Source organism: Pelophylax lessonae (assembly GCF_965119305.1).
Source record: "Pelophylax lessonae genome assembly, chromosome: 8".
Lineage (NCBI taxonomy): Eukaryota > Metazoa > Chordata > Amphibia > Anura > Ranidae > Pelophylax > Pelophylax lessonae.
In genome coordinates, this window is record NC_138775.1 from 301,541,660 (window position 1) to 301,613,748 (window position 72,089).

Below are 72,089 nucleotides of genomic sequence, written 5' to 3' on the forward strand. Positions count from 1 at the left end.
GGGTCCCTGTAGGCCTTTGTGGTGATGCAGATTTGTTGTAGTCTGTGTGTTTCCATAGATGACTGCCATGTTTAAGTGGTCCAGCCATTTTCTTGTGGTTTGCCGCTGAAAATAGCGGCAGCCATGACAATGGAGCCCTGTGGGTGGCGATTTTGGCAGTGGGAGTCCCTCCTGGATCATTTTGCTTCCTGATTGCTGCATGTGTAGTGCAGATTCTTCTGGTGGCTGAAGGTGATTGTTTCGGTGGGTGGTGAGTCTGGTGGGGTTCTCTCCCTCTATGCTGAGGATAGCCTTGTGCTTGGCAACCGGGTGGTGCTGCCAGCATGGTAGGGGTTGTCCCTCAGTGTCTACATTTTTTTTTTTTTTGTGGGGTCCCCCTGGTGACTCATGGAGTATTTGGAGCATATTTCCCCACTTGATCCCCTCTGAAGCTTCAGGTCCCCTGATCGCCTACTGCTCTGGTGGAGATCACAGTGTGAACTCTGTGGAGTTCGGCTGGGTTCTGAATTTTCAGAAGTCTGCCCTGGTTCTGTCCACAAAGCTGGACTATTTGGGCCTGACTCTGGACTCGGCCGTAGCCAGAGTGCTCCTTCCTCTGGACAAACTCCAGAAATTGCAGGCTGCATTCGGCCTCCTGCTGTCCTCCTTCTGGACTTGCATGTGGGTGCTGGGCCTGATGGTGTCTACCTTTTGAAGCTGTTCTGTTTTCACAGTTCCATACAAGGTCCCTGCAAAGGGAGATTCTGACAGTAATTGACAAGACTCCGCAGTCTCTGGACAATCGGATCCGACTGAGTAGGGGAAAAAAGGGGTCCCTGATATGGTAGCTTCGCTCTCCGGCTGGGAAGATCCTTCCTCCCCTTTTTATTCGACAGCGGTCACCACGGGTGCCAGCCTGTCCGACTAGGGAGGCGTCCTCAGCAAGCATTCGGGGATCTGGATGCTGGAAGAGTCCAGACTACTGATCAACATCTTAGAACTCCTGTCCAATGATCTAGACGCAGTCTGAGTGCTCGATCGTTTCCAGGAAGGTCCAGTGTGCATTTAATTGAACAATGCCACGGCCGTGTCCTATGTCAATCACCAAGGGGGCACAAGAAGTGTCCTGGCAGCTCTGGAGGTAGCCGGCATTCTAAGGTGGGCAGAACAGTTCGTTCCAGCCCTCTCCGCTGTACATTAGGTGGATTACCTCAGTCGGCAGGCATTGGACCACGGGGAGTGGTCTCTTCATGCAGAGGTGTTTAGTCAGCTGTTTCTCTGATGGGTACGCCTTCCCTCCTCTCAAGCTTTTGCCAAGACTTCTATGCAGAATCGAGGCAGAAGGCATTCCTGGTTATCTTAGTGGCTCCCGAATGTCCTGGCTTGGTACGCCAATCTGGTCTGGCTGGTCGCTGGCCTTCCTTGGACTCTTCCTCTCAGGAAGGATCTGCTGTCCCAAGGACAAATCTTCCATCCTGCTTTACAGTCGCTGGCTTTGATGGCTTAGCTGGTGCTAAAGGATAGAAGTTTGTCTGAGTCGGTGATTCCTACACTGTTGAAAGCTAGGAAATCTACTTCTAGAAAAATCTACCATCGTACCTGGAAGATTGCATGGTGTGAGTCTCTTGGGATTCATCCTCGCTCCTCCTTGGTGGCTCAGATCCTAACCTTCCTTCAATGGGGGGTTGAACAGAAATTGGCCTTGAGTACCATTAAGGTCCAGGTATCGGCTTTGGCTGTCTTTTTCCAACGACCTTTGGCCACACACTCCCTGATATTTTTTGCACTATAAACATAAAAAGAGCGACAATTCTGAAAAAATAACGGAAAATTGATATCAAATACTTACCGTAATTTTCCTTTCCTGATGGACTCCATGGCAGCATACGTTCGGGTAGGCCCCGCCTCCTCTCCTACCCTATAGGACCCCACTCCCATAAATCTTTGCTCCTTTTCAGCATCCATGTTCTATAACTAGCCTACTCAGGAACTGGAAGGGAACTCCTGCTGCCATGGAGTCCATCAGGAAAGGAAAATTACGGTAAGTATTTGATATCAATTTTCCGTTTTCCTGACAGACTCCATGGCAGCATAAGTTCGGGAAATAACTCGCAATACACTCCCGGGTGGGAAGATGCTGAACAAAAGTAAACTTTAATTGGTACCATCAACCGATAGTACTTGAATACCAAACTTTACAGAAGATAAGGCAGCTGGTTCAATACAATAGTGAGACATGAACGTATTGATCGAAGACCAGGACGCTGCCCTGCAAACTACTTCGGGGGCGACATGCCTGGAAGCTGCCCAAGATGTTGAGACACTCCGGGTTGAGTGTGCGGTCACCACTTCTGGAGGATCCAAGCCCCTGGATTTGTATGCCCATTGTATGGCTTGAACGATCCATGCAGCAATAGCTCTCGAAGAGGCCCGCATTCCTTTCTTTTTTCCGTGAAGAAGAACAAAAAGAAAGTCTGTTTGACGGAAGCCAGCTGTGGCTGTTAGGTATTGTTGTAAGGAATTGCCCACATCAAGCGGATGATATTGAGAACCTTCATCTGTTCTAAAGACGGGAAGAACAATCTCCTGATTCTCGTGGAATACTAAGCTTACTTTTGGGGTTGAACCCAACATAGATATAAGAACTACTCGGTCAGGGAAAAAGGTTAGGAATGGTTCTTTTACCCCCATACTTTGTAGCTCAGAGACTCGTTTCGCTGACGTAATTGCCACCAGGAACAGTTTTAAGTGTAAGTTCTCTGACAGAGGTCTACCAAGAGATGATTCTAATGAGGAGAAGAACTCCAAAACTAACAAAAGATCCCATTTTGGGAATCTCGGCTTCCTCTGGGGTTTTAACCTCATAACACCTCTGAAAAATTGACGAATCAATGTATGTCTTGCCCAAGAAACTCCTGTGAAGGCAGAGATTGCTGAGACCTGAACCGTAATAAACTGACAGATAAGGATAGGTCTAAGCCTGATTGTAGGAACCCCAGGACGTCCTGTATGGTAGGAATCACATCAGGATCACTTCTAGGAGACAGAAAACTGGAGAACTTTGCCCAGATTCTTTCATACACCCTATTGGTGCTGCTTCGTCTAGCACTCAAAAGGGTAGGAATAGCTTCTGCCGGACATCCTAATGCCTCCAACCTCCCCCTTCCAAGAACCACACCTTGAGGTGTAGCCGAGCTGGGCACGGATGAAAGGTGGGACCTTGTGACAGAAGATCCGGCCTGAGAGGTAGAGTTACAGGCTTCCGGTAACTGAGCAGGGTTAATAGGGGAAACCATGGCCTGTTGGGCCAATATGGGATCACCGCTAAGATCTCCACTGGCTCCGTCTTGAGGGAAGGCGTAGGCTCTGCGAAACTTCCAACGGTCCGTGAGAGCATCGACCCCAATGGCTCGGGGGTCTCGAAACCTTGTGTAATATTTTGCAAGTTTCTTGTTGTCTGGAGCAGCAAATAGGTCGACCTCCGGAAGAAAATCTAGAGACTGAATCCAATTGAAAACTTCCATGTTGAGAGACCACTCGTTGTCGAGTGTCACTCGGGAGAGAAAATCTGCCTGTAGATTCTGAATGCCCGGAACATACACCGCTGACAGGTTGGTTAGGTACCTCTGAGCCCAGAGCATTATTGGCTTCACTTCCTGCAGTAGAGACCAACTGCGTGTTCCGCCCTGCCTCTTTATTTAGGCCACTGCTGTAGTGTTGTCTAATCTGAGGATTACAGATGCACCTTGAATCAGATGTTGAAAAGACTGGAGAGCCCTGAAGGCTGCTCTGAGTTCCAGAATATTGGAGACTATCCCGACGGTAGAGAAGTCCCACTTGCCCTGTGCTGTTTCGGATAGACAGTGGGCTCCCCAACCCGTGGAGCTGGCATCCGACGTCACCGTGATCCAGGATATGGGGGCTATGGAGTGACAGTTAAAGAAGGTTTTCTCTTATCAGCCACCATGGAAGACACCTCTTCATAACTGCCGTCAATGCAATCCGTTGGGAAAGATTGTCTGACTGCCATTGCTGGAGAAAGCCTCTCTGGAATGGTCTCAACTTCCAGAGAGCCCACTTTACCATAGGAACTGTCGCTACTAGAGTCCCGATCACTTTCATACATTGACGAGCCGTGAGATGAGAGGAGGAGAGGGCTAGAGAGATCCTCTCCCTGATCACTGGAATTTTCTCCACTGGAAGAGAAATAGTATTCTTCTCTGTGTTGAACAGAGCTCCCAGAAAGATGAGATTGGGTGGGCACCAGATGGCTTTTTTCGAGGTTCAGTATCCAACCGAACTCTTGAAGAACCTCGATGACACGGTCTCTGTGTCTGAGAAGCTGAGACTTGTCCTGAGATAAGAGGAGCAGATCGTCCAGGTAATGATACAATCTAATGCCTTCCACTCTGATCAATGCCACCACTGCCAGCAAGACTTTTGGGAATGTGCGAGGCGACGTGGAGAGTCCAAAGGGAAGACAAACAAACTGGAAGTGACTCTCTCCTATGCCGAAGCGAAGAAATCTCTGAAGGTTTCTTGCGATGGGGACGTGAAAGTAGGCGTCTTTCAGGTCAATAGATATCAGCCAGTCTTTCGGCTGTACTGAGAGTTGAATTGTTTGGAGAGACTCCATCTTGAATCTTTCTCTGAGAATATACAGATTTAGATGTGTTAAGTCTATTACGGGTCTCCAAGAGCCGTTCTTCTTCCGTACCATAAACAGAGGGGAGTAGATCCTCTGACCCCTTTCGATGTCTGGAACGGGAACTGCTGCACCCTGGAGTAGCAGAGACTCTACATAAGAGAACAGAATCTGTTTGTTTTCTTCTGAGGCAGGGATGGAGGTTGGAACAAACCTGAGCCTTGGGGAGCGACTGAAAATCCAAGAGTGACCGACCGCAACTGTGTCGACCACCCAAGCGTCCCGAACTGAGGCCGCCCAGACATGCCGAAAGTGGAACAGACGGGCCCCTACCTGGCATGCCTGAGCGGGCCCACCCTCAAAATGACTTGGTGGCCTCCCGATCGCCAAACGAATCACTCTTGGATGGCTTCTGAAAGGAGGACTGTCTAGACTTCCAGCCTCTATTATAGCTTTTGCCTGGCTTGTAGCTGCGTGCGTCTCTGGAACGGCCAGCGCTTTGCTTCCTAGGAGGCGCTCTCTTGAAGTTACTTTGGCGCCTGTCCTGAGGGAGGAACCCCGACCTACCGCCAGTGGCTTTAGAGATGGCACTCTCCAATTTGTTACCAAACAGGGAAGATCCCTCAAATGGTATCCGACACCAAATTTGTTTTGAAGCGGCGTCAGCTACCCAAGGCCGAAGCCAAAGTGCCCGTTTGGCAGTGACAGAAGATAGCATCACACGGGCCAGAAGACGGATCATGTCAATAGATGCCTCCCCCAGGAAGGCGGATGCCATCTTCAACTCTTGGATAGGAGAGCTCTTGGCGACATCCTCAGAGACACTTTTGAGAGTCTCCTCCATATCTTCAGACCAGATCTCCATAGCTTTGGAAGTAGCAGCTAGGGCTAGGGCTGGCTTGCAGGCCATGCCTGCTGTGAGATAGACTCGCTTCAGGTCAGAGTCAATTCTCCTTTCTAATGGATCCTTAAAGGAGGCTGTATCCTCCAGAGGGAGAGTCACATGCTTTACGAGTCTCATCACTGCAGCATCAACGAGTGGAGGAGATTCAAGATGTTTAACCTCTTCTGGTTTGAAGGGATATAGTTTTGCCATCTTGGAAAACATAGAATTTTTTCTCTCCACCTTGGCCCACTCCTCAGTGATTATTTCCCCTAGTTCTCCTAGGAATGGAAAATTGAGACGTTCTTTATTCAATTGTTTAAAAAACTTTTTCTGTTTTGGAGGGGGAATTGCTGACTCCTCCCACTCAAGGGCTTCCCTTACAGCCTTCACCAAAGGGGGAACAAGCCCAAAGTTAAAGCCTGTACAGGGATCATCCAAATCAGAGCCACTGTCCGATAGAAGGAGGGAAGGGCGACTTGGCTGGGAAGAATCCAGAACATCCTGGCCTAGCGATTCCAAATCTGGAGAACGTGGCTGAGCACAAGCTACATTTTGGTAAGAGACTCCCAAATCTTTTAAAGAGTCCTTCAAAACTCGTTTAACCACTGACTCCAGATGCTGATCTGAGTTTTGTCTTTTCCCTGCGGCTTGAGTATAGCAACGGTCGCAGAGAGACTTTCCGTCTGGGACCCGCTGACCACACCCCCAGCATTTATTTTTACGGGGTTGACCCGAGCGACCGTGGCCTTTGGAAGGGGATGACCTTTGTTCACCACGGTGCCTAGAGCTGGAGGGGGATTTGCGCCTCGATCTGGACGAGGAATGCCGGTGCTGCGACTTGGAATGATGATCTTCCTTGCGGGCATTATGCTGCGGATCGCATCTGGAAGAACTAAAAAACACAATGATAAGAAGATAGCACGGGAAACATAAGATCCGTGATACCTCCCACTAAAAGTTACCCCACTAAATACCTGCCATGAGCTGATCACTTTGGGGCGGTGATGACTCCATACTGACTGAAGCGATTCGCTGGAGACAGAAGGAGACAGACATAGGTATTTGTGCTTAAGCTGCCAAGGAGGGGGGGGGGGTGGGATAAAACCAAACACTAACCTGTTAGTAAGGGAATCCGGATGCCGGGAAAGCCTGTTGCCAACAGAAATGACATTCACAGTTTGCAGAGGCAATTTCCCGTTTAAATTTAGAGCCAAAATGACGACATCGCCAAATGCGGCAACTGCGCATGCACAAAATGGCCGCTGAGTACGGAACTGCGCATGCGCTAACCAAGCCTCGCTTTCGGACCCGGCCGCGCATGCGCAGAAGATCACAACACCGGCGATCGTGACACAGGAAGCGCCGAAAGCCAGACAGGAAGGACACCCAACCCCCTCTGCAGCAAAAAATGAGGCACAAGGTACAGAAAAAACACACTAGCACCAGGGAAACACAATTCACTAAAAGGTAAAGAGTACTTGCGGTTTTAGTTCAGACACGGTCAGGCGCAGTACACCGGGCTTCGGGCAACACAGGACCACCCGCAGCAGCATGGGCTTTTGGTCACGAGACAAATCTTCGGTTGCCCCCTCCATACCCGGCTAATAGCAAGGGCTTATCGGAGGCAGGACCATGTTGAACCAAATCCACAATCCAAAAAACGTCCAAACGAAGGATAGGAAACACACAGGTATATGCAACCGGAGGAGGACGAAAAAGGAACATGGATGCTGAAAAGGAGCAAAGATTTATGGGAGTGGGGTCCTATAGGGTAGGAGAGGAGGCGGGGCCTACCCAAACGTATGCTGCCATGGAGTCTGTCAGGAAAACAATATTTTTCACATTTTCTTATATGAAATTCTCAAAAAAAATGTAAGCAATCTAGGGATAAGTGCAGGTTGGAAGGAAAGAACCTTGCCGGCGGGTATGATCGAAACTCGATCTTGCAGCCGGATCGAACGACTTTGTGTATCGACATGAGTGAGGAAGGTCCACGGGTCCGGAAAACAGCGAAGACATCTTCCCACCCCTGATATGGGTGAGGACGCTCCTTCATGTGGAGGAGTTTTTGTACGCATGCCTGGCAGAACCCGATCTTGGTTTGCCCAACCAAGACTTCTTAGAACCCCCATTGGAGACCCTGAAGGGTTTTGATCCCTTGTCCTGAGATCCTGAGGAACGAAAAGGCCGCTTGTGAGTAGAAAAGGAGGGTCCCCGTCTGCCACGGGACTCCTTGCCCTTGAAAGCCTGAGGAAGAAGAGTACTCTTCCCCCCTGTGAGGCCTTTAATGATGTCATCCAAGGAAGTTGCGAACAGGTGATCTCCCACGAATGGAAGATCAGACAAGGCCTTCTTGGAAGCCTGGTCCACAGACCAGCGAGATAATGCGCAGCAGAGAGACAGTCTAAAAAGCAAGGGAGCCGCATCCAAAGAGGCGTCACAGACGAACTGTAGCCTTGGACCAATTGATCTGCCAGCTCCACAAACTTAGGAGGGAGCTGTTTCTCCTCCAGGTCCTGGCATAAAACTTTTGCCTATTCAGTCATTGCTTGTGACACCATAAAGTGCTGACACAGCCACAGTGAACATATGGAGAGTCAAGGCCTCCGACCTCCTACCAGCCGGATCCGAGAAGATCGGAGATTCTTCTACCAGAATTTCCGTGGCTTTATTCAACCTGGAAACTGGAGAGTCCACTACAGTATGTACCATCCATTTTTTAAGGAGGGACTCCTCATAAGGGTACCCCATTGCAAAAAGCTTAGGGATTGCAAAGGTGCATTTTGGGGGACCCCCACTGAGACAATATTGTTAAAGAAGGCAGAATGGGGAACACCCTTGTTTGACTTGTGGGTGCCAAAGGTGACCCGTGCTTCTGATGCTGCGTTAGTCACATCTTCCAAATGTAAGGTTTCATGTGCGGCTAGAGGAACAGAGAAATCATCCTCACTATCTGAGCATGCGGGGTGTGTGGGCGCAGACCCTGAAGGGTAACTGGCCTCCTTGGCGGCCGATTCAGATCCTGGATCTGAAGAGACAAGCAGGCGAAGCCAGGGAAGCTTTTTGGTAGCCCGTTTGCCCAGCACCAAATCCACTTTGGACACCAAGGACTCCAGGACCGCCATCAGTGCAGCCAGTTTTACTGCCCCGGCGTCCTCTGAGAGTGGATCAGGTGGTGAAACGTGTTTTAACGAGTCCATGAATGTCGAGGAAATCTGCACCACAAGTGTAAAAACACACTGTAAGGGATACTACACCACGTTGTCTGAACCACAAGGCCCAGCACAGCACTACCGCTGAATAGCAGCAAGAGGGAGAGAGAGCCCCAGGCACTCATTACCACCAGACAGCTCACAGTAAGCTTCCGCACAGCACGCTGCGATCAGTAAAAGGCATGTCTGGCTATTAGCACTAAAGGCTGAGGACTTCCCACCGCCCATCTGAGCTCCAAAAACATGGCCGCCACAATTTTAATAGGAAAATGGCCGCTGAGGCTACACAAACATGGCTGCTGATCTGTAGCAAACCCAGTTACAAGAAAATGGCGGCGCCACGCTGCTCCCATGGCTAAAAAAAAAAAAAAAAAAAATAATCCCATGAGGGAGGGGGGCACAGACAGGTGCCTTGCCAGGCCCACCCCCCTCAAGAAGCGATAATTTTGGGAGCTCCCCCCACCCCCATTGCCGCACCCCAATTCACCTAAGAAAGGTATGTCCACCCGGGGGGGGGGGTGAGCAGATAGGGGCCACACACCGCACCAAGCTGGGGGGAGGGGAGACGCAATGAGTAAGGAGGGGAACCCGGGGGCCTGACTATCCCAGAGAGGGGCCCACGTTCGCCCCAAAACCTGCCAGGGGTAGAGGGGGGACAGCTACTTACCACACCAGGAACAGGGTAGGCACCGCTCTGGACAGGACCACGCTCCATCGTATTGTGGGTTCTGTCGGCCAGGAGGAAACGCTGCGTCTCAGGCCAAAGCTAGTTTGTATGCGCCCTCATGAGATGTTTAACTTGCAGGCCAGCCCGTCCAGTGGGGCTATGTTGAAGCCAACCTAGCCTGAAGCTGCGGTCTGCCTGGCCAGATGGGGGACCCAAAGGATCTAGATTATCCAGTTTGTCGCCCAGTTCATCAATTAATTGTAAATTCTCACAGTAACAAAATAACAAAGATAGGAAAAAAATTCCATTTAAAAAGAAAATAGCTAGGACCAGAGATCCCAGCAAGGAACTAGATTCTTACTCCTGACTAGGCATAAAAAAACTGAATAGCAGGAAGTGGGAGTATACCCCCTGGGACCGCCCATAGGCATGCTCAAGCTTTTCTCTGCCTAGTGTCCTACTCCTGAAGGGGGCAGCATAACCCAATGGTCATGAAGATGAAGAGCTGTGTCCGTCAATGAACGAAAGAGAAAAGAAAATTTTACTTACCTGTAAATTGGATCTCTTGGAGTATAGTACAGGACACAGACCCCAGGACATCCCCAACCAATGAATGAGAAGGGTGGGCAATGCAATTTATATTGTTGGATGTTTTTACATTCTCGGGAGCTACATTCTAGCTATTATCTTCTTGACAATTTCAAAAAGTTCTCATATGGCACGTTTTATACCTTCACATTTCATCAATTAAAATCTACTGAAAATGAAAAGGGTGGGCAACAACAAAGCAAAGGGAACTGTGCCAATAGGCCCAACAATAACAAGGGTCAAAGACCCAACTCAGGGTGCTGCTGAAAGTACCGTCCGTGTGAAGGCTGCACCCGCAGAGTCCTTGACATCCACCCAGGAGAACTTGGAGAAGTGGTGGAGTGCGCATGCAGAGGTGCTGGAGGTACCTTATAGTTGAGAGCATAAGCTCCCATAATGAGTTGTCCTATTCAATTTTTTTGGTTGAACTAGATGGACCGGTGTCTTTTTTCAACCAGACTAACTATATTCACCTAGCAATGTAAGACCCTGTAGGCAATACAAAAAGAGTGTCTTCCTCAGCCCTGGGTCTTCTTCCATTCCTTCTGTTTCAACTCTTTGTAGAGCAGGTAGACTGATTTCTGGTAGAGATGGTGGGGGTGGAGCTCTGGACAGCAATGGTTGGATTAAGGCTGGAAACTGCCCGAGAAAGTCTGTCATGGATGCGGAGGCCAGACAGGCCGCTTGTTGTGTGCCTGAGATTGGGATAGAATCAGATACCCCAGTGTGGAAATAGTGTCCTTCATCGGTGTAAGGGAAACGTCTTCACTCTGAGCATTTTTCTAACCTTTAGCAGTGCAAACCTTAGCCTCAGTAATTTGCCGCAGTTCCCTCAGCCTGGTTTCCACCATAGCTATCAGTGACTGTTTTCCTCTGTTGGGTACTCCTAGAGTAGGATGCACAATTGGGGTACTCCAGCAACCCAGGTGTAGATTGTCCTGGAGCCAAGTCCTTGTGGTAAATGGGCAGAGGGAAGATCCTAAGTGCTATGTATAGGTTCTAGGGGGAGGGGCCATTAATGTGGTAGCTGTGGGGTGACGTAACGCCTCTTCATGCACCTGGGACTGAGCTCTCACTGGTGCAATTTTACCTCCAAGTTTAAAAGTTTAAACACTTGATATGTGACTAAAACTACAAACAGTCCCAGCAAATACTAATATACTGCAAGGAATGGAGGTATGAATTTTCATTCCTGCTGTAAAGCTGTCCAGGTCACTGATCCCTGTATACAAGGTCCAGGCTTTGCCCTTCTGTGACGAGACCAATCTCGCCACTGGGCGTTGGAGAAGCCTGGTTGCTTGCCTCCTGCAATATGACTATGGACCTAGGGGCTTTTACCCCTTTAAGACTGTATTTGGGCATGAAAACGTGCCTGCGGTCGGTCAGAAAAGGACTTCCGTCTAACTTTTTAACCCCTGGAGGGATTTCTATGATTTTTGGTTATGTTTGCATTTGAAGTATGCTGATTCTGAAAATGTAAGTTTTATTTGAATGTGATGTATATTTTAGAAGTTATGAAAATGTTGCTTTTGGCCTGAGGTGGCTTTGCATTCACCTATTGTCGGTGTGCTAAGTATTCCTGTTCCATTCTTACATGCTAATGACCTTGCATTGTTCTGGCCAGGTGGCTAGATAATTAGTTTAGTGTTATTTTGTGCCTGTTTACAAATCTATCTGCATATGCTAATGCAATGAGACTCACATTACCTGATAGTGTATATAATGTGTTTGTGTGGATTTAATAAACAGTTCTAAGTCAGACCACTGCTTGAACCTCACACGGAGCCTTGTCTCATTCTTGGGGGGATTCACTGTATGCTGTTGGAGACTGATTGATAGGAGTGTAAGCTGATGTATGCTTTTCCTGTTCGTCTGCTAGCAGCTATTCGTGAGGTTCCAGGTTGGAGTGCTATTTTGTATCCAGTTCGGGAGTTTGGTGTCCTGCAAGTAGCCGTGCCCGTCTCTCAGAAAGGGGCATATCGCCTAAACGGATTTTAACCCCTTGTCTGCTGAAACGGTCCGTTACATTTGGTGGCAAGCGGCGAGATCATTCTCACAGCCAGAAGGACAGCTACAGGAGACACCATTCCGTGGATTTACAAGTTGGGGGCAACGCATGTCTCAGTACAGCGACCCTTAAAGCAACAGGATGGAACCAGCAGTGGAGTACAGATACTCTCTGAGAGAATATGACCGTATGGTGTGGTTACGGCTGAACTTCTTCGGACCCAATCCACTGGAGAGATCCAAGCGGTTCGTGAAGAACTTAGTGTTCGGGACTCTGCTAGACAGGGCAGAGAGAGAGGGCCAGCTGGCACGTTGGGAGGAACTCCAGCGGCAGGTACAGTTAAGGGAAGAGGAGAACCCAGTCTCCATTCCCCAGCGGCAGCCTGATTTATTGGGAATTGGGAGCCCAGTCTCCATTCTCCAGCGGCAGGCTGAGTTACAGGGGGCAGAGACAGTCGGTCCTGTCGCCCTGCAGCAGATTGATTTGTTGGGAATTGGGAGCTCAGTCTCCATCCCACAGCAGCAGAGTGTCCTGCAGGAAACAGAGAGCCCAGTCTCCTTTCCCCAGCAACAGGACACTGTATTGGGAGCAGAGACAGTCGGTCTCCCTCCCCAGGGGCTGGAAGTATATTTGGGAGAGGAGCTTGTTACCCTCTCTCCCCATTGGCAGAGTGATATCCGGGGAATTGGGAGCGCAGTCTCCATCCCTCAGCGGCAGATTGAGTTACAGGGGGCAGACACAGTTGGTCCTGTCCCCCAGCGGCAGATTGAGCTATTGGGAATTGGGAGCCCAGTCTCCATCCTACAGCAGCAGCTTAACGTACCAGGGGGAGACAGTAAGCCCCCCAACAGTGCAGATGGGACGGTGGTCTCTGCACTCACAGCACAGGGGGTAGGGACAGTCGGTCCTGTCCCCCAGCAACAGGGCTGTTTAGCCAAAGGGGAGATAGTCGGTCTCCCCCTCCAACAACCCGTCTCCAACCAGGCTACTTCTGTGGTAGCGCTGGCACCAGGGCAGAGTACCACTGGTCTCTGCCCACTCAGCAACCCACCAAGGCAGTCTGCCAGTCTCTCACACAGCCAAGGTGAGGCACCTGGACATGGACAAATTTCTCTTCTACCCAGGTGTAGCAACCAGTTATTTTGGGTGGGCTGTACTGCTGTCTCTGTTTTGTGGGTGGGCTGCTGGACTAACAAGGGCACTGACCGGCAGAAGGTCAGATACCCTGTTAGTCTGTTTGGAAAAGGGGAGAAATGTGACGAGACCAATCTCGCCACTGGGCGTTGGAGAAGCCTGGTTGCTTGCCTCCTGCAATATGACTATGGACCTAGGGGCTTTTACCCCTTTAAGACTGTATTTGGGCATGAAAACGTGCCTGCGGTCGGTCAGAAAAGGACTTCCGTCTAACTTTTTAACCCCTGGAGGGATTTCTATGATTTTTGGTTATGTTTGCATTTGAAGTATGCTGATTCTGAAAATGTAAGTTTTATTTGAATGTGATGTATATTTTAGAAGTTATGAAAATGTTGCTTTTGGCCTGAGGTGGCTTTGCATTCACCTATTGTCGGGTGTGCTAAGTATTCCTGTTCCATTCTTACATGCTAATGACCTTGCATTGTTCTGGCCAGGTGGCTAGATAATTAGTTTAGTGTTATTTTGTGCCTGTTTACAAATCTATCTGCATATGCTAATGCAATGAGACTCACATTACCTGATAGTGTATATAATGTGTTTGTGTGGATTTAATAAACAGTTCTAAGTCAGACCACTGCTTGAACCTCACACGGAGCCTTGTCTCGTTCTTGGGGGGATTCACTGTATGCTGTTGGAGACTGATTGCTAGGAGTGTAAGCTGATGTATGCTTTTCCTGTTTGTCTGCTAGCAGCTATTCGTGAGGTTCCAGGTTGGAGTGCTATTTTGTATCCAGTTCGGGAGTTTGGTGTCCTGCAAGTAGCTGTGCCTGTCTCTCAGAAAGGGGCATATCGCCTAAACGGATTTTAACCCCTTGTCTGCTGAAACGGTCCGTTACACCTTCAAAGTGGGATCACCCCCAAAGGGGTCTGGGTTCCATAGGGATGGAGTGCGCAGGTGAGCGCCCCACTCAGGATCCAGTGCCCAGATGAACATTACATGGAGTCCACACAGTGTGGGATCTACATTCAGGTCCATAAATATTGGGACATCAACACAGTTCTAATCTTTTTGGCTCTATACACCACCACAATGGATTTGAAATGAAACAAACAAGATGTGCTTTACCTGCAGACTTTCAGCTTTAATTTGAGGGAATTTACATCCAAATCAGGTGACCGGTGTAGGAATTACAACAGTTTGTATATGTGCCTCACACTTCTTAAGGGACCAAAAGTAATGGGACAGATTAACAATCATAAATAAAACTTTCACTTTTTAATACTTGGTTGCAAATCCTTTGCAGTCAATTACAGCCTGAAGTGTGGAACGCATAGACATCACCAGACGCTGGGTTTCATCCCTGGTGATGCTCTGCCAGGCCTCTACTGCAACTGTCTTCAGTTCCTGCTTGTTCTTGGGGCATTTTCCCTTCAGTTTTGTCTTCAGCAAGTGAAATGCATGCTCAATCGGATTCAGGTCAGGTGATTGACTTGGCCAATGCATAACATTCCACTTCTTTCCCTTAAAAAACTCTTTGGTTGCTTTCGCAGTATGCTTCGGGTCATTGTCCATCTGCACTGTGAAGCTCCGTCCAATGAGTTCTGAAGCATTTGGCTGAATATGAGGAGATAATATTCCCGAAACACTTCAGAATTCATCCTGCTGCTTCTGTCAGCAGTCACATCATCAATAAATACAAGAGAACCAGTTCCATTGGCAGCCATACATGCCCACGCCATGACACTACCACCACCATGCTTCACTGATGAGGTGGTATGCTTTGGATCATGAGCAGTTCCTTTCCTTCTCCATACTCTTCTCTTCCCATCACTCTGATACAAGTTGATCTTGGTCTCATCTGTCCATAGGATGTTCCAGAACTGTGAAGGCTTTTTTAGATGTTGTTTGGCAAACTCTAATCTGGCCTTCCTGTTTTTGAGGCTCACCAATGGTTTACATCTTGTGGTGAACCCTCTGTATTCACTCTGGTGAAGTCTTCTCTTGATTGTTGACTTTGACACACATACACCTACCTCCTGGAGAGTGTTCTTGATCTGGCACACATACACCTACCTCCTGGAGAGTGTTCTTGATCTGGCACACATACACCTACCTCCTGGAGAGTGTTCCTGACCTGACACACATACACCTACCTCCTGGAGAGTGTTCCTGATCTGACACACATACGCCTACCTCCTGGAGAGTGTTCTTCATCTGACACACATACACCTACCTCCTGGAGAGTATTCTTCATCTGACACACATACACCTACCTCCTGGAGAGTGATCTTGATCTGACACACATACACCTACCTCATGGAGAGTGTTCTTGATATGACACACATACACCTACCTCCTGGAGAGTGTTCTTGATCTGACACACATACACCTACCTCCTGGAGAGTGATCTTGATCTGGCCAACTGTTGTGAAGGGTGTTTTCTTCACCAGGGAAAGAATTATTCGGTCATTTACCACAGTTGTTTTCTGTGGTCTTCCGGGTCTTTTGGTGTTGCTGAGCTCACCGGTGCGTTCTTTTTTAAGGATGTTCCAAACAGTTGATTTGGCCACACCTAATGTTTTTGCTATCTCTCTGATGGGTTTGTTTTGTTTTTTTCAGCCTAATGATGGCTTGCTTCACTGATAGTGACAGCTCCTTGGATCTCATATTGAAAGTTGACAACAACAGATTCCAAATGCAAATAGCACACTTGAAATGAACTCTGGACCTTTTATCTGCTCCTTGTAAATGGGATAATGAGGGAATAACACACACCTGGCCATGGAACAGCTGAGCAGCCAATTGTTTCATTACTTTTGGTCCCTTAAAAAGTGGGAGGCATATATACAAACTGTTGTAATTCCTACACCGTTCACCTGATTTGGATGTAAATACCCTCAAATTAAAGCTGAAAGTCTGCAGTTAAAGCACATCTTGTTTGTTTCATTTCCAATCCATTGTGGTGGTGTATAGAGCCAAAAAGATTAGAATTGTGTCCATGTCCCAATATTTATGGGCCGGACTGTACGTAGGCTAGGCTCCCAAGGTTTTATGGTGCTGTGTGGGGTGTACATTACACTTTGTGGGGTGCAGGGGGTGTATAGTGCTGCATGGGCTGTAGGTGAGTATGGAGCCCCATGGGGTGTATATCGCTGTGTAGGAGTCGGAAGTTGGCTCATGTACAGTTCATGGTGGTCTTCAGGAAAGGAAAACGTCACCTCAACTCAATGAATGGCAGATAATTAAATTTCTGAAGACAGATCCTCAACTGACAACCCCCTTACTCCCCGATTCCTCCCCACAGAACACATTTTATACAAATCTCTTTATTAGAGAAATTATTATTAATTCACATTTTTAGATTTCGGATGTTTGGAAGACCAGAATCGTCATATTTCTTCCGCCACGTTCTGAGGGCCGCTTCAGGTTTGAAGTTCTTCACACTCTGTAAATATCCTCAAAGCGACGGCCCAGAAAAGGCGGAGTCAGTTCTCTGCCCACCCAGGAGCAGATCTCATAGATCATCAGTTCTATCGGGTTACAAAGTTACATCTACATTTTTATCTCTAATTTAAAAATATTTTCTGAAATTAAGTCAGTTTTTACTACAGTGGGGTCACCGGCGCCTGGAAAACAAGACAAGTAAAAGTCCTCCGAGGATGGCCAATCCCCGACATTACATTCCATTCTAGGAGGACAGGCGCTCTTCACAGTCCGCTCACACTAGGAGGACAGGTGCTCTTCACAGTCCCCTTACACTAGGAGGACAGGCGCTCTTCACAGTCCGCTCACCCTAGGAGGACAGGCGCTCTTCACAGTCCGCTCACACTAGGAGGACAGGCGCTCTTCACAGTCCGCTCACACTAGGAGGACAGGTGCTCTTCACAGTCCGCTTACACTAGGACAGGCGCTCTTCACAGTCCGCTCACACTTCCCGGCTGCTGTAACTAGAACACATGGAGCGCTCAGTCCATCAGTTAACCCTCCTCCTGCCAGGTAAGAATTACACCATGACAGACCCGAGAGGCCATCGTCTTCATTGGTGGGGCCATTCTCTGCTTCCTGGGGGGAGGGGGAGGGGTGCTTAAACACAACATAAAGTGCAATCCTCAAACTTAAGGCAAGCTCATGTAAACTACAAAACAACAAACTTTAGTCTCTGACACGGAGGAGGAGGAGGGGAGTCGCTGGATGTTGGGCCCCAGAGGCTGCTGTGTCAGGTCTCTAGTGAATGACCCCCAATACAGGGGGAAGCCGGGAAGAATCTGCAGCAGAGAGGGTGGCGCAGTCACAAATTAATGCGCTATACGCTAACCAGCGGACGCAGTTCTGTGAGAGAGAAAAGGCCGTCTCCATCTTCATCGTATTCCTCCAGCGAATGGAGAGCCGGCAAACGAACGCCAAACTCCTCCTTCAATTCCTGAAATGTCAGTTTTTCCCCAACGCCCTGAGAAGACTTCCGGAACGCTTCCTCCAGCTCTGCAATACAAAGAGACGCCATAAACAACTGCGAGGAGGTCACATGGGAGGTCACCACAGCGACTTCCTGTCTCAGCCCAACCCCCACACCCTGCCTCCGAAATCTAATGTACATTTATATAGCTCTGATATATACTGCAACGCTGTACAGAGATCACTGAGCCAGTCACATCAGTCTCTGTACCAGAGGAGCTTACACTCTATTGTCCCATCCCCCACAGTCACACACTATTATTATTATACATATACAGTACCTGGAAAAAGTATTCACACCCCCTGAAATGTCCCACATTTTCTCATGTTACACCAAAAAATGTAAATGTATTTTATTGGAATTTTCTGTGATAGACGACACAAAGTGGCCATAATTGTGAAGTGGAAGGAAAATGATAAATGATACAAATAAATCTGTGAAAAGTGTGGCTGCATTTGTATTCACCCCCCGGAGTCAATACTTTGTAGCTCCGCCTTTCTCTGCAATTACAGCTGCAAGTCTTTTTGGGGATGTCTCTACCAGCTTTGCACATCTAGAGAGGACATTTCTGCCCATTCTTCTCTGCAGAATATCTCATCTCTGTCAGATTGGATGGAGAGCGTCTGTGAACAGCAATTTTCAAGTCTTGCCACAGATTCTCAATGTGATTTAAGTCTGGACTGTGACTGGGCCATTCTAACACATGAAACCATTCCATTGTAGCTCTGGCTGGATGTTTCGGGTCGTTGTCCTGCTGGAAGGTGAACCTCCGCCCCAGTCTCAAGTCTTTTCTTCTAAGATTGCCCTGTATTTGGCTCCATCCATCTTCCCATCAACTCTGACCAGCTTCCCGGTCCCTGCTGAAGAAAACCATCCCCACACCATGATGCTGCCACCACCATGTTTCACAGTGGGGATGGTGTGTTCAGGGTGATGTGCAGTGTTAGTTTTCCCCCACACATATAATTTTGGTCTCCTCTGAGCAGAGCTCCTCCCCCATGTTTGCTGTGTCCCCCACATGGCTCCTCCCAAACTGCAATGGGGACTTCTTATGGCTTTCTTCCACCAATGGCTTTCTTTTTCTCACTCTTCCATAAAGGGCAGATTTGTGAAGCGCACGACTAATAGTTGTCCTGTGGACAGATTCTCCCACCTGAGCTGTGGATCTCTGCAGCTCCTCCAGAGTTCCCATGGGTCTCTTGGCTGCTTCTCTGATGAATGCTCTCCTTGTCCGGCCAGTCAGTTTAGGTGGACGGCCATGTCTTGGTAGGGGCCCGGCCGGTCAGTTTAGGTGGACGGCCATGTCTTGGTAGGGTTGCAGTTGTGCCACACTCTTTCCATGATGGATTGAACAGCGCTCCGTGAGATGGTCAAAGCTGCTTTACACTTCTCCACAACTTTATCCCTGACCTGTCTGGGGGGGTTCCTTGGCCTTCATGATACTGTTTGTTCACTAAGGTTCTCCAACAAACCTCTGAGGGCTTCATAGAACAGCTGTATTTATACTGAGATTACATTACACACAGGGGGACTCTATTTACTAATAAGGTGACTTCTGAAGGTAATTGGTTCCTCTAGATTTTAGTTAGGGGTATCAGAGTAAAGGGGGGTGAATACAAATGCCCCCCAAACTTTTCACAGATTTATCATTTCCCTTCCACTTCACAATTATGGCCACTTTGTAGAAAAAATATATGTGTGTAAACACTGCGTTAACTAAAAGAAAAAGCTGTCAGCACATCCAACTGACAAAAAGTGGTAAAAGAAAACATGTAAAAAGTGAAAGGGTGAACAATGAATTGTACCAAAATCACAAAAGAATAATAAAATTCAATTGAAACGCCTAAAAGTGAAAAGTAATTCCATCAATAAATAAGTAGTGTGAGTTCCATAAGAAATGAGTCTCTATGTGAAAAGGATTATTAGAATCCAACCATCATAGTAAGACATTCAGAATTCAACCGATGACTGAAGAATGATGAAAACTTCTCATTAGTTGTAGTAAATTATCTGCGCTTTCCACAACATGTGGCCTTACAGTAAGCAAGTCCGAAAAGACGGTAGAGACCAATGTAGGAAATCTCGGAGGTAGATGCCACCAAATTATTCTGGATGTATACCTCTGAACGAAGGGGGGGGGTCCCAGATATGTTTTATTGTAATGCTATACAACATGCAGGATGAAGACTCAGACTAGGATAATCCTCGTATGGAGAGAACTTCGGAATCCATCAGTGAATCTTAAAGTCAGTGAATCTTAAAGTTAGTGAATCGGATCTCATCACCAGCTGGGAGTGCACAACTCATAAATACGCTTACCAGATTTTGTGAACCTACAGGCCCCTCTCAAAAAATGAGCATATTGTGATAAAGTTGATTATTTTCTGTACTGATAAACATTAGACTTTCATATATTTTACATTCATTACACACAACTGAAGTAGTGAAGCCTTTTATTGGTTTAATATTGATGATTTTGGCATACAGCTCATGAAAACCCAAAATTCCTATCTCAAAAAATTAGCATATTTCATCCGACCAATAAAAGAAAAGTGTTTTTATTACAAAAAAAGTCAACCTTCAAATAATGATGTTCAGTTCTGCACTCAATACTTGGTCGGGAATCCTTTTGCAGAAATGACTGATTCAATGCGGTGTGGCATGGAGGCGATCAGCCTGTGGCACTGCTGAGGTGTTATGGAGGCCCAGGATGCTTCGATAGCAGCCTTGAGCTCATCCAGAGTGTTGGGTCTTGCGTCTCTCAACTTTCTCTTCACAACATCCCACAGATTCTCTATGGGGTTCAGGTCAGGCCAATTGAGCACAGTAATACTATGGTCAGTAAACCATTTACCAGTGGTTTTGGCACTGTGAGCAGGTGCCAGGTCGTGCTGAAAAATGAAATCTTCATCTCCATAAAGCTTTTCAGCAGATGGAAGCATGAAGTGCTCCAAAATCTCCTGATAGCTAGCTGCATTGACCCTGCCCTTGATAAAACACAGTGGACCAACACCCGCAGCTGACATGGCACCCCAGACCATCACTGACTGTGGGTACTTGACACTGGACTTCAGGCATTTTGGCATTTCCCTCTCCCCAGTCTTCCTCCAGACTCTGGCACCTTGATTTCCGAATGATATGCAAAATTTGCTTTCATCCGAAAAAAGTACTTTGGACCACTGAGCTACAGTCCAGTGCTGCTTCTCTGTAGCCCAGGTCAGGCGCTTCTGCCGCTGTTTCTGGTTGAAAAGTGGCTTGACCTGGGGAATGCGGCACCTGTAGCCCATTTCCTGCACACGCCTGTACACGGTGGCTCTAGATGTTTCTACTCCAGACTCAGTCCACTGCTTCCGCAGGTCCCCCAAGGTCTGGAATCGGTCCTTCTCCACAATCTTCCTCAGGGTCCGGTCACCTCTTCTCGTTGTGCAGCTTTTTCTGCCACACTTTTTCCTTCCCACAGACTTCCCACTGAGGTGCCTTGATACAGCACTCTGGGAACAGCCTATTCCTTCAGAAATTTCTTTCTGTGTCTTACCATCTTGCTTGAGGGTGTCAATGATGGCCTCCTGGACAGCAGTCAGGTCGGCAGTCTTACCCATGATTGCGGTTTTGAGTAATGAACCAGGCTGGGAGTTTTTGCAGGTGTTTAGAGTTAATAAGTTGATTCGGATGATTCGGTTAATCGCTCGTTTAGAGAACCTTTTCATGATATGCTAATTTTTTGAGATAGGAATTTTGGTTTTTCATGAGCTGTATGCCAAAATCATCAAATATTAAACCAATAAAAGGCTTCACTACTTCAGTTGTAATGAATGTAAAATATATGAAAGTCTAATGTTTATCAGTACATTACAGAAAATAATCAACTTTATCACAGCATGCTCATTTTTTGAGAGGGACCTGTATACTGCCCTATAGCATATAGGTTAAGCAAACTTAAGACAACCGCTTCCTCATGCAGGGATTATAATGTCCAACTATGAGTGGGGTGATCCAGAAGAGTCTGTGAAGTTCCGTCACAAAATCAAAATACGGCTAAAATCCGCTTACCAGAAAATATGGAGCTGTGTAGCCTTATAGCAGAACCGGTCTAAAATGGCGGTCGGTAAATCCTGGGATTCCTCTAGGATGTTCAGGGGAGCTGATGGAAGGTGGTAGATGCAGGAATGGTAAATCCCTCACTCATCAACCATGTAAGTAAGCCAAATAAGAGTACATAGTGTAAATATATATCCTTTGATAATGTTGTTTACAACGAAACGCGTCAGCATTACATCATAACCGGCCTTCATTATGCTGTTTACTGTTGGATGTTTGTAAGTACAAGTCTGTTTTTTAATACATTTTGTTATAGCAGTTTCACGCTATGTACTCTTATTTGGCTTACTTACTTGGTTGATGAGTGAGGGATTTACCATTCCTGCATCTCTACCACCTTCCGTGAGCTCCCCCGAACATCCTAGAGGAATCCCAGGATTTACCGACCGCCATTTTAGACCGGTTCTGCTATAAGGCTACACAGCTCCATATTTTCTGGTAAGCGGATTTTAGCCGTATTTTGATTTTGTGATGGAACTTCACAGACTCTTCTGGATCACCCCACTCATAGTTGGACATTATAATCCCTGCATGAGGAAGCGGTTGTCTTAACCTATACGCTATAGGGCAGTAAAGGTTCACAAAATCTGGTAAGCGTATTTATGAGTTGTGCCTTCCCAGCTGGTGATGGGACTTGATTCACTGACTTTAAGATTCACTGACTTTAAGATTCACTGATGGATTCTGAAGTTCTCTCCATACGAGGATTATCCTAGTCTGAGTCTTCATCCTGCATGTTGTATAGCATTACAATATAACATATCTGGGACCCCCCCCCCTCTCTTCGCTCGGAGGTGACATCCAGAATAATTTGGGGACATCTACCTCCGAGATTTCCTACATTGGTCTCTACCGGCTTTTCGGACTAAGGCCACATGTTGTGGTAAGTGCAGATAATTTACTACAACTAATGAGAAGTTTTCATCATTCTTCAGTCATCGGTTGAATTCTGAATGTTTTACTGTGATGGTTGGATTCTAATAATTCCTTTTCACATAGAGACTCATTTCTTATGGGAACTCACTACTTATTCATTGATGGAATTGCTTTTCACTTTTAGGCGTTTCAATTGAATTTTATTATTCTTTTGTGATTTTGGTACAATTCATTGTTCACCCTTTCACTTTTTACATCTGCCACTTTGTGTCGGTCTATCACATAAAATCCCAATAAAATACATTTATGTTTTTGGTTGTAAATAAGGGAAATCTCAAGGCACTGTATATAGCTCTGACATATACCGCAGCGCTGTACAGAGATCACTGAGCCGGTCACATCCCTCACTGTACCAGAGGAGCTTACACTCTAATGTCCCCTCCCCCACAGTCACATCAGTCTCTGTACCAGAGGAGCTTACACTCTAATGTCCCCTCCCCCACAGTCACATCAGTCTCTGTACCAGAGGAGCTTACACTCTAATGTCCCCTCCTCCACAGTCACATCAGTCTCTGTACCAGAGGAGCTTACACTCTAATGTCCCCTCCCCCACAGTCACATCAGCCTCTGTACCAGAGGAGCTTACACTCTAATGTCCCCTCCCCACAGTCACATCAGTCTCTGTACCAGAGGAGCTTACACTCTAATGTCCCCTCCCCCACAGTCACATCAGTCTCTGTACCAGAGGAGCTTACACTCTAATGTCCCCTCCCCCAGTCACATTAGTCTCTGTACCAGAGGAGCTTACACTCTAATGTCCCCTCCCCCCACAGTCACATCAGTCTCTGTACCAGAGGAGCTTACACTCTAATGTCCCCTCCCCCACAGTCACATCAGTCTCTGTACCAGAGGAGCTTACACTCTAATGTCCCCTCCCCCACAGTCACATCAGTCTCTGTACCAGAGGAGCTTACACTCTAATGTCCCCTCCCCACAGTCACATCAGTCTCTGTACCAGAGGAGCTTACACTCTAATATCCCCTCCCCCACAGTCACATCAGTCTCTGTACCAGAGGAGCTTACACTCCAATGTCCCCTCCCCCACAGTCACATCAGTCTCTGTACCAGAGGAGCTTACACTCTAATGTCCCCTCCCCCACAGTCACATCAGTCTCTGTACCAGAGGAGCTTACACTCTAATGTCCCCTCCCCCACAGTCACATCAGCCTCTGTACCAGAGGAGCTTACACTCTAATGTCCCCTCCCCACAGTCACATCAGTCTCTGTACCAGAGGAGCTTACACTCTAATGTCCCCTCCCCCACAGTCACATCAGTCTCTGTACCAGAGGAGCTTACACTCTAATGTCCCCTCCCCCAGTCACATTAGTCTCTGTACCAGAGGAGCTTACACTCTAATGTCCCCTCCCCCCACAGTCACATCAGTCTCTGTACCAGAGGAGCTTACACTCTAATGTCCCCTCCCCCACAGTCACATCAGTCTCTGTACCAGAGGAGCTTACACTCTAATGTCCCCTCCCCCACAGTCACATCAGTCTCTGTACCAGAGGAGCTTACACTCTAATGTCCCCTCCCCACAGTCACATCAGTCTCTGTACCAGAGGAGCTTACACTCTAATGTCCCCTCCCCACAGTCACATCAGTCTCTGTACCAGAGGAGCTTACACTCTAATATCCCCTCCCCCACAGTCACATCAGTCTCTGTACCAGAGGAGCTTACACTCTAATGTCCCCTCCCCCACACTCACATCAGTCTCTGTACCAGAGGAGCTTACACTCCAATGTCCCCTCCCCCACAGTCACATCAGTCTCTGTACCAGAGGAGCTTACACTCTAATGTCCCCTCCCCCACAGTCACATCAGTCTCTGTACCAGAGGAGCTTACACTCTAATGTCCCCTCCCCCACAGTCACATCAGTCTCTGTACCAGAGGAGCTTACACTCTAATGTCCCCTTCCCCCACAGTCACATCAGTCTCTGTACCAGAGGAGCGTACACTCTAATGTCCCCTCCCCCACAGTCACATCAGTCTCTGTACCAGAGGAGCTTACACTCTAATGTCCCCTCCCCACAGTCACATCAGTCTCTGTACCAGAGGAGCTTACACTCTAATGTCCCCTCCCCCACAGTCACACCAGTCTCTGTACCAGAGGAGCTTACACTCTAATCTCCCCTCCCCCAGTCACACACTATTACCATCCCTCCTTATTGTTCCGGCTGACGGTCGAGACGTTCGTTGAAGTTTCCTCTGCAGAGATCTCGGATATTTTTTCGGAGGAGAACTTTGGGTGATTATCGGATCTTTCCCATCTATGGGGAGAATAGAAAAAAAATCGATGTAAGAAAAACATTCCAAGAGTGAAATCCGAATATTTCACACCTGAAGGTTCCACCAATGATAGAAGCAGACGTGTGTTGGTTGCACAAGTATTCACCCCCACGAGTCAGTGCTGGTCAGGTATGTTAGTGATCCTGATGGGCCCACCATGGCCCTGAGGTGCATTCTGGGTATCACCGGGTCAGCTGACCTGCATATGACCCGCCCTCCCCGCTTCAGGAAATGTGAGAAATCGGTCAGTCCTATTTAGTGACCCGAACAGCTCCGCCATTGGATAACACAGAACAGCTCCGCCATTGGATAACACAGAACAGCTCCGCCATTGGATAACACAGAACAGCTCTGCCATTGGATAACACTGAACAGCTCTGCCATTGGATAACACTGAACAGCTCTGCCATTGGATAACACAGAACAGCTCCGCCATTGGATAACACATAACAGCTCTGCCATTGGATAACACTGAACAGCTCTGCCATTGGATAACACAGAACAGCTCTGCCATTGGATAACACATAACAGCTCTGCCATTGGATAACACATAACAGCTCTGCCATTGGATAACACATAACAGCTCCGCCATTGGATAACACAGAACAGCTCTGCCATTGGATAACACAGAACAGCTCTGCCATTGGATAACACTGAACAGCTCTGCCATTGGATAACACAGAACAGCTCTGCCATTGGATAACACATAACAGCTCTGCCATTGGATAACACAGAACAGCTCTGCCATTGGATAACACGGAACAGCTCTGCCATTGGATAACACGGAACAGCTCTGCCATTGGATAACACTGAACAGCTCTGCCATTGGATAACACAGAACAGCTCTGCCATTGGATAACACATAACAGCTCTGCCATTGGATAACACAGAACAGCTCTGCCATTGGATAACACTGAACAGCTCTGCCATTGGATAACACTGAACAGCTCTGCCATTGGATAACACAGAACAGCTCTGCCATTGGATAACACATAACAGCTCTGCCATTGGATAACACAGAACAGCTCTGCCATTGGATAACACGGAACAGCTCTGCCATTGGATAACACGGAACAGCTCTGCCATTGGATAACACAGAACAGCTCTGCCATTGGATAACACGGAACAGCTCTGCCATTGGATAACACGGAACAGCTCTGCCATTGGATAACACAGAACAGCTCCGCCATTGGATAACACAGAACAGCTCTGCCATTGGGTAACACAAGTAGCATATGTGAAACCAGAGCGCTAAAAACCTCCAACACAGGGGATGGGTATGATGAATCAATTAAAAAAGCAAGGAGAAGGGGGAGGGAGGGGGGGAGGGGGAGGGGAGGGGAAAGGGACAGAAGCAAAACACTAAATAAAGCTGATGGAATAAATTTACTGTATTGTATGGGATCGACGTGTAGTCAGAAAGGAGTAGTCCATAAACACTGAGCCGCTCTTCCACAGACCAAGAGGAGATTCTGTTTAAGCAAAAAAACAAAAAGGAGAAGCGCTCTAAGTGTAGACAGTTTATTAATACATAAGAAGCAATGTGTGTAGTAACTCACAAGACATAAGTGAAAGTCAGGCTGTGTAACATCCTCTGGGGGGAGGGAGGTGGTGATGTCCAATCCAAAGCGCCGTCCGTGGCTGAGTTGATGTTTAATGGGAGGAAAGAAAGCCGGCAGCCTCCCGCCTCAGTGTACGATGAGCGGTCAGATGGAGGTGACCGACGGCTGCAAAGTTCCGTGGATGGATGGACGCTCTCCCGTCACCAGGGGTGGTGAGTACCTGAGGAAAGAGCGCGCCGGGTACATCGACCCCGCGCATGCTCAGAAACGCGTCGTGCCTGCCGTTCCTTTGCTGTTTGTACTCACCACCCCTGGTGACGGGAGAGCGTCCATCCATCCACGGAACTTTGCAGCCGTCGGTCACCTCCATCTGACCGCTCATCGTACACTGAGGCGGGAGGCTGCCGGCTTTCTTTCCTCCCATTAAACATCAACTCAGCCACGGACGGCGCTTTGGAGTGGACATCACCACCTCCCTCCCCCCAGAGGATGTTTAAAGATCTGATGATGTTACACAGCCTGACTTTCACTTATGTCTTGTGAGTTACTACACACATTGCTTCTTATGTATCAATAAACTGTCTACACTTAGAGCGCTTCTCCTTTTTGTTTTTTTGTTTTTTATTGGGTAACACAGAACAGCTCTGCTATTGGATAACACAGAACAGCTCTGCTATTGGATAACACAGAACAGCTCCACCATTGGACAACACAGAACAGCTCCGCCATTGGATAACACAGAACAGCTCCGCCATTGGATAACACAGAACAGCTCCGCCATTGGATAACACAGAACAGCTCCACCAATGGACCCTACACTACTAGTCTGCCATTGGCCACAACAGAACCACTCTCCCATTGGGTACTATGGGTTTGGGCCACTATTGGACACTATAAATTGGCTCTACCATTGGACACAAAATGACTGCTCCCCAATTGACCCCCGCAGAATGACATCACCATTGGACTCTCGCTGTACTACTTACCAGTCTTTCCAGTGCCGGACACTTTATCGCCGGCTGGTTTCGTAGTCAAGGCGTGAATGAGTTGCAGCTGCTCACGGATCTCCGCGACTTCTTCCTTTTTAGGATTCTAGATGAATAAATGAAGGAAATAAAATTGCTGTACAGCCCCTCCCCCTTCATTTCAATGGGTGGTACTGGAGGCTCCTGGCTTATATGGGGTCACCACAAGGGTGACAAACCAAAAACGAGACCAAGCTGTACATAAATGGGAAGAGAGGAAGGAGGGGAGGGGAGAATAAAAGAGGGAGGGAAGGGAAGAGAAGAAGGAGAAAGGGAGGAGAGAGGAAAAGAAGAAAGGTGGGAAGAGAGGAAGGATGGAGGGAAAGAAGAAATAAGAAGGGATGGAAGAGAAGAAGGAAGTAATGAAGGAAAAGAGAAGGGAAAAAAGGAGGGGAGGAGAAAGAGAGGGAAGAGAGGAGGAAAGAAAAAGGAAGGGAGGAGGGAGGGAAGGGAGGGAGGAGGGGAGAAAGGAAAGAGGGAGGGGAACACACGCACCCCTTCCCCAACACAACACGCGCCCCCCTTCCTAACCCTTCCCAACCGCAACACACGTCCCCCTTCCCAACCTCAACACACGCCCCCCTTCCCAACCTCAACACACGCCTCCCCATCCCAACCTCAACACACGCCTCCCCTTCCCATCTCAACCTCAACACACGCCTCCCCTTCCCAACCTCAACACAGGCCTCCCATCCCAACCTCAACACACGCCCCCCTTCCCATCTCAACCTCAACACACGCCCCCCTTCCCATTCACAAGAAAGGTAGTAGGGAGGAATCGAGCAACTATAGACCAGTGAGTCTGACATCAATAGTAGGCAAATTAATGGAAACCCTATTAAAGGATAGGATTGTGGAACATCTTAAATCCCATGGATTGCAAGATGAAAAACAACATGGGTTTACTTCAGGGAGATCATGTCAAACAAATCTTATAGATTTTTTTGACTGGGTGACTAAAATAATAGACGGTGGAGGTGCAGTAGGCATTGCATATCTAGATTTTAGTAAGGCTTTTGACACTGTCCCACATAGAAGACTTATCAATAAACTGCAGTCATTGAGCATGGACTCCCATATTGTTGAGTGGATTAGGCAGTGGCTGAGTGACAGACAACAGAGGGTTGTAGTCAATGGAGAACATTCAGAACAAGGTCATGTTACGAGTGGGGTACCTCAGGGATCTGTACTGGGACCAATTTTGTTTAATATCTTCATAAGTGATATTACAAAAGGCCTCGATGGTAAGGTTTGTCTTTTTGCTGATGACACAAAGATATGTAACAGGGTTGATGTTCCTGGAGGGAAACGCCCAATGGAAAAGGATTTAGGAAAACTAGAAGAATGGTCAGAACTCTGGCAACTGAAATTTAATGTGGATAAGTGCAAGATAATGCACCTGGGGCGTAAAAACCCAAGGGCAGAATATAGAATATTTAACACATTCCTGACCTCAGTATCTGAGGAAAGGGATTTAGGAGTAATTATTTCAGAAGACTTAAAGGTGGGAAGACAATGTAATAGAGCAGCACGAAATGCCAGCAGAATGCTTGGATGTATAGGGAGAGGTATAAGCAGTAGAAAGAGAGAAGTGCTTATGCCGCTGTACAGAACACTGGTGAGACCTCACTTGGAGTATTGTGCGCAGTACTGGAGGCCATATCTCCAGAAGGATATAGATACTCTAGAGAGAGTTCAGAGAAGAGCTACTAAACTAGTACATGGATTGCAGGAAAAAACTTACCAGGAAAGGTTAAAGGACCTTAACATGTATAGCTTGGAAGAAAGAAGAGACAGAGGGGATATGATAGAAACCTTTAAATACATAAAGGGAATCAACTCGGTAAAGGAGGAGAGCATATTTAAAAGAAGAAAAACTACCACAAGAGGACACAGTTTTAAATTAGAGGGGCAAAGGTTTAAAAGTAATATGAGGAAGTATTACTTTACTGAGAGAGTAGTGGATGCATGGAATAACCTTCCTGCAGAAGTGGTAGCTGCAAATACAGTGAAGGAGTTTAAGCATGCATGGGATAGGCATAAGGCTATCCTTCATATAAGATAGGGCCAGGGACTATTCATAGGATTCAGATATATTGGGCAGACTAGATGGGCCAAATGGTTCTTATCTGCCGACACATTCTATGTTTCTATGTTTCTCAACACACGCCTCCCCTTCCCAACCTCAACACACGTCTCCCCTTCCCAACCTCAACACACACCCCCTTCCTAACCCTTTCCAACCTCAACACACGCCCCCCTTCCCAACCTCAACACACGCCTCCCCTTCCCAACCTCAACACACGCCCCCCTTCCCAACCTCAACACACGCCTCCCCTTCCCAACCTCAACATACGCCTCCCCTTCCCAACCTCAACACACGCCCCCTTCCTAACCCTTTCCAACCTCAACACACGCCCCCCTTCCCAACCTCAACACACGCCCCCCTTCCCAACCTCAACACACGCCTCCCCTTCCCAACCTCAACACACGCCTCCCCTTCCCAACCTCAACACACGCCTCCCCTTCCCAACCTCAACACACGCCCCCTTCCTAACCCTTTCCAACCTCAACACACGCCCCCTTCCTAACCCTTTCCAACCTCAACACACGCCCCCCTTCCCAACCTCAACACACGCCTTCCCTTCCCAACCTCAACACACGCCTCCCCTTCCCAACCTCAACACACGCCTCCCCTTCCCAACCTCAACACACGCCTCCCCTTCCCAACCTCAACACACGCCCCCTTCCTAACCCTTTCCAACCTCAACACACGCCCCCCTTCCCAACCTCAACACACGCCCCCTTCCTAACCCTTTCCAACCTCAACACACGCCCCCCTTCCCAACATAAACACACGCCTCCCCTCCCAACATAAACACATGCCTCCCCTTTCCAACCTCAACACAGGCTCCCCACTTCCCAATCTCAACACACGCCCCCATTCCAAACCTCAACACACGCCTCCCCTTTAGAATCGGTACAGCCTGTAGCTATTTACTCTCGGTGTGGAAGCAATTATTGGATCTTTGTTTTAATGGTTTTTATTGGTAAGTTCTATTTGCTCCAACATTAATCAAAGGACTGTCCTAGGAATATGTAGGCTTACTTTTATTCATTAATGAAAATCAGACAAACTGTTGTAAATTTACGCTCTGAACATTGGGGACGTCGTTATTATTGCTTTATGGAATATTAATAAATTTACCCTTTAAAAAAATACAAATGCATATCCTAATATTCGTGTCTAATTGTCATTATTATTCTGCTTCTTAATATCCAATATTGAATGGGAGTAATAAAGATGTAACATTATGCTTTGTAAATAATGGTCGATGTTTCTTGGCGCGAGTCCCGTGGGCACTCGTTTATTGCATAGAAATACAAGTCCCGACTCTATCTCTGCACCCAAGCCATACTTTTATTAAGGAAGGGGGAGGGGACATAACGGATAAAGGTGGGGTTTCAGAACTCAGCCAGTGCAGGGTAAACTGTACAGAGGGTCCCCCTAACCGATACCACTGTCCCTTCCCCCACCTCTCTGCACAGGCCTGTGTACCCCAGAAGGAGAAGAGTGTCTGTGTGGCAGGATGTCCCTGGAAACACGAGCGCCCCAATCCTTGCTGTGTCCACTGAAGCTGTAAAGGGTGGGGGGCAGGGTGGTGTAGCGGAAGGTTGGGTTGGTGTGCGGCCCAGGAGCTCAGAACATACAGACTGGAAACCAGAACAAAATGGCGCCAGCCCAGACACACGTGATGATGTCATTGCATGCATGGTGCTGGACCGCCCCTGCCAAATGGTAACCACTAGTGAGAAACCGCCTCAAACTGCCCCAATAACCCTCCCCGCCAATGGGGACCTGTCACAGCCCCCCCATCCTCAGCAGGCAGGCCAATCTGCACCCATCACGGTGGGAATGCCCCGCGGGGCCTTTAGAGAATTCATTTTTGTACTAAATACATATTTCAGGATTATTCTTGGAATGACTGACCCCCCCCCCATCATTAAATAATCAAACGCAGATTTATAACAAACCGATTTCAGCCTTCCATACCTCCATCTACAAAGTTTCCTTACGAAATCCTAACTATCAGCAAGTTACATCTTCTACAGGGGGGAAGGGGGAACATCCCTCTCAGCAACACATGCATACAAGAGAAGATCCTCAGGGGCGGGGCAGTACTGACCTGGGGCGAATCCGCTTTTGTTGAATTGAGCGGCTGGTTACCATTCACATCTGCGGAGTTCTGTGAACAAAACACACAATAAGTACAAATCCTCCTCCAATGTCTGCCAATCCACTCACCAACCAGGCGGCCGCATGGAGGATGTATGGACAGAGAGGGGAGCAGAGAGAGGGGCAGAGAGGGGGGCAGAGAGGGGAGCAGAGAAGGAAGCAGAGAGGGGAGCAGAGAAGGGAGCAGAGAAGGGAGCAGAGAGGGGAGCAGAGAAGGAAGCAGAGAAGGAAGCAGAGAAGGGAGCAGAGAAGGGAGCAGAGAGAGGAGCAGAGAGGAGAGGCAGAGAGGGGGGGCAGAGAGAGGAGCAGAGAGGGGAGCAGAGAGGAGAGGCAGAGAGGGGGGGCAGAGAGAGGAGCAGAGAGGGGGGCAGAGAGGGGGGCAGAGAGAGGGGGCAGAGAACTCACACTGAGAGAGAGGCAGAGAGAGGAGCAGAGAGGAGAGGCAGAGAGGGGGGCAGAGAGGAGAGGCAGAGAGGGGAGCAGAGAGGAGAGGCAGAGAGGGGGGCAGAGAGGGGGGCAGAGAGACGCACCGATCCGGAGACGTTGGCTCTCCTCTCGCTCTGGTTGAGGAGTAGAAGGTTGGACTCCAGGTTGGAGACTCTTTGGCTGATGTTGGAGACGGTGGAGTCAATGCTGTGAAGATGGAGGTCGGTCATCTGCTGATGGTAGAGGATGGTGGAGTTCAGTTCCTCCAGGGAGTTCTCCACCTGCAGGACAGACAACTGTAAGGACTTCATAGGGATTGGACACTAAAGGAGTTCTCCGATCACAACCTACAAACCTGCAGCCCAATAATGGGACTGGCAGCTCTGAAGGTGTCAGACAGGTTAGTAAATACCCCTTCATCAGTGTCAATGATAATCACTCCTCCCTGAGAATAAAAAGCCGAGCTCCTCCCCCGAGCGATCGTCAATTCCCGTCTGTGTGAGACGTCAACCCGCACAAATGTCCCACAATCCCCCCTCCCCCAATCAGTATGTAAAGAACCTCCCCCCCTCTCATCAGTATGTACAAAACCAAACCTCCCCCCCATCAGTATGTAAAGACCCCTCCCCCCCATCAGTATGTAAAGACCCCCTCCCCCCATCAGTATGTACAGACCCCCCCCCCATCAGTATGTAAAGACCCCTCCCCCCCATCAGTATGTACAAACCCCCCCCCCCATTAGTATGTAAAGACCCCTCCCCCCCCATCAGTATGTAAAGACCCCCCCCCCATCAGTATGTAAAGACCCCCCCCATCAGTATGTAAAGACCCCTCCCCCCCATCAGTATGTACAGACCCCCCCCCTAATCAGAATGTACAGAACCTTCCCCCCCCTCAGTATGTACCAAGTGTCCCACAATCCCCCCCCCCAAATCAGTATGTACAGGACTTCCCACAACCCCCCCCCACCATCAGTATGTACAGGACCTCCCACAACCCCCCATTAGTATGTACAGAACATACCACAACCCCCCCCCAATCAGTATGTACCGAACGTCCCACAACCCCCCCCCCTCTCCAATCAGTATGTACAGGACGTCCCACACCCCCCCCCCAATCATCAGTATTTACAAAACGTCCCACAACCCCCCCCCCCCCCCATCAATATGTACAGAACGTCCCGCAACCCCCCTCCCCCCAATCATCAGTGTGAAGTTATGGGAAGTCTTACCTGTACAGCGCTGTGGGTCCCGGGAGCTGGAGAGGGGGATGGGGACAGCGATGAGGTGACACCGGCCTGCAATATAAGACGAACGTCATTTCATTCATTATTCTAGAAAGAAGTCGATTTCATTCGCTGCATTTAAAAAAAAATGTTGAACCCTTTCTTTGCACCTCAATATCTGCCCAAATGTGAGGCACAATAAGGACATGGCGGTGAGGAGAGCGCCCAAATGTGAGGCACAATAAGGACATGGCGGTGAGGAGAGCGCCCAAATGTGAGGCACAATAAGGACATGGCGGTGAGGAGAGCGCCCAAATCTGAGGCACAATAAGGACATGGCGGTGAGGAGAGCGCCCAAATGTGAGGCACAATAAGGACATGGCGGTGAGGAGAGCGCCCAAATGTGAGGCACAATAAGGACATGGCGGTGAGGAGAGCGTGTAAATCTGAGACAGACGTTAGGACATGGCGGTGAGGAGAGCGCGCAAATGTGAGGCACAATAAGGACATGGCCGTGAGGAGAGCGCCCAAATGTGAGGCACAATAAGGACATGGCGGTGAGGAGAGCGCGCAAATCTGAGGCACAATAAGGACATGGCGGTGAGGAGAGCGCGCAAATGTGAGGCACAATAAGGACATGGCCGTGAGGAGAGCGCCCAAATGTGAGGCACAATAAGGATATGGCGGTGAGGAGAGCGCCCAAATGTGAGGCACAATAAGGACATGGCGGTGAGGAGAGCGCCCAAATGTGGGGCACAATAAGGACATGGCGGTGAGGAGAGCGCCCAAATGTGAGGCACAATAAGGACATGGCGGTGAGGAGAGCGCCCAAATGTGAGACACAATAAGGACATGGCCGTGAGGAGAGCGCCCAAATGTGAGGCACAATAAGGATATGGCGGTGAGGAGAGCGCCCAAATGTGAGGCACAATAAGGACATGGCGGTGAGGAGAGCGCCCAAATGTGGGGCACAATAAGGACATGGCGGTGAGGAGAGCGCCCAAATGTGAGGCACAATAAGGACATGGCCGTGAGGAGAGCGCCCAAATGTGAGGCACAATAAGGATATGGCGGTGAGGAGAGCGCCCAAATGTGAGGCACAATAAGGACATGGCGGTGAGGAGAGCGCCCAAATGTGAGGCACAATAAGGACATGGCGGTGAGGAGAGCGCCCAAATATGGGGCACAATAAGGACATGGCGGTGAGGAGAGCGCCCAAATATGGGGCACAATAAGGACATGGCGGTGAGGAGAGCGCCCAAATGTGGGGCACAATAAGGACATGGCGGTGAGGAGAGCACCCAAATATGGGGCACAATAAGGACATGGCGGTGAGGAGAGCGCCCAAATATGGGGCACAATAAGGATATGGCGGTGAGGAGAGCGCCCAAATGTGAGGCACAATAAGGATATGGCGGTGAGGAGAGCGCCCAAATGTGAGGCACAATAAGGACATGGCGGTGAGGAGAGCGCGCAAATCTGAGGCACAATAAGGATATGGCGGTGAGGAGAGCACCCAAATGTGGGGCACAATAAGGACATGGCGGTGAGTAGAGTGCGCTGAAATGGGAAGGGAGCGCTGGATGTAAATATTGTAAATAGCACAAAGAAAGGAGAATAAACCTCCAAATAACGGCGTATAGCGAGCGCAGCGCTAATAATTATAACTGGACAAATGAAAGTCTCAAATACAAAATATAAAATGTGAAGAAAATCCTCATAAAGCGATCAAAGTGTAAAAACAGTCCAAAAAAAGCCGCAATATATGTGCAGCAATCACAAATCCATTGCCTGGCCTATCGCATTCAGCTCAGTTCCTTCTGTGACAGACAGAGAGTCCAAAAACACTCACCAGACAAAAGCAGAAACAGCCGGGAAATACCAAACGTGGAACACCCCGTGCGTTATCCACTTGGATAGGCAGATCCCTATGACGTGTTTGTAAACGAAACGCGTCGGGTAGGAGCCTACATGCTGACATCTCGATCGCCGTGTCCTTGTGGTAAGAGCGGCGGTCTTTCATGTGAGTTTTGGCCAAAGTTTTTGATTTGGGGTCACCCTTATTGGGAAAGGGGTACCATTTGTATGTGGACAACTTCTACACAAGCGTGCCACTATTTAGTCACCTGCTCGAATTACAAATTGGTGCATGCGGCACCGTGCGACCTAATCGCCGGGGCTTCCCCCAACCGCTTGTAAATTCCCGTCTTAGTCGGGGGGCGAGAGCCTGCTTGAAAACGGACAAATTGCTTGCGGTGAAGTGGAAGGATACACGGGATGTTTATGTTCTGTCCTCCCTTCACTCAGACACGACGATCCAAATCACTACGGCAACTGGCGTTATGGAGAAACCCCTCTGTGTCCACGAATATAACCTTAATATGGGAGGGGTGGAGCTTAACGACCAGCTTTTGGCACCGTATTTAGTTGCCCGTAAAGCCAGACGCTGGGACAAAAAATGTCTGTTTACCTATACCAATTGGCTATGCTGAACGCCTTTGTCCTATACAGGGCGTCAGGACGAACCGGATCCTTCCGGGAATTCCAGGAAGAGATCATCCTTGCCTACCTGTACCCAGGAGGTGTTCCCGTCCAACTTCCCCTTCCAGATGCAGTGAGCCGGCTGCATGAGAGGCATTTTCCACATGTCCTCCCGAGTACCCCTACCCAAAGACACCCCCAAAGAAGACGTCGTGTCTATAGCAAGCGCGGATTTAGGCGTGACACCCGTTATTATTGTCCCAAATGTCCCGACCAACCTGGTCTCTGCATCGGGGAATGTTTCCAACCCTACCATACACTAGTGGAGTATTAGCGTAGGGTACAGCACGACACAGTGTAGGGCACACAAATACAGGGTCCCAAAAGACGTTCCATGGCTATCGACATTTTGAGAGACCCTAAGCTGGAATGTTGCAGTTCAGTTGAAGAAAAAAAAAAAAAAAAAAATATATAAAATAAAAAACCCAAAAATAGTTGTTGTTTGAGTTATTTTTCTACTCTTCTACTTTACTTTTCCTGCACTTTGTTACGGTTTTTCATTGGTAACCATTTTTTTACTTTTCAGGTACCAATGTAATCTTTTCTTTCTATTCTATTGGTAACCTGTTCCTCTTGCAGGTACTCGTCGGCTGCCACGGCATTGATTTTATATATTCTGACACAAACAGCGATTATATATATGGATACCTCTGATGGCAGCGCTGTGATCGGCTGATTTCACTGCAGTTAAAAAAACAATTAGGTATACGTGGATAGTGCCGTGTATACCCTCCATTAATTCAGTGGGTGGTTGTTTGGGCGGTTAATGATGAGTAATACTACGCATTATTCCTGTGCTGATTTCTGATAGGTTCTCTTTTTTTCGTTCAGCCCACAGGCTGCATGGAAAAAAAAAAAACCTATATGCCAAACAAGGACTTTGAGTGGTTATACCAGGATGATGCCTGCAGATTTAGGCATCATCTTGGTATCGTTTTTTACAGCCAGCTGTCGGCTTACATGTAAAAGCAATCCTAGCGGACAATTGGCCACTAGACTGCTTTTCCCCCCCCCTCCCCCCTCGGTTTTTCTCGGGCTCTCCTGTCCCACCGGTTAACCCGAGAGTGCAGCCGGTGGTTCAATTATCTAACCATAGAGCTGATTGGAGATGAGAATGGCTCCAATCATCTCTATGGCCTAAGATACCGGAAGCTACGAGCATTTCATGACTTCTGTTTCGCCAGAAATAAACAGAGCCATTGGGAAATTGGGAAAGTATTTTATCACACCAATCTTGGTGTGGTCAGATGCGTTAAGGTCAGAGGAGAGATCTAGAGTCTAAATGACACCAATGTAAAAAAAAAAAAAAAAGAGTACCTGTCACCAGTGCCATCTTAAGAACATTAAAGGGCCCCGCCTACACAATCACCCACGAGAATAAAAATGCAAATGATCAATAAGGCGATTATTTATTGTACATCAGTGCCAGGCTGACAGCTTCCAAGTTCGGCAGCTTGGTCCGGTGACACACACGGACAGGACTCAGACTCGACTGTCCTGTGTGTGCCTGTTTCCGTGGAGGGGGACAGGCATTCCTGCAGTTTTGGGCTCCCCCTCCAAGGCCCAAGGGGCCTGACAGCAGCGCAGGGCCGACAGGCGCCTGCCACCTGCTAAGTTTGGTGGTGGGATGCACACAGGGGTCAGGACTAACGCTTGGCTGGGGCTGGGTGGCTGGGCAGGTGGGGCCCCCTGGGCAAGTGGGGTCCCCGGGCAACTGGCCAGCATGCCCATTCAGTAAGACAGCCCTGCCTGTCACTACAGATTGCTATCATAGGGGATATTTAAATTCACTGTGATAACAATAAAAATGATTAAAAAAATTGAAAGGAAAGGTGTCAAAATAACATAAAAAAGCAAAAAAAAAAAAAAAATCCCCCCATCCCCCCATGCTTGCGCGCAAAGGCGCACACAAGCGTTGGTCTAGTGTCTTATGTAAACCACCATTGCAGCATGCATGTGAGGTATCGCCGTGAACGCCAGGTCGAGGGCAGTAATTCTTGCAGTAGACCTCCTCTGAAAGTCTAAAGTGGTAACCTGTAAAGACTTTTAAAGCTTTTACAAATGTACGTAGTTTGTTGCCGCTGCACGGTCGTGCGCAATTTTTAAAGCATGTCATGTTTGGTGTCTATGTACTCGGCATAAGATCATCTTTTACATTTTACCAAATAATTAGGAATTATATAGTGTATTTGTGCATTAAATTGAAAAAAATGTATTTTTTTTTCACAGAAATTGCGTTTGGAAAATCTGTGCGCAAATAACCTGTGACAATAAAATTTGCAACATCCACCATTTTGTTCTGTAGGGCCTCAGCTTTAAAAAAATATATAATGTTTGGGGGTTCAAAGTAATTTTCTAGTAAAAAAAAAAAATATTTTTTCATGTAAACAAAAAGGCACAGAAAAGGCTTGGTTTTCAAGTGGTTAGAAGAGTGGGTGATGTGTGGATAAGATTGAGCATAAAATGCCGGGACAGTTCAAACACCCCCCAAATGACCCCATTTTGGAAAGTAGACACCCAAAGCTATTTGCTGAGAGGCATGGTGAGTCCATGGAATATTTTATATTTTGCCCAAAGTTTAGGGAAGATGACAATTTGTTTTTTTTCTTTTATACAAAGTTGTCAGTAAATTATATATTGCTCACACATGACATGGGTATATGTGAAAGGACACCCCAAAATACATTCTGCTGCTTCTCCTGAGTACAGGGATACCACATGTGTGAGACTTTTTGGGAGCCCAGCTGTGTACGGGACCCCGAAAACCAATCCCCACCTTCAGGCTTTCTAAGGGCGTAAATTGTTGATTTCACTCATTACTACCTATCACAGTTTTGAAGGCCATGAAATGACAAGATAGCACAAACCCCCCCCCCCCCCCCAAATGACCACTTTTCGAAAAGTAGACACCCAAGGGTATTTGTTAAGATGTATGGTGAGTATTTTGCAGCTCCCATTTATTTTGGAAAATGAAAAAAAAAAAAAGGAAAATGCATTTTGTTTCCTCTTTTTTCAATGTTCAAAAACTTTGTGACAAAAAGTGAGATCTGCAAAACACTCAACATGCCTCTCTGCAAATAGCTTAGGGTGTCTACTTTACGAAAAGGGGTCATTTGGGGTCATTTTCCGAAACTGTGATAGGTAGTGAGAAGTGAAATCAACAATTTACGCCCTTGGAAAGCCTGAAGGCGGTGATTGGTTTTTGGGGTCCTGTACTCGGCTAGACTGCAAAAAAGTCTCACACACGGGGTATCCCTGTACTCAGGAGAAACAGCAGAAGGTATTTTTTTGGGCAAACCAATGCAAACCAATACAAACACGCTCACTGAGATTTTTTTTGTCAAAGACATGTAGCTAAATACATTTTGGCAAAAGTATATGACAAAAATTGAGTATATTGCATATTTTTTAAAAGACAAATTTGAAAATGTCATTTTTTCTCAAAATTTTTGCTCTTTTTTTATTAACATCACAAAAAATAAAAATCGCACAGGTGATCGAATACCACCAAAAGAAAGCTCTGTTTGTGGGAAAAAAAAGGACATACATTTCGTTTGGGCACAGCATTGCATGACCGCCCAATTGTCAGTTAAAGTCACGAAGTGCCAAGTTGAAAAAAGGAGCCTGGTCATTGGGCAGCCAAATCCTCCGGTCTTTTTTTTTTTTCAAATATGAATTTTATTCAGGATTTTCAAAATATATATACATTTAACATTTTAACATAATAGCCATCTCTATTACAATAATTATCATTACATCCTTTTTTATGTCTTATTTATCCTACAATCCTGTATTTTTTCCCACTTTTCTTTTTCCCTTTCCCTCCCCACCAAAAAAAAAAAAAAAAAAAAAAAAAGAAGGGGGGGTTTTTAAATCCAAACCCCTTTGATCCACGGCTGTAGATTAGGAGGGCTCATCATCTCCTCAAATCTATTCCTCCTCCCTTATCCTATAACATATTATTTCCCTCTTCAGAAACCATAAAATGGTTCCATGGGTCCCAAATTTTCTTGTATTTCTCCTGTCTATTTTGTGAAGAAGCAATTAACTCTTCCATTCTTCTCATTTCTTCTACTCTATTTATCCATTCTGCTAGTGAAGGTGGTTGTGTCTTTTTCCAGTTACCTGGAATGCATGCTTTAGCCGCATTAACCAGGTGGGGGATAATAGAACTTTCATATCTCCTTACCGGTATATCTGATAAATGTAGCAAAAAAAAGCCTGGGTTCTCCTCTATTTTATGTTCCGTAAATTTCTGTATAATATTCCTGATTCCTCCCCAGAATGATTTTATTTCGGGACAGGTCCAGAAGATATGGAACACAGTGCCTATTTCTTTTTTACATCTCCAGCAATTATTTGTTTCTCTCGGAAACCAAGTATGTATTTTCTTGGGTGTGATGTACCATCTTGTTATAACCTTATAATTCATCTCTTGGATCTTCGTGCATCTAGCTGTCTTAAAGGCAAGTTTCAATATCCTCTGGACCTGCTCCTCTGACAAATCACTCGCCAGATCTCTTGCCCACTTTTCCAACCATGGGAGCTGCGGTTGTTCCTCTTGATTTATTAACATATCATAAGTAATCGATAGAGTACGTGATATGATTCCTGGTTTTACGCAGTAATTTTCAAATCTCGATAATTTTCTACCATAGCTACCTGGATTTGATATTGAGGCCAAATAATGATGTAGTTGGACCGCTTGCCAAAAAGGTATATCAAATGGTCCATTTCTATCGGCAAAATTGATTAACTGTGGGCCACTTATTTTGTATTAAGAAAGACGAATCTTGTTCCTGTTTCCCTTCCCTCAATGTTAAAAACTGTCTGGTATCCAGACCCAGGGTAAATTGGGGGTTTCCCAGAATCGGGAATAAGGGTGACTCTTTCCCTATTAATTTATTATATTGTATTCGGTCGTGTACATACTCGAAGTGTATTTCCAATTATCGGGTGTTGTTTCAGGCCTTTAGGCAGAGATTCATAGCACCAAATAGCTCTTTTCAGATCTACTTCCGTTTGTGCCTGTTCAATTTGTATCCATATTTTTATTTTCCGATTGATGCCACCAATCCAAGATTCTGCTCACCTGAGCGAATCCTCCGGTCTTAAAGTGGTTAAGGGTTGGAGTTTTCATCCTATAAGTAGGGTCGGGGTTGGAGTCTTGCTCCTATAAGTAGGGTCGGGGTTGGGAGTCTTCCTCCTATAAGTAGGGTCGGGGTTGGAGTCTTCCTCCTATAAGTAGGGTCGGGGTTGGAGTCTTCCTCCTATAAGTAGGGTCGGGGTTGGAGTCTTCCTTCTATAAGTAAGGGGTTGGGGGTTGGAGTCTTCCTTCTATAAGTAAGGGGTCGGCGGTTGGAGTCTTCCTTCTATAAGTAGGGTCAGGGTTGGAGTTTTCATCCTATAAGTAGGGTCGGGGTTGGAGTCTACCTCCTATAAGTAGGGTCGGGGTTGGAGTCTACCTCCTATAAGTAGAGGGTCGGGGTTTGAGTCTTCCTTCTATAAGTAGGGTCAGGGTTGGAGTTTTCATCCTATAAGTAGGGTCGGGGTTGGAGTCTTCCTTCTATAAGTAGGGTCCGAGTCTTCCTCCTATAAGTAGGGTCGGGGTTGGAGTCTTCCTCCTATAAGTAGGGTCGGGGTTGGAGTCTTCCTCCTATAAGTAGGGTCGGGGTTGGAGTCTTCCTCCTATAAGTAGGGTCGGGGTTGGAGTCTTCCTCCTATAAGTAGGGTCGGGGTTGGAGTCTTCCTCCTATAAGTAGGGTCGGGGTTGGAGTCTTCCTCCTATAAGTAGGGTCGGGGTTGGAGTCTTCCTCCTATAAGTAGGGTCGGGGTTGGAGTCTTCCTTCTATAAGTAGGGTCGGGGTTGGAGTCTTCCTTCTATAAGGGTCAGGGTTGGAGTATTCCTTCTATAAGTAGGGTTGGGGGTTGGAGTCTTCCTTCTATAAGTAAGGGTCAGGGTTGGAGTCTTCCTTCTATAAGTAGGGTCAGGGTTGGAATCTTCCTTCTATAAGTAGGGTCAGGGTTGGAGTCTTCCTTCTATAAGTAGGGTCAGGGTTGGAGTCTTCCTTCTATAAGTAAGGGTCAGGGTTGGAGTCTTCCTTCTATAAGTAGGGTCGGGGTTGAAGTCTTCCTTCTATAAGTAAGGGTCAGGGTTGGAGTCTTCCTTCTATAAGTAGGGTCGGGGTTGGAGTCTTCCTTCTATAAGTAAGGGTCGGGTTGGAGTCTTCCTTCTATAAGTAAGGGTTGGGGGTTGGAGTCTTCCTTCTATAAGTAGGGTTGGAGTTGTAGTCTTCCTTCTATAAGTAGGGTTGTGGGTTGGAGTCTTCCTTCTATAAGTAAGGGTCAGGGTTGGAGTCTTCCTTCTATAAGTAGGGTTGGGGGTTGGAGTCTTCCTTCTATAAGTAGGGTTGGGGGTTGGAGTCTTCTTTCTATAAGTAAGGGTCAGGGTTGGAGTCTTCCTTCTATAAGTAGGGTCAGGGTTGGAATCTTCCTTCTATAAGTAGGGTCAGGGTTGGAGTCTTCCTTCTATAAGTAGGGTCGGGGTTGGAGTCTTCCTTCTATAAGTAAGGGGTCGGGTTGGAGTCTTCCTTCTATAAGTAAGGGTTGGGGGTTGGAGTCTTCCTTCTATAAGTAGGGTTGGAGTTGTAGTCTTCCTTCTATAAGTAGGGTTGTGGGTTGGAGTCTTCCTTCTATAAGTAAGGGTCAGGGTTGGAGTCTTCCTTCTATAAGTAGGGTTGGGGGTTGGAGTCTTCCTTCTATAAGTAGGGTTGGGGGTTGGAGTCTTCCTTCTATAAGTAGGGTTGGGGGTTGGAGTCTTCTTTCTATAAGTAAGGGTCAGGGTTGGAGTCTTCCTTCTATAAGTAGGGTCAGGGTTGGAATCTTCCTTCTATAAGTAGGGTCAGGGTTGGAGTCTTCCTTCTATAAGTAGGGTCGGGGTTGGAGTCTTCCTTCTATAAGTAAGGGGTCGGGGTTGGAGTCTTCCTTCTATAAGTAGGGTCGGGGTTGGAGTCTTCCTTCTATAAGTAAGGGGTCGGGGTCGGAGTCTTCCTTCTATAAGTAAGGGTCAGGGTTGGAGTCTTCCTTCTATAAGTAGGGTCGGGGTTGGAGTCTTCCTTCTATAAGTAGGGTCGGGGTTGGAGTCTTCCTTCTATAAGTAAGGGTCGGGTTGGAGTCTTCCTTCTATAAGTAAGGGTTGGGGGTTGGAGTCTTCCTTCTATAAGTAGGGTCGGGGTTGGAGTCTTCCTACTATAAGTAAGGGTCGGGTTGGAGTCTTCCTTCTATAAGTAGGGTTGGGGGTTGGAGTCTTCCTTCTATAAGTAGGGTTGGAGTCTTCCTTCTATAAGTAGGGTTGGGGGTTGGAGTCTTCCTTCTATAAGTAGGGGTCGGGGTTGGAGTCTTCCTTCTATAAGTAAGGGTCAGGGTTGGAGTCTTCCTTCTAGAAGTAGGGGTCGGGGTTGGAGTCTTCCTTCTATACGTAGGGGTCGGGGTTGGAGTCTTCCTTCTATAAGTAGGGTTGGGGTTTGGAGTCTTCCTTCTATAAGTAGGGTCGGGGTGAAGTCTACCTCCTATAAATAGGGTCGGGGTTGGAGTCTTCCTTCTATAAGTAAGGGTCAGGGTTGGAGTCTTCCTTCTATAAGTAGGGTCGGGGTTGAAGTCTTCCTTCTATAAGTAAGGGTCAGGGTTGGAGTCTTCCTTCTATAAGTAGGGTCGGGGTTGAAGTCTTCCTTCTATAAGTAAGGGTCAGGGTTGGAGTCTTCCTTCTATAAGTAGGGTCGGGGTTGGAGTCTTCCTTCTATAAGTAGGGTCGGGGTTGGAGTCTTCCTTCTATAAGTAAGGGCTCGGGGGTCTGTGTGTCATGTATTAATGTTAAATCTAAAAGGTGTCGGGGGGAGGGGGAGGGGAGGTCTCTCAGCTGTGGCCATTTTTAGGGTGCAATCTCTGGAAACGATGGATTGATGAACTTACCAGGTCTTTCTGCAGAGCCTCCACCAGCCTTCTCTGCTCCTCCGATGTTGCCTGCAGAGTCTCCACATCATGGTGGACGCTGGTCAGTGTACTCCCCAGGGTGGCCACACTCTGCAATGTAGGAGAGACGGGGGAGGGTGAGACCGCTGGGAGGGAGGATGGGGCTGGAGAAGAGAATGAGAAGGGGGAGGAGAAGGTGGGCAACAGACTGGGGTGGAGGGGGTATTCAGATTGAGGAGGGAGGGGGGTACACAATAGACTGCAGGGGAGGGGGGTACATAGATTGGGGGGCTGGGGGTGGAGGGGGTGCACAGTAGATTGAGGGGGAGGAGGTGGTGGGTCAAAGACTGAGGGAGAGGGGGGGGACACAGTAGATTATGGTGGAAGGGGTACACAGTAAATTGGGGGAGAAGTGGGATACACAGTAGATTGGGGGGGGGGGGGCACAATAGAATGAGGGCCAAGATTTAAAGGTGGGGACTTTAAAAGGAACCAAAGAGTGAGAAGATGACAGCAGGAAGGGTATGACAGGGGAGGGGTCGAGGGGGGTACACAGTAAATTGGGGTGGAGGGTGGACACATTAGATAGGGGGGGGGGGGGGGGAGGGAGGTCAGACAGCATGTCGATGGCACGGCTCATGGACTTACCTTCTGAAGCTCCTCCATCTTCTTAGGTAGGTTGATGAGGTCGGAGGCGGACTTCAGGTTGGCTTTTAGTTGGGTGACCGCACTGCTGAGCTGAGAGATCTGAGAGGAAAAATTGCCACATCTATATCAGCGCCATACTGCTGACCAATCGCTGCCCTTCCCTGCTGACCAATCGCTGCCCTTCCCAGGTGACCAATCACTGCCCTTCCCAGGTGACCAATCACTGCCCTTCCCAGGTGACCAATCACTGCTCTTCCCGGGTGACCATGTGGTTTCTATGGGAATCTCTTTGGCAATCAGCGAGTAATTCCGATGATTGGCGTTGATTTGTGAATCCTCCATCCCCCATCAGACTCCAGATGGGGAGGTTATGGGGCCCTGGGGAGTGGGGGAAGGGGGAAGGACAGTAGCGGCTCACCTGCTTGTTCATGTCGGTGATGTTGGCCCAGAGTTTATGGAGGCCGATCTCCCCGCCCATCGCCTCATCCAGCTGCCTCTGCTTCCCAATCAGATCCTCCTTCATCTTCGGGATCTCCTGAACACAACTCCGCTGATTGGACTCCACTGGAAGGGAAATAAGGAGGTGAGTCGAGCCCGCCCCCTACACACAGGATCTCTGGGTCCCCCCCCCCGCACAAAACCCGCACACAGGATCTCTGGATACCCCCCCTGCACACAGGATCTCTGGATACCCCCCCCGCACAAAACCCGCACACAGGATCTCTGGATACCCCCCCTGCACACAGGATCTCTGGATACCCCCCCCCCTCGCACACAGGATCTCTGGATACCCCCCCCCTCGCACACAGGATCTCTGGATACCCCCCCTGCACACAGGATCTCTGGATACCCCCCCTGCACACAGGATCTCTGGATACCCCCCCCCCTCGCACACAGGATCTCTGGATACCCCCCCTGCACAAAACCCGCACACAGGATCTCTGGATACCCCCCCTGCACACAGGATCTCTGGATACCCCCCCTGCACAAAACCCGCACACAGGATCTCTGGATACCCCCCCTGCACACAGGATCTCTGGATACCCCCCCCTCGCACACAGGATCTCTGGATAGCCCCCCTGCACAAAACCCGCACACAGGATCTCTGGATACCCCCCCTGCACACAGGATCTCTGGATACCCCCCCTGCACAAAACCCGCACACAGGATCTCTGGATACCCCCCCTGCACACAGGATCTCTGGATACCCCCCCCTCGCACACAGGATCTCTGGATACCCCCCCCCCCTCGCACAAAGGCCCGCTAGCCCCTGCACACAGGACCATGGAGCGCCCCCCCCCCCTCCCAGGACACAGAACTCCGGAGCACTTCCCCCCTCCCCTGCACACAGGACCCCAGAACGCTACCCCCCCATGCACACAGGACCCCGGAGCACTCCCCCCCATGCACACAGGACCCCGGAGCACTCCCCCCCCCCCATGCACACAGGACCCCGGAGCACCCCCCCCCCATGCACACAGGACCTTCTCCCATCTTGCACACCGGACCCTAGAGAACCCCCCGCCCCTCCTGCACACAGTACCCCAGGGCACTCCCTTCCCCTGCACACAGTACCCCGAATACACACCGGCTCTCATTTGCTCTCTCAGAAGGTCCAAGTTCTCTTTCAGGGCGATCTGCATCCAGACGAGGCCGATGGACGCCATGACACAGGCGGCGAGGAAGATGAACGCACACACCGGGGTGCAAACCTTGCAGCATTGCAGAACTCCTCCCCTGCTGGAGACATAAACCAATCATAGGCCAGGGTTGTGGGGAAGACCTCCTTGTCCCTATCAACATGGGTATGGTTCAAAAAGGGGGGGTTGCCCTCCCTCTCCCCCTCCCCCTCCCTCCTTTCCTGGCCTGCCAGGGTGCCGGATCCTAACAACCAATGTAAGAACGGAACGTTTGTCCTCTGACATCCGTTTAGATGAGCGGCCGTTTGTTTACCTGAAGAAAAAAAAAATGGGGCTTTCTTCTGTTTCAAAAAATGGACGTTAACAAAAGCGGATGACAATGGGTGACCATGGATGGCAATGGATGACAATGGGTGACCATGGATGGCAAAAGATGGCGATGAATGACCATGCAGGACCATGGATGACAAAAGATGGCGATGGATGACAATGGATGACCATGGATGGCAATGGATGACAATGGGTGACCATGGATGGCAATGGATGACCATGAATGACCATGCAGGACCAAGAATGGCGATGGATGACCATGGATGGCAATGGATGACCAAGAATGGCCATGGATGACCAAGGATGGCAATGGATGACCAAGGATGGCAAAAGATGGCGATGAATGACCATGCAGGACCAAGAATGGCGATGGATGACCATGGATGACCATGGATGGCAATGGATGACCAAGAATGGCAATGGATGACCATGGATGACCATGGATGGCAATGGATGGCCAAGAATGGCAATGGATGACCATGGATGACCATGGATGGCAATGGATGGCCAAGAATGGCAATGGATGAAAATGGATGGCAATGGATGACCAAGGATGGCAATGGATGACCAAGGATGGCAATGGATGACCAAGGATGGCAATGGATGGCAATGGATGGCCAAGAATGGCAATGGATGACCAAGGATGGCAATGGATGACCAAGGATGGCAATGGATGACCAAGGATGGCAATGGATGGCAATGGATGGCCAAGAATGGCAATGGATGACCAAGGATGGTAATGGATGGCCATGGATGGCAATGGATTACCGTGAATGGCAATGGATGATCAATGGATGACAGCAATTGGCCATCCACTTGCCCATTAGAATAGACGAGTGTCCGTGTATGGAACGGCGGTGAGAAAACGTCTGAAGACTGATTTCTTTATTCCTTTTTCAGACCAACAGTCCAGGGGAATCACAATGGAACAAACCATTTCCCACTGACAGGGGGAGGGATCACAATGGGACAAACCATTTCCCACTGACAGGGGGAGGGATCACAATGGGACAAACCATTTCCCACTGACAGGGGAAGGGATCACAATGGGACAAACCATTTCCCACTGACAGGGGGAGGGATCACAATGGGACAAATCATTTGCCATTGACAAAGGGGAATGACTTGTCTCTCTGGGGCTCTTATTTCTGCTCTCCTACAGTCACATGATGTCACAGAGCCACTCCCACCTCTGCAGGGATCCGCCCACATGGCTAAGTGAAAGCTGGCTCTGCCTCGGAGCTCCGGTGAGTGCTGAAGGGACGGAACAGGGGGTGGAGACTGACAGTTATTACTCCCTGCTCAGAGCCGACCGAGAACTGAGCGACATGAGGCCATGTGATCCGATCCGAGGCCATGTGATCCGATACGAGGCCATGTGATCTGATCCGAGGCCATGTGATCCGATACGAGGCCATGTGATCCGATACGAGGCCATGTGATCTGATCCGAGGCCATGTGATCCGTTACGAGGCCATGTGATCCGGTACGAGGCCATGTGATCCGGTACGAGGCCATGTGATCCGATACGAGGCCATGTGATCTGATACGAGGCCATGTGATCCGATACGAGGCCATGTGATCCGATACGAGGCCATGTGATCCGATACGAGGCCATGTGATCCGATACGAGGTCATGTGATCCGATACGAGGCCATGTGATCCGATACGAGGCCATGTGATCCGATACGAACCATGTGATCCGATCCGAGGCCATGTGATCCGATACGAGGCCATGTGATCCGATACGAGGTCATGTGATCCGATACGAGGTCATGTGATCCGATACGAGGAAATGTGATCCGGTGTTCCGTGAAAAATCCATACCCTCGTCACTTCCGGTTCAGCAACGGAGGGTATGGATTTCTCACAGTAGTTAAACTTGCGGCGCTTACATTATAACAGCTCCTCTGCAACATCAATCATCTCCTCTCCTATCGCTGTCACTGCCCTCATCTCCGGTAATAAATATAAAAGCGGATCACGGAGCCGCGATCGCCGTCACATTTACATCTCATACACCCGCCGCTGCTTTTATTTTTATTACCGGAGATGAGGGATGTTACAGCGATAGGAGAGGAGATGATTTATGTTGTAGAGGAGCTGTTATAATGTAAGCGCCGCAAGTTTAACTACCGTGATAAATCCATACCCTCCGTGGGTGCACCGGAAGTGACGAGGGTATGGTTTTTTCACGGAACACCAGTACCAGGCCATGTGATCCGATACCAGGCCATGTGATCCGATACCAGGCCATGTGATCCGATACCAGGCCATGTGATCCGATACCAGGCCATGTGATCCGATACCAGGCCATGTGATCAGATACCAGGCCATGTGATCCGGTACCAGGCCATGTGATCAGATACCAGGCCATGTGATCCGATACCAGGCCATGTGATCCGGTACCAGGCCATGTGATCCGGTACCAGGCCATGTGATCCGGTACCAGGCCATGTGATCCGATACCAGGCCATGTGATCAGATACCAGGCCATGTGATCAGATACCAGGCCATGTGATCCGGTACCAGGCCATGTGATCAGATACCAGGCCATGTGATCCGATACCAGGCCATGTGATCCGATACCAGGCCATGGGGTATAGAACACCATTGTATTGGGTGCTGCTTTTCATTGTCTATGTATAATATCCTTCCACATTACATCAACTCCCTCCAATCCCTAGGAAGAGAATTCCCTGGTGAGTGTTTATACGGATCGGATTTATTACCCTAGGTCAGGATACCATACACACCTATATACAGTGTCTGACAAAAGTAAGTACACCCCTCCCATGAGACTTTGCTACAATGTAAAGTAGTGAGTGTACAGCTTGTATAACAGTGTAAATTTACTGTCCCCTCAAAATAACTCAACACACAGCCATTAATGTCTAAACCGCTGGCAACAAAAGTCAGTACACCCCTAAGTGACAACACACAGCCATTAATGTCTAAACTGCTGGCAACAAAAGTCAGTACACCCCTAAGTGACAATGTCCAAATTGGGCCCAATTAGCCATTTTCCCTCCCCGGTGTCATGTGACTCGTTAGTGTTACAAGGTCTCAGGTGTGAATGGGGGAGGTGTGTTATATTTGGTGTTATCGCTCTCACTCTCTCATACTGGTCACTGGAAGTTCAACATGGCACCTCATGGCAAAGAACTCTCTGAGGATCTGAAAAAAAGAATTGTTGCTCTACATAAAGATGGCCTAGGCTATAAGAAGATTGCCAAGACCCTGAAACTGAGCTGCAGCACGGTGGCCAAGACCATACAGCGGTATAACAGGACAGGTTCCACTCAGAACAGGTCTCACCATGGTCCACCAAAGAAGTTGAGTGCCGTGCTCAGCGTCATATCCAGAGGTTGTCTTTGGGAAATAGACGTATGAGTGCTGCCAGCATTGCTGCAGAGGTTGAAGGGGTGGGGGAGGGGTCAGCCTGTCAGTGCTCAGACCATACGCCGCACACTGCATCAAATTACTCTGCATGGCTGTCATCCCAGAAGGAAGCCTCTTCTAAAGATGATGGACAAGAAAGCCCGCAAACAGTTTGCTGAAGACAAGCAGACCAAGGACATGGATTACTGGAGCCATCTCCTGTGCTCTGATGAGACCAAGATAAACTTATTTGGTGTCAGATGGTGTCAGGCGTGTGTGGGGGCAACCAGGTGAGGAGTACAAAGACAAGTGTGTCTTCCTACAGTCAAGCATGGTGGTGGGAGTGTCATGGTCTGGGGCTGCCGGCACTGGGGAGCTACAGATCATTGAGGGAACCATGAATGCCAACATGTACTGTGACATACTGAAGCAGAGCATGATCCCCTCCCTTCAGAGACTGGGGGGCAGGGCAGTATTCCAACATAACCACCCCAAACACCTCCAAGATGACCACTGCCTTGCTAAAGAAGCTGAGGGTAAAGGTGATGGACTGGCCAAGCGTCTCCAGACCTAAACCCTATTGAGCATCTATGGGGATCCTCAAACGGAAGGTGGAGGAGGGGAAGGTCTCTAACATCCACCAGCTCTGTGATGTCATCATGGAGGAGGGGAAGAGGACTCCAGTGACAACCTGTGAAGCTCTGGTGACCTCCATGCCCAAGAGGGTTAAGGCAGTGCTGGAAAATAATGGCGGCCACACAAAATATTCACACTTTGGGCCCAATTTGGAGATTGTCATTTAGGGGTGTACTGACTTTAGTTGCCAGCGGTTTAGACATTAATGGCTGTGTGTTGAGTTATTTTGAGGGGACAGTAAATTTACACTGTTATACAAGCTGTACACTCACTACTTTACATTTTAGCAAAGTCTCATTTCTTCAGTGTTGTCACATGGGAGGGGTGTACTTACTTTTGTCACACACTGTATATAGGTGTATATAAACACCGTCATCCTTACGGCCAGCAATAATAAGTATTTAAGTTTTACACACTGTGGCGACTTGGCTCTGATTTGGCCCCGCCCCCCTAGGAGAGGACACGCCTTCTATGGGGTCCGGATACTTCTATGGATTATTCTGTGTTGAACGTCTCTCTGGCGAAACGCGTCGGATTTTAGGCCCGGTTATTTCTTATCATGAGATTATTATGTATTACCTAATTGGTGAATGGTAAGAATACCCCCTGTGGGGGAGGTGGGGCAGTAATGAAGGGGGAGGGGCAATCATTAAGGGGGAGGGTTGTGGAGGAGGGGTAGTAATGAAGGGGGAGGGGTAGTGGAGGTGGGGGAGGGGTAGTGGAGGGGGCAGTAATGAAGGGGGAGGGGTAGTAGAGGTGGGGGAGGGGCAGTAGAGGTGGGGGAGGGGCAGTAATGAAGGGGGAGGGGTAGTGGAGGTGGGGGAGGGGTAGTGGAGGGGGCAGTAATGAAGGGGGAGGGGTAGTAGAGGTGGGGGAGGGGCAGTAATGAAGGGGGAGGGGTAGTGGAGGTGGGGGAGGGGTAGTGGAGGGGGCAGTAATGAAGGGGGAGGGGTAGTAGAGGTGGGGGAGGGGCAGTAATGAAGGGGGAGGGGTAGTAGAGGTGGGGGAGGGGCAGTAATGAAGGGGGAGGGGTAGTGGAGGTGGGGGAGGGGTAGTGGAGGGGGCAGTAATGAAGGGGGAGGGGGTAGTGGAGGTGGGGGAGGGGGTAGTGGGGGAGGGGCGGGGACTGACCTCCCGCAGCGGCCCGGTCTCTCGGTGACGCCCCCGTAGTCCTCGGTGTCGGAGTCGCTCTCGGTGTCGGGAGCGCGCAGTAGAGGGTGGTGTCCCCCTCCCCCCTTCTTCTTGCCGTCCCCGGACAGACCAATCAGCGCGTTGAGCTCCTTCCTCTTCTTCATCTTCTTATGGGGGGTGGAGGGGGGAGGGGGCCCGGCGGACAGAGCACCGGAGCCCATCGTCTTCCGCCTGCCGGATTCCCGGCTGTCACTCATCTGTGCCCGCCCCCAGCCCTCTCGCTATCCTATTGGACGCCCTCCCTCCGCCTTCTCTTCGCTCCTCGCCCTATTGGATATTCAGATGTCACTCATCTTTCCCCGCCCCTATTTCCGCCTGATGTTCCCGCCCTCTCCATGCTATTACATCCGTCTTCAGTGTCTCCGCCCTCCTGGGGCGTGTGCCACCACGCACAAACTTTAAGGGGGTGTGGCTGCCTCTGGAGCTCCACTCTCCACAGGAAGCACGTGACCTCCACTACACCTTTTTTTTCTTTTTAATGAACTTTAATGTCACAAACATTCAATGGACAAAACTGCAGGAAGTGGAGGTCGGATGTTTCTGTCACATCCGCATTTCCCGCTGTTCTGCCGAAAACTCCAACTTACCAATGAGAAAATGCAACGAAAGTGAGGTTGCGAACAAAATTGCTTACTGCGCCCCATGCTCTATGCGTTCCACCATGGCCGCTACGCGTTTCAATCGTTTTCCTAATGTGACAGAATAGGAAGGCGGAGCGAATATCTTCACACACCCAGCCACGTCTTCAATGTCACTAAACTCTCCTTATATCCTGAAATAGACTAAAACACCAAATAATCAGTTTGGTGCTGAGCAGTGCGGGGGGGGACCAAGATGGCCTCCGCTGAGCAGTGCGGGGGGGGACCAAGATGGCCTCCGCTGAGCAGTGCGGGGGGGGGACCAAGATGGCCTCCGCTGAGCAGTGCGGGGTGTACCAAGATGGCCTCCGCTGAGCAGTGCGGGGTGTACCAAGATGGCCTCCGCTGAGCAGTGCGGGGGGGGGACCAAGATGGCCTCCGCTGAGCAGTGCGGGGGGGGACCAAGATGGCCTCCGCTGAGCAGTGCGGGGTGTACCAAGATGGCCTCCGCTGAGCAGTGCGGGGTGTACCAAGATGGCCTCCGCTGAGCAGTGCGGGGGGGGGACCAAGATGGCCTCCGCTGAGCAGTGCGGGGTGTACCAAGATGGCCTCCGCTGAGCAGTGCGGGGGGGGGGGACCAAGATGGCCTCCGCTGAGCAGTGCGGGGTGTACCAAGATGGCCTCCGCTGAGCAGTGCGGGGGGGACCAAGATGGCCTCCACTGAGCAGTGCGGGGTGTACCAAGATGGCCTCCGCTGAGCAGAGAACGTGAGAATTACCTACCCCATGAGAAAAACCTACCCTGGCAGTGCGCATGCTCACTAGTCTGAAATGATGATTGTTCCGTGGAAAAAAACCTACCATCGCGGCGGGTACATTAAAACAGCTGTGCTGCACTATGAGTCATCTCCGCTCCTGTCCCGGTCACTTCCCTGATCTTGTCTACTAAATATAAAAGCGGCTGGCGGCTCCGTGATTTATGTTGTCATACAGCCGCCGCCGGTTTTATATTTAGTAGACAAGATCAGGGAAGTGACCGGGATAGCAGTAGAGATCACATGATATTTCTGGCGAGCTGTTTTAATGTAATTCCGCGGCGTTACAGACACTTTCGTACACCGGAAGTGACGAGGGTAGGTTTTTCTCACGGAACACCGGCAGGCTTGTTGCTCTATATACTATAATAATAAAAATGAAATCTTGTATTTCAGGATATAAGGAGTAAAATAAATGTGAAGATTTGTGTGGGTGTAGAAAGATGTCCGCTGCCCCCTTCCTGTTCTGTCACATTAGGAAACCTATTGGAATGCACAGCAGCCATGTTGGAAGTTGTAACGTTAAAAAACCATACCCCGTGGAGAAACCATACCCTCGTCACTTCCGGTCTGAAACAGCTGAGCAGCGCAGCAGTGCGCATGCTCAGAGCCCCGGATACGTAATAGAACATCAAAGAATCAGAGAAGTGCGCATGCTCGGTGGGCATGAAATTATCACGGCACTGTGTCTAATGTAATACTTGCGGCGGGTACATTATAACAGTTCGGGTGCAACATAAATCATCTCCTCTCCTATCGCTGTCACTTCCCTCATCTCCGGTAATAAATATAAAAGCAGCGGCGGGAGTATGAGATGTAAATGTGACGGCGATCGCGGCTCCGTGATCCGCTTTTATATTTATTACCGGAGATGAGGGAAGTGACAGCGGAAGAGCGGAGATGATTTATGTTGTAGAGGAGCTGTTTTAATGTAAGCGCCGCAAGTTTAACTACCGTGAGAAATCCATACCCTCCGTAGGTGCACCGGAAGTGACGAGGGTATGGTTTTCTCATGGAACAGAAGGCATAACGGCCATGTTGTAAGGCATAGCGGCCATGTTGTAAGGCATAGCGGCCATGTTGGAAGGCATAGCGGCCATGTTGGAAGGCATAGCGGCCATGTTGGAACGCATAGTGGCCATGTTGGAAGGCATAGCGGCCATGTTGGAAGGCATAGCGGCCATGTTGTACAGTAAATCCCTGAGAACGTCACTTCCGTTCCATTTTCTGATGAGTAGCGGCATTCTGAAAGGACAGCGAGATCTCTGACCGCCTTATTTCCAGGGACGGTACAGCGGGAATAATATGAGATTTCGGTGACTTGGCATTTTCACAGAACAGCGGCAGTCTTTACACTCCGCTACAATGAGAGGACATTGTTAGTCCACCCGCTACTAACCAACAACATGGCTGCCTCCAAGGAGGTGACAACTAACAATGTCCTCTGGTTATAGCGGGCAGCGGAGTGTACCGGCTGCCAATGTTCAATGAAAACGCCCGCTGTACCGTCACCGGAAGTGGTTGGAGTTCTTGGCAGAACATCGGCATCTGTCAGATTGTACAACGGAAGTCACATTCCCACCAAATACTCTTCCTGCGCATGCGCTATGGCGGGGAGCGATAATCTGATAGAACAGCGGACATCTTACTACACCCAGCTACACCATGAATTTATGTCACACAATAATACCGTAAAGCTCTAAGAAACGCAAAATTTGTGTGCGTCGGTTAGACGACGGCAAACTTCAGTCCCCGATATTTTCTGTAGCACCGCCCCCCTGAGGACTGCTGGATTTCACACTTATGGGTCCCCCTGGGTTACCGTTAGCAACTTTGACATTCACAGTCTATCACTTTACTTCTTGGCTCAGTCAATAATCCACCCGGGGGATGGAGTTGTTTTGTATTTTATTTGATAAATTAGGGATGGGGGTAGCACACCACCAGCTGTAGACTAAAGCCGGCAAATTCCTCTGCCCCATCTGCTGCAGGGAAAAAAAAATACACTGCCACCCACATGCCCAGCGTATTAATTCAAGCTTGTCAAAGCTGCTGGCTTTACAACTTCTGCCTTTCCGTCTGGTGGATTCTGCCCCCTTCCGTGAATTTGCAGAATGGGCTGTACCACAATGGCAGGTTCCCAGTCAGTGTTTCTTTTCACGTAAGCCCATTCCAGCTCTGTACCATCACGTGGAAGGCAATGTTAGCCGCAAAGTCCACGTTACTGCTGACATGTGGTCCAGCAAGCATGGTCAGGGACGTTATATTTCACAGCAACACTGGTTAACTCTGCTTTCAATTTTGAAGCATGCAGGACAGGGCTTAGTGCTGCAGCTTGTTGTACCGCCATTTCTCCATACAGCTGGTGGCAATAATGCAAGATTTGTCAGCTCTACCCCCTCCTCCACCTCCATGCCCTCCTCTGCTGAATTGTCCTATGAACCACAAGTACCCCCTAAGTGTTCAAGGAGCTATTCAATGAGTCAGGCTTAAAGCGGAGTTCCGGGCACAAAATCGACCTAATCGATTTTGTGGCCATCCGCTGGCTCTTCTTCACCTGAAAAGGAATTGGATAGATAGGGTTGTTTTTTTTTTTTTACTTACCTTGTAATTGTAGAAAGAAATACTCACCTATTCTCCACTTCCTCCCTCTGTGGCCGCGGCCCGCGTCGTCACTTCCGGTTTGCAATGATTCCTGGGAGCTGAACGTCATCGCTCCCAGGAATCAATGCGATGGCACCGCCCCCGTCACTTCCGGTGCGACGCCGCATTCCCTGCTAAACAGCTTCTGGGCATGCCCAGAAGCTGTGGAGGAATGCGGCGCCGCACCGGAAGTGACGAGAGGGTCCGGTGAAGGCGCATTCTGGGAGAAGAAGACGCAGAAGAGGATCGCGCTGGCTTCAGCTGCCCACAACAGAGATGGCTGGAGAAGAAATTTTAAAAGTGAGTATTTCTTCTTGCAGGTAAGTGCGAACCGGGACAGATCAGAGGCTAGCCATTGTGGAATGTACTACCCTGACTTTCCCGGGGGTATGTTTATTGAAAAAACGATTCTGTGCCCGGAACTCCGCTTTAAGAGTGCCATGCAGTGCTTCAGCTGGTCTATCTAGGGGACAGGAACCACACCAGAGCAGAGATTCTTGCAGCTCTGCAGGGGCAGGCCCAGAGGTGGTTCACGCCACGCCAGCTGGAGCCAGGAATGGGGGTGTGCAATAATGGCACAAACCTTCTGTCCGCCCTTAGACAGGGAAAGTTGACACATGTGCCAGGCACACAATTTGGTGGTGCAGCGTATCCTAAATAGGTACCCAGGGTTGGAAGATCTGCTAAAGCAGGCCAGAAGAGTCTTTAGCCAATTTAGGCGGTCTTACACAGCCAGTGCTCGGTTGGCTGAAATTCAGTGGGAATTGCACCTGCCCGTAACCCGCCTGATATGTGACATGCCCACCAGGTGGAACTTGACTTTGGCAATGCTGCAGCGGCTGCACATGCAGCAGTGGGCCGTCAACTAGTACCTGTGTGAGTATGGCACAACGACAGCCTCAGGCCGGCACGGCTTTTTTCCCACATGCCAATGGCTGCTGATAAAGGATTCATGCACTGTACTGTCACCATTCGAGGAGGCCACAAGGATGGAGAGCCATGACAAAACATGCATCAGTGGAACAATCCCTGTTGTGTTCTCTGATCCCTGTTGTGACTCTGCGTGGCATTATGGACAGGGCACTGCAGAGCAGCGGAAGGAAGAGGACTTCCTTTCCTCTTAGGGCCCGATTTATGCAGACACCATTCTTCCTACGCCACAGAAGAGGAGGAGGATTCTGACAGTTTTGGAGGCATTGAAGCAGAGGAAGAAATATGTCAACCCTCAACAGATGGTTTTCTGTCCCCAGAACCCTTGGGGGTAGTACATTATTGGGAGGAGGCAGTTCCAGATACCGTATCACTCAGTGAACCCGAGGAGTCTGCTTCTCATGCCTCCGCAAACTTGTGGTGTATGGGCTCCCTTATGCTTCAAAGCCCGTGAAAGGACCCTAGAATATGTGGCATCAAGGAGAAGGATCACTATTGGTTCTTAACCCTCCCTGACCACTGTTACACAGGGAAAGTCTCAGAACTCATCCTATCCCCAAAGCGGGTGCAGAAGATGAAATCTTTTGAGGACACTCTAAAAAGGAGTTTACCTAATGCTTTTCTCGACTCTTGTAAGTTGCAGTGGGGTGGAAAATGTAATTTTGAGGCTTCTGTTGGTCAAGAGAGGAGCAGTGAAGAAGGGGGCCACTTAAGTGATGCATTTCACAATTTTTTTAGTCCTTGGCACCCAGGGCTTTCACCTTCCACATCCCATCGGCAGCGCCTGCATCATATGGTGGACGATCATCTAGGGGCGAAAACAGAGATGGAGAGCTTTCCAGCTGACGATTCACTGGGTTACTGGGTCATGAGAATAGACCACTGGCCAGAACTTGCCCAATATACAATTGAGCTGCTGGGCTGCCCTGCATTCAGCATGCTTTCCGAACGAGCATTCAGTGCTGCTGGAGGTTTGTTACTGATAATAGAACGCATCTGTCACAGACTCCATGGACCGTCTGACATTTATCAAAATTAATTAGTCCTGGATTACCAGCAGCTATGAAGCCCCTGATGCTGATGTCACTGATTGTTTTTGGGATATGGAATTTCTGCAAGACTTCTAGGCTGCCTAGGATTGTGGGTGTTGATTTCATCTGGAAGATTATTTTTGGTGTAGGTTTCATGGGCACAATTAACACCTAAAGACCAATTTTTCCACACCTGTTTGACAGGTGCATATCATTAAAATTTTTGACAGCAAAGCCAATTCTTGCTTTCATGAGGAGTACCTCTATAGGGTTATGGTGTGAAGGCGCCACAGACACCCAAAGACCAATTTTTCCCTACCTGTTACTTCTATCCAAAGTCTGCGGAAGAGACACCAGAATTTATCCAAAAAATCGAAGAAAGCTTGCAGGGAAGATGTCATTTTTTTGGCTTTATAAATGTCATTATTGCTGCAGCAGCTTCTATACACAGTACAGATACACTTTATAGGTTGACTGAGGGGACCCCCAGGCACTATATTTGAATGAATTATTCATTTTTATTGTTATTTCTCACTTTAAGCATCAGTAAATCACTGCTCATTTAAAAATGATGTTTTTTACAAACTTTTTTTTCATTGATACGCGACCTCCAGGGCAGTCCCTGGACCCCATAACCATTGTATGTCCAATTACTTGCATATAAGCCTTCAAACTAGACACTTTTGTTTTTATCCAGTTCGGGTGCCAAAGATTTCAATGGTGTTTGTTATTCGGTTCTGAACTTTCGCGATGTTTGAAAGTTCTGATGCGAAACGAACAGGGGGTCGTTCGACTCATCTCTGGTGACTAGTAGAAGGCATTTATTACAGAGGACTTTCCACTGAGAACATTGGGGATTGGCAGGAAAATTCCATCCCATCCTGAAGGTAGATTGGGAGTTCTGTGTCACCGTTCTCTGAATGCAGCCATCTGTACACCAATCACCTGCCACACAATGGAGGAGAATTGCAGTCCCCTCTGCTGGTCCTTTGCTCCACATCCATGCTGCTCCAACTCTCAGGACCCAGAATCCCTGAGATCTGATTGGTGGTATGGTGAGTGCCAGGGCTGGAGGTTTCCACTATTGGAAATTGCAGAGTGTGATCACCAGGGGGAGCTGCTTTGATTTCTATCCAGATGTGACGTTTTATTTATATCTGATCCCGGCAGACGGCTGTCATGGAGTTCTCTGTGGATCTCTGGCATCTGTTCCATCTCACTTCTCTCTTCTGTCTGACAGTTCTGATAGTCAAGGTCCTCCACATGTTCCAGAGGAGGAGGAGCCTGCTGAGGGCCCTTGAGGTCTTCCCGGGGCCCCCAACCCACTGGCTGTATGGACACACCAAGGAGGTAGGCTGCATGTCACTATATACATGGGGGTGCTACAGAGTAATCTATACTCCGGTACTTATACTCTACTCACCTATACTACTATAATAATACTATACTCATCTATACTACTATACTATCCTATATTTATCTATACTACTATTCTAATACTATACTCATCTATACTACTATACTATCCTATACTCATCTATACTACTATACTAATACTATACTTATCTGTATGGACACACCCAGGAGGTAGGCTGTGCGTCACTATATACATGAGAGGGCTACAGAGTAATCTATACTCCGGTATTTATACTCTACTCAACTATACTACTATAATAATACATACTACTTTAATAATACTCTGCTCATCTTTACTACTATACTGTCCTAGAATCTGACCAGGGAGTACAACTCCTAATATGGGCATTCCAGGAAGTTTAATGTGGAGACCGACTGTCTAACGATGTTGCTTTTGTCTGAATAAGTAAATTGTGATATTCTTGTCTGAGGTGGCTTTCCATTCACCTATTGTTAAGTGTGCTAATGAACTCACCTGTTGTCTGCTAAGGGATGTATTGACACTCAGAGTAATGTGTATTGAGGGCTCGTTATGTAACCATTGTGTGATGTTGGGGGCTGGATTTGGGTCATTGTTTATGTAGTGACTGCATTACTTCTAACTTGTATATAAAGCGTGTATTCCTTTTCAATAAAGAGTCTGATTCCTGCTTGAACCTCAATACAGAGCCTCGCCTCGTAACTGGGGGGGGGGGGGGGGGGATTATTTGCATGGGTTTCTTGTTTGGCTGAGTGGAGTGTCCGGTAGCTGCCTTTGTGTTCAGGAATGAAATTTCTTAAACGACTGTAACCCCTTTCATACCCGGGGTGTCGTTACATCATCTATACTACTATACTATCCTATACTCATCTATACTACTATACTATCATATACTCATCTATACTACTATACTATCCTATACTCATCTATACTACTATACTATCCTATACTTATCTATACTACTATACTATCCTATACTCCTCTATACTACTATACTATCCTATACTCCTCTATACTACTATACTATCCTATACTCCTCTATACTACTATACTATCCTATACTCATCTATACTACTATACTATCCTATACTTATCTATACTACTATACTATCCTATACTCCTCTATACTACTATACTATCCTATACTCATCTATACTACTATACTATCCTATACTCCTCTATACTACTATACTATCCTATACTCCTCTATACTACTATACTATCCTATACTCCTCTATACTACCATACTATCCTATACTCATCTATACTACTATACTATCCTATACTTATCTATACTACTATACTATCCTATACTCCTCTATACTACTATACTATCCTATACTCATCTATACTACTATACTATCCTATACTCCTCTATACTACTATACTATCCTATACTCATCTATACTACCATACTATCCTATACTCATCTATACTACTATCCTATCCTATACTTATCTATACTACTATACTATCCTATACTCCTCTATACTACTATACTATCCTATACTCATCTATACTACTATCCTATCCTATACTCCTCTATACTACCATACTATCCTATACTCATCTATACTACTATCCTATCCTATACTTATCTATACTACTATACTATCCTATACTCCTCTATACTACTATACTATCCTATACTCATCTATACTACTATACTATACTATCCTATACTCATCTATACTACTATACTATCCTATACTCATCTATACTACTATACTATCCTATATTCATCTATACTACTATACTATCCTATATTCATCTATACTCCTATACTATCATATTCATCTATACTATATACATAGGGTTAGTGGTGGGTAATGTACATAGTACAGGGGTCAGTGGTGGGTAATGTAAATAGTACGGGGTCAGTGGTGGGTAATGTACATAGTATGGGGCTCAGTGGTGGGTAATGTATTAAGTACGGGGGTCAGTGGTGGGTAAGTTACATAGTAGAGGGGTCAGTGGTGGGTAATATACATAGTACAGGGATCAGTGATGGGTAATGTACATAGTACGGGGCTCAGTGGTGGGTAATGTACATAGTACTGGGTCAGTGGTGGGTAATGTACATAGTACAGGGGTCTGTGGTGGGTAATGTACATAGTACGGGGCTCAGTGGTGGGTAACGTACATAGTACGGGGCTCAGTGGTGGGTAATGTACATAGTAAAGGAGTCAGCGGTGGGTAATGTACATTGTACAGGGGTCAGTGATAGGTAATGTACATAGTACAGGGGTCAGTGGTGGGTAATGTACATAGTACGGGGGTCAGTGGTGGGTAATGTACATAGTACGGGGATCAGTTATGGGTAATGTACATAGTACGGGGCTCAGTGGTGGGTAATGTACATAGTACAGGGTCAGTGGTGGGTAATGTACATAGTACGGGGTCAGTGGTGGGTAATGTACATAGTACAGGGGTCAGTGATGGGTAATGTAAATAGTACAGGGGTCAGTGATAGGTAATGTACATAGTACAGGGGTCAGTGATAAGTAATGTACATAGTACAGGATTCAGTGGTGGGTAATGTACATAGTACAGGATTCAGTGGTGGGTAATGTACATAGTACAGGGGTCAGTGGTGGGTAATGTACATAGTACGGGGTCAGTGGTGGGTAATGTACATAGTACTGGGTCAGTGGTGGGTAATGTACATAGTACAGGGGTCAGTGATGGGTAATGTACATAGTACAGGGGTCAGTGATAGGTAATGTACATAGTACAGGGGTCAGTGATAGGTAATGTACATAGTACAGAATTCAGTGGTGGGTAATGTACATAGTACAGGATTCAGTGGTGGGTAATGTACATAGTACAGGGGTCAGTGGTGGGTAATGTACATAGTACGGGGGTCAGTGGTGGGTAATGTACATAGTATAGGGTTCAGTGGTGGGTAATGTACATAGTACAGGGGTCAGTGGTGGGTAATGTACATAGTACAGGGTTCAGTGGTGGGTAATGTACATAGTACAGGGGTCAGTGGTGGGTAATGTACATAGTACAGGGGTCAGTGGTGGGTAATGTACATAGTACAGGGGTCAGTGGTGGGTAATGTACATAGTACAGGGTTCAGTGGTGGGTAATGTACATAGTACAGGGGTCAGTGGTGGGTAATGTACATAGTACAGGGTTCAGTGGTGGGTAATGTACATAGTACAGGGGTCAGTGGTGGGTAATGTACATAGTACAGGGGTCAGTGGTGGGTAATGTACATAGTACAGGGGTCAGTGGTGGGTAATGTACATAGTACAGGGGTCAGTGGTGGGTAATGTACATAGTATGGGGGCAGTGGTGGGTAATGTACATAGTATGGGGGTCAGTTGTCGTGGAAATGAATAGGGCTTGGAGCATAGAAACCCGCTTAGTGCGCAGAATATTAATACGCACCAAACACTATTAATAGCTTGTACTGAAAAGTACAATTGTACCGCTCTTTCGTATAAAGTTTCCCAGCGCTGGCAGCAAAGAAATGAACAGACAAGCTTGCTGTAGTCAATTTGATGCTCTCTGGAGGGTTCCTCTGAGTAACTGCTTCCTCCAGGACACATCAGGTTTATTTAACAAAAAGGGAGTTACAGGGAGTGGCTTCAAGACCACCAATCACAGAACATGTATACATTCAAAAAACACAATAGAAACTGTGGAGTACATGTCCATGAATGGACACGAGCGAACAAAGGGCTCAACTGCCACAAGGGGCACATGGCTTTTCATTGTTCATTCATGTCAATCCATAAACATGGACCTGTTAGTGGGTCTTCATCAAACATGATTCACATATAAAGCATATTTGATAGTCACCATTCTATTTGTTCCAGTTGATGAGGTTTTATCTGCATAAGATAATAGCAGCAGTCCCTCAGTCACACCGATCGAATGTGACTAAAAGGTGCCATCTATTAATCTTGGTAAAATTATAAGAATTTCCATATCACAAACATATCTCAGCAGTACAGGGCCCCGAACTGCGGACATAGATCCGTGCGATGGACTCTCTCTGCTAGTACATGGATTGCACTAGTACATGGATTGCAGAAAAAAACTTACCAGGAAAGGTTAAAGGACCTTAACATGTATAGCTTGGAAGAAAGAAGAGACAGAGGGGATATGATAGAAACTTTTAAATACATAAAGGGAATCAACTCGGTAAAGGAGGAGAGCATATTTAAAAGAAGAAAAACTACCACAAGAGGACACAGTTTTAAATTAGAGGGGCAAAGGTTTAAAAGTAATATGAGGAAGTATTACTTTACTGAGAGAGTAGTGGATGCATGGAATAACCTTCCTGCAGAAGTGGTAGCTGCAAATACAGTGAAGGAGTTTAAGCATGCATGGGATAGGCATAAGGCTATCCTTCATATAAGATAGAGCCAGGGACTATTCATAGGATTCAGATATATTGGGCAGACTAGATGGGCCAAATGGTTCTTATCTGCCGACACATTCTATGCTACTAGTATTGTGCCATCTCATCCAATGGAAGGTTTTCACTAACAAGTCTTTCCTGCAATGACAGTTAAAGCGATAATCACTGTAAATAGCGATTATTGGTAAAACTCGACACTGGGAGACATTATGACTATTTAACTAAAGAAATGTCCACAACCAAAATTTCCACAACACAGTGATGGGTAATGTACATAGTACGTGGGCCAGTGGTGGGTAATGTACATAGTACGTGGGTCAGTGGTGGGTAATGTATGTAGTACAGGGGACAGTGGTGGGTAATGTACATAGTACGTGGGTCAGTGGTGGGTAATGTATGTAGTACAGGGGACAGTGGTGGGTAATGTACATAGTACGGGGGTCAGTGGTAGGTAATATACATACTAGTACAGGGGTCAGGGATATCTATCTATCTATGCAATTATCTCTGTCCCTGCTCCGCAGTTCCTCCATGATCGGAGTCTCCTGCAGAGGATGATGGAATGGTCCCTTCGGTTCCCGTACGCGACCCCTATCTGGTTTGGGAATTGGGTTGTGTATCTGAACATCACTCACCCGGAGTACGCCCGCACCTTACTCAACCGGACAGGTAATAACGGATAATCTATAGGTGGTGGTATACTGTACGGGGTGGTGGTATATGTGGTGGTGGGGGGGGGATGTGAATATAGAGGTGTACTCCAGAGGGGTGGGGAAGGGTAACCTACTCCAGTATAGGGGTGAGGGGAGAATAGGTGACATACTCCGAGGGTGGGGGATGGGATAAGTGTCATAAACAGTGTACGGGGAAGTGAAGAATAGGTAACATACTTCAGGGGGTAAAGTTCCTCGGGGTAAGGTGGGGGAGGGTAACCATTTTAGGGATTTGAGGGTCAGTACTGGGACTTCAGTTCCACCACCAAATCTTCTTACAAGAGACGTGGATTATTCTGTGTATTGCAGATCCCAAAGATAATATCGCCTATCGATACTTCATTCCTTGGATTGGTAAGTGGGCTCCTATGTTTTCTACAATGGTCTTTGTGGACACACTCCTTTTTAGGCCACCTCCCCATTAGTAGACATGCCCATTTCCAGAACATTGCCAGTTTTTTATGCACCCATCTTCTAGGCCACCTCCCTTTCAATAGACACACGCCCCTTTCCAAAGGCCACCTTCTTATAGTATACACCCCCTGTTCCAAGGCTTCCTCCCCCCATAGTAGACACTCCCCTTTGTAAAGCTACCTTATCCTTAGTGGACACACGTCCCTTTCCAAAGGCAATCTTCCTATCTTAGTCATGCCCCTGTACAGACCATTTCCCCCTATTTTGCACCCATCTTCAAGGCCACCTTCCCCTTAGTGGACACACGCCCCTTTCCAGAGGCCACCTTCCCATATTAGGCACGTCCCTTTCCAAAGTCGCCTCCCCCTGAGAAGACACACACCCCTTTCCAGGCCTCTCACCTGTAGTAGACACACCCCTTTCAAGGCTCTTATCCCTGTTAATAGGCGGAGATTGTCCTCTATACTCTCCCAGATGACGAATGTAGAAGAAGTTTATGGTAGAGATGGAAATCTTTGTTAGGAATGATGGTTAGTTCTTCAATCATTGGCCTCATCACACACTCCAATATTATTTACTGACACGTCTTCCCTGAACCGTCCATTCAGAGGATACATCGTCCCCGAGTCGTCCATTCTGGGGCCGCGTCTTTGCAGAACCGTCCATTTAGAGGATATGTCTTCCCCGAGCCGTCAATTTAGAAGACATGTCTTGCCCAAGCCGTCCATTCAGCGGACGCGTCTTCCCAGAGCCGTCCATTCAGAGGATGTGTGTTCCCTGACCCGTCCATTTAAAGAATGTGTCTTTCCAGAGCCATCCATTCAGAGGACACGTCTTCCCTAAGCTGTCCATTCAGAGGACACGTCTTCCCTAAGCTGTCCATTCAAAGGACATGTCTTTACTGAGCCCTCCATTTAGAGGACATGTCTTGCCTAAAGCCCCGTACGCACGTACTGATCGTCGGCCGAACGATCGGCCGTCTTTTGTCCAGGGCTGTCGTGTCTGTTGAAAACTGCAAAAGACTGCACATTAATTTTGTCGGCCAACAACAGCCGACTGCAGAAGTGATGTCATGTGATGGTTAACTTTCCTTGTCTTTTTTCTTTTCTGAGCATGCCCAGTCTTGCAAATCTGCTGTCTGTCGGCCGAAATCTGTACTGACTGGCGAACAATCGGCCGTTCTGGTGACGGCCAACAAATATTTTAAAGTCTGCACGACAGATTCTGTTCGGCCGAAAATGCGCTGTCGGCTGTCGGAAGCATCATACTAACAAGCCTACAATCGGCCGATCGGTCGGCGGCCGAATATTGTCGGCGGCCGACAATCGGTACGTGTGTACGGGGCTTATGCCATCCATTCAGAGGACACGTCTTCTCTGAGCTGTCCATTCAGAGGATGCATCTTCCCAGAGCCGTCCATTCAGAGGACACATCTCCTCTGAGCTGTCCATTCAGTGGACGTATCTTCCACGAGCTGCCCATTCAAAAGGACACATCTTCCCTGAGCTGTCCATTCAGAGCACAAGTCTTCCAGAGCCGTCCTTTCAGAGGACATGTCTTCCCCCGAGCCATGTATTCCGAGAAAGCGTCTTCCCCGAGCCGCCCATTCACAGGACGCGTCTTCCCCGAGCCGCCCATTCACAGGACACGTCTTCCCCGAGCCGCCCATTCACAGGACGCGTCTTCCCCGAGCCGCCCATTCACAGGACACGTCTTCCCCGAGCCGCCCATTCACAGGACACGTCTTCCCTGAGCCGTCCATTCAGGTGATGTCGAGTCTGGTGGATTCTTCTTCCAGGGTTGTTAAGAAATATGTTCCAACTGACAGATCTGAAGAGGAAGTTGGTCGTACACACAGAGGAGGTGGATGAAGGAACCCCCCTCCACTGCACAGCGACAGCCCCCATTGTCAGAATACATCGATCAGCAGCTGCAGCCCATTGCTGAATGCTGATCATATTCTCTCATGATCCAAATGAGCTTGAATTTCCACCAAAAACTTCCAGCCCTTTGCGGCAATTTTGCAGCTAAAAATATGAAGCTGAGTGTCTGCGAGTGTCTAGTGATGTCATCTATAGGTGTGTTCATAAGATCTGAGTGTCCAGTCTTAGGGATATTGATCATGGTGACTGACCAGAGCTGGAATGTTCCTCTGATTTTGGGACAAGTCCACCAAGTATGAGCCCACATCCTCTGACACTTTGGGGGAGGTCTCAGGATACATTTGGCAAGTCTACTGGGTACCACTGAGAGATGACTTATCCAGCTTTTACACATTCAGTATACCTCTGTGTATCCTGGTAGTCCTGGAGTGACATTTATCCTTCTGAATCTCCGAACTCAAGTCTGCCCCCAAGCAAAGTCTGTGGGGCAGCTTGGTAAAGAGTCTCCAGTATAGTATGCCAGCCCATTGAGTCATAGCCCACATACCACAATTTTCAAAGACAGTTCTGGTAATCTCCGCCATTCCTAATATGGAGAAAATGTAAAATTTATCCTAAACAGAACGTTTCAGAGAAGGGGCATTCTGAGCGTTTGGAGGAAGTAATCTGGGCATAAAATGCCCCATGGTAAAGGAATTGGCTGTTGCAGTGTAGTCCCTTATCTATCCACCACTGAGATGACTGGGGTTGGGAGCCAGGTGGGAATGCTGGATCGCCGAATGATGGGGCCTCTGGAGTATGTGCAGATTTAAGAACTTTTGACTTCTAGGTTTTCCACCTCCTGCTTTCTGAAGGTCTAATGATCACAGCGTTCCCCTCCTATGTCCTCCACCATCCCACTTAGATCTCAATAGAGAGAGGAGATCCATTGTCCTTGTACAGTCATATACTATTGGGACATGGACACAATTCTAATCTTTTTGGCTCTATACACCACCACAATGGATTTGAAATTAAACAAACAAGATGTGCTTTAGCTGCAGACTTTCAGCTTTAATTTGAGGGTATTTACATCCAAATCAGGTGAACGGTGTAGGAATTACAACAGTTTGTATATGTGCCTCCCACTTTTTAAGGGACCTAAAGTAATGGGACAATTGGCTGCTCAGCTGTTCCATGGCCAGGTGTGTGTTATTCCATCAGTATCCCATTTACAAGGAGCAGATAAAAGGTCCAGAGTTAATTTCAAGTGTGCTATTTGCATTTGGAATCTGTTGCTGTCAACTCTCAATATGAGATCCAAAGAGCTGTCACTATCAGTGAAGCAAGCCATCATTAGGCTGAAAAAACAAAACAAACCAATCAGAGAGATAGCAAAAACATTAGGTGTGGCCAAATCAACTGTTTGGAACATCCTTAAAAAGAAAGAACGCACCGGTGAGCTCAGCAACACCAAAAGACCCGGAAGACCACGGAAAACAACTGTGGCGGATGACCGAAGAATTCTTTCCCTGGTGAAGAAAACACCCTTCACAACAGTTGGCCAGATCAGGATCACTCTCCAGGAGGTAGGTGTATGAGTGTCAGATCAAGATCACTCTCCAGGAGGTAGGTGTATGTGTGCCAGATCACTCTCCAGGAGGTAGGTGTATGTGTGTCAGATCAAGATCACTCTCCAGGAGGTAGGTGTATGTGTGTCAGATCAGGAACACTCTCCAGGAGGTAGGTGTATGTGTGTCAGATCAGGAACACTCTCCAGGAGGTAGGTGTATGTGTGTCAGATCAGGAACACTCTCCAGGAGGTAGGTGTATGTGTGTCAGATCAGGAACACTCTCCAGGAGGTAGGTGTATGTGTTTCAGATCAAGAACACTCTCCAGGAGGTAGGTGTATGTGTGTCAGATCAAGAACACTCTCCAGGAGGTAGGTGTATGTGTGTCAGATCAGGAACACTCTCCAGGAGGTAGGTGTATGTGTGTCAGATCTAGAACACTCTCCAGGAGGTAGGTGTATGTGTGTCAGATCAGGAACACTCTCCAGGAGGTAGGTGTATGTGTGTCAGATCAAGAACACTCTCCAGGAGGTAGGTGTATGTGTGTCAGATCAGGAACACTCTCCAGGAGGTAGGTGTATGCGTGTCAGATCAAGAACACTCTCCAGGAGGTAGGTGTATGTGTGCCAGATCAGGAACACTCTCCAGGAGGTAGGTGTATGTGTGTCAGATCAGGAACACTCTCCAGGAGGTAGGTGTATGTGTGTCAGATCAAGAACACTCTCCAGGAGGTAGGTGTATGTGTGTCAGATCAGGAACACTCTCCAGGAGGTAGGTGTGTATGTGTGTCAAAGTCAACAATCAAGAGAAGACCTCACCAGAGTGAATACAGAGGGTTCACCACAAGATGTAAACCATTGGTGAGCCTCAAAACCAGGAAGGCCAGATTAGAGTTTGCCAAACAACATCTAAAAAAGCCTTCACAGTTCTGGAACATTCTATGGACAGATGAGACCAAGATCAACTTGTAGCAGAGTGATGGGAAGAGAAGAGTATGGAGAAGGAAAGGAACTGCTCATGATCCAAAGCATACCACCTCATCAGTGAAGCATGGTGGTGGTAGTGCCATGGCGTGGGCATGTATGGCTGCCAATGGAACTGGTTCTCTTGTATTTATTGATGATGTGACTGCTGACAGAAGCAGCAGGATGGATTCTGAAGTGTTTCGGGAATATTATCTGCTGATATTCAGCCAAATGCTTCAGAACTCATTGGACGGCGCTTCACAGTGCAGATGGACAATGACCCGAAGCATACTGCGAAAGCAACCAAAGAGTTTTTTAAGGGAAAGAAGTGGAATGTTATGCAATGGCCAAAGCAATCACCTGACCTGAATCCGATTGAGCATGCATTTCACTTGCTGAAGACAAAACTGAAGGGAAAATGCCCCAAGAACAAGCAGGAACTGAAGACAGTTGCAGTAGAGGCCTGGCAGAGCATCACCAGGGATGAAACCCAGCGTCTGGTGATGTCTATGCGTTCCACACTTCAGGCTGTAATTGACTGCAAAGGATTTGCAACCAAGTATTAAAAAGTGAAAGTTTGATTTATGATTGGTAATCTGTCCCATTACTTTTGGTCCCTTAAAAAGTGGGAGGCACATATACAAACTATTGCAGTGGCGTAGCGTGGGTTGTCAGCGCCCGGGGCAAGGTAAGTAATTTGCGCCCCCAAACACAAACCTACAAGACCATTACACAGACCACTACACTGACCTAGCTGACCACTACAGAGACCTACCTTATTCCTACACTGACCTACCTGATTTCTATACTGACACCTACACTGAACTACCTTATTCCTGCACTAACCGACCTGATCACTACACTGACCCCTCCACAAAACCCTACACTGACATTCCTGAATTCTACACTGACCTACCTGACACCTTCACTGACACTTTCACCAACCTCCCCTACACTGACACCCCCCTCCCACACTGACACCTTCACTGACAACTACACTGACTCCCCCATACACTGACAGCTACACTGACCCCCTTCACTGACACCTACACTGACCCCCCTACATTAACACCTACACTGACCCCCCTTCACTGGCTCCCCTACACTGACCACCCCTACATTCCCACATACACTGAGACCTACACTGACCCCCCCTTCACTGACACCTACTCTGCCCCCCTATACTGACCTCCATACACTGATAGCTACACTGACCCCTACACTGACCCCCCCATACACTGACACCTACACTGACCCCCCCATACACTGACCTCCCCCTTACACTGACCCACCTACACTGACAAATACACTGACCCCCCATACACTGACACCCCCTACACTGACACCTACACTGACCCCCCTACACTGACCCCCCATACACTGACACCCCCCTACTCTGACAACTACACTGACCCCTACATTGACCCCCATACACTGACACCCCCTACAGTGACCCCTCCTCTGACCCCCCCATACACTGACACCTACACTGACCCCCCCCCATACACTGACCCACCCATACACTGACCCCCCTTACACTGACACCTACACTGAACCCCCCATACACTGACACCTATACTGACCCCCCCCATACACTGACACCCCCGTACACTGACCCCCTACACTGACAACTACACTGACCTATCTCCCCCCTCTCATGTCCACTTCCTGGGGCCCGCGGTGCAGGCAGCACATCACTCACCTCTTTCTGTGTTCAGACACTGTAAACTTGAGGAGGGGATCCGGAGTGGAGGAGAGACACAGCGTGTCAGCAGCAGCAGCGGCCAGCATGGAGGCAGCCGGCCTGGACAGCAGAGAGAGACTTCAAGAGCAGTGCTGCACATGCACCGAGCCGCCAGCTGCCATCTTCACCGATGACCAGCCCCGCCCCCTGGCCGCACGCTACACCTTCAGCGTCCGCCGCTCGTCCTGCACAAAGAAGCAGGAAAGGAGCCAAGTGCAGGAAAGAGCGGGCGGGCGCTGAGCGAGCGAGCGAGCGGGCGGGCTGGCCGGCCGGGGCATTTTCACAATAAAGGGATGGGGGACACTATGATCTTGCAGATGACGGGCGTGGGATGCGCCCCCCCTAAATGTTGCGCCCGGTGCCAGTGGCCCCCTCTGCACCCCCCACGCTACGCCACTGAACTGTTGTAATTCCCCCCCCGTTCACCTGATTTGGATATAAATACCCTCAAATTAAAGCTGAAAGTCTGCAGTTAAAGCACATCTTGTTTGTTTCATTTTAAATTCATTGTGGTCGTGTATAGAGCCAAAAAGATTAGAACTTTGTTGATGTCCCAATATTTATGGACCTGAGTTTAATCTGGCCTGATTCCTGCGGGGCTGACGAAGTCTATGACGCAACGCGTACGGGGGAGGAGCCTGCTCGTCACTACGTCGATTCCCGGAGGCTACAGGCAATGTTTGATGCTTTGAAAGTTTGCACTACTGAAAGTGCTTGAGAATGTAAGTGTTATTCATCTGTTTTTGCGAGAATAAATAGCCTTTATGAAACAGAGAGCACTAGATCTTGTTTTCTTTCCACACCGGACTCCTTATGCATTTGGAGAGAGTGTTTGAAGGCGGTGATAGGAAGGGACACCAGGAGGCTGTGATTATCCCAAAGCGTGTTTGACTCTCAGGAGTCTGATTTCAAGGTGAGCTGCGAATCTTACACCAGTCACTAGGAGCACTTGGAGTGAAGCATGCAGCACTTTTGATCACGTTCACAGATGAAGACTGTTTTGTTTATCAATATGTCACTTTTTTCACTGTGAATTGGGACTATTATTATGAGCATTTGATATCACAGTTTATGCATTGGTTTGGATAAAATTTATAATTTGTCACTATATTTATATTGATTGATTTAGTCCCTATACAATAGCCGTCCCTATACCATATTAGTTCCAATACCATAGCTGTCCCTATACCATATCAGTCCCTTTACCATAGCCATCCTTATACCATAGTGATCTGTTTAGCTGGAAGTCTGAGGCTGACTTATTACATGAAGATTTTTTTTCTGCTTCTCGTTGTTCCTGGCAGGCCGCGGTCTCCTGGTCTTATCTGGACAGAAATGGTTCCA

General features: G+C 48.1%; 2 protein-coding genes across 3 annotated transcripts in view; one reads left to right on the forward strand and one right to left on the reverse strand.

Moving 5' to 3' along the window:
* Positions 1-17,191: 17,191 nt before the first annotated feature.
* EFCAB14 (EF-hand calcium binding domain 14) lies at positions 17,192-51,910 on the reverse strand. Of its 2 annotated transcripts, none has more exons than XM_082264762.1 (11): positions 51,646-51,910; positions 46,116-46,264; positions 44,946-45,091; positions 44,528-44,626; positions 43,880-43,990; positions 33,377-33,442; positions 32,250-32,426; positions 31,670-31,729; positions 27,444-27,549; positions 24,763-24,876; positions 17,192-17,599 (listed from the first exon to the last, which is right to left on the reverse strand). In XM_082264762.1, the coding sequence occupies exons 1-11, from the start codon at positions 51,900-51,902 to the stop codon at positions 17,424-17,426; spliced, it is 1,461 nt and encodes a 486-aa protein (XP_082120888.1). In that variant the 5' UTR covers positions 51,903-51,910; the 3' UTR covers positions 17,192-17,423. The 2 variants fall into 2 exon arrangements, with proteins under 2 accessions (XP_082120888.1, XP_082120887.1); XM_082264761.1 differs by having other exon boundaries at positions 46,116-46,267.
* Positions 51,911-58,842: 6,932 nt separating this feature from the next.
* LOC309561796 (cytochrome P450 4B1-like) overlaps positions 58,843-72,089 on the forward strand; it is a 146,689-nt gene continuing 133,442 nt past the window's right edge. The window contains exons 1-4 of the mRNA XM_082265827.1: positions 58,843-59,051; positions 64,000-64,144; positions 64,498-64,542; positions 72,050-72,089. The exon at positions 72,050-72,089 is cut by the window's right edge and continues 88 nt beyond it. Of these exons, the coding sequence (XP_082121953.1) occupies positions 58,881-59,051; positions 64,000-64,144; positions 64,498-64,542; positions 72,050-72,089 (401 nt within the window). The 5' untranslated portion in view covers positions 58,843-58,880. The remainder of the gene's footprint in view (positions 59,052-63,999; positions 64,145-64,497; positions 64,543-72,049) is intronic.

Excerpts from the sequence above, each read along its gene's own strand:
- EFCAB14 (XM_082264761.1), bottom strand. The coding sequence starts at position 51,902 with ATGAGTGACAGCCGGGAATCCGGCAGGCGGAAGACGATGGGCTCCGGT. Across the intron at positions 43,991-44,527 it reads AGATGGAGGAGCTTCAGAAG|AGTGTGGCCACCCTGGGGAG; the intron begins GTAAGTCCATGA and ends CCTACATTGCAG. Across the intron at positions 24,877-27,443 it reads GTCCGGCACTGGAAAGACTG|ATGGGAAAGATCCGATAATC; the intron begins GTAAGTAGTACA and ends TTCTCCCCATAG.